This window comes from Arachis stenosperma, chromosome 5, assembly GCF_014773155.1.
Source record: "Arachis stenosperma cultivar V10309 chromosome 5, arast.V10309.gnm1.PFL2, whole genome shotgun sequence".
In the NCBI taxonomy this organism is placed as follows: domain Eukaryota; kingdom Viridiplantae; phylum Streptophyta; class Magnoliopsida; order Fabales; family Fabaceae; genus Arachis; species Arachis stenosperma.
Window position 1 is genome coordinate 123,032,196 of NC_080381.1, and position 72,089 is coordinate 123,104,284.

The following is a 72,089-nucleotide window of genomic DNA, read 5'->3' on the forward strand; positions in this document are numbered from 1 at the left end:
TTTCCAGCAATATATAATAGTCCATACTTTGTTCGAAGATTGACGACGTAACTTGGCGTTAAACGCCAAGTTCATGCTGCTGTCTGGAGTAAAACGCCAGAAAAACGTCATGATCCGGAGTTGAACGCCCAAAAGAGTGTGCTTAAGAGCTCTGGACACCTCTAACTGGGGACTCTAGCAAAGCTGAGTCACAATCTGAAAAGGTTCACCCAGTTATGTGTCTGTGGCATTTATGTATCCGGTGGTAATACTGGAAAACAAAGTGCTTAGGGCCACAGCCAAGACTCATAAGTAGCTGTGTTCAAGAATCAACATGCTTAACTAGGAAAGTCAATAACACTATCCGAAATTCTAAGTTCCTAAAGAAGCCAATCATTCAGAACTTCAAAGGAAAAAGTGAGATGCCAAAACTGTTCAGAAGCAAAAAGCTACAAGTCCCGTTCATCTAATTATAATTAATATTCATTGATATTCTGGAATTTATAGTATATTCTCTTCTTTTTATCCTATTTGATTTTCAGTTGCTTGGGGACAAGCAACAATTTAAGTTTGGTGTTGTGATGAGCGGATAATTTATACGCTTTTTGGCATTGTTTTTAGGTAGTTTTTAGTAAGTTTAAGCTACTTTTAGGGATGTTTTCATTAGTTTTTATGATAAATTCATATTTTTGGACTTTACTATGAGTTTGTGTGTTTTTATGTGATTTCAGGTAAATTCTGGCTGAAATTGAGGGACTTGAGCAAAACTCTGAAAAAGGCTGACAAAAGGACTGCTGATGCTGTTGGAATCTGACCTCCCTGCACTCAAAGTGGATTTTCTGGAGCTACAGAACTCCAATTGGCGCGCTCTCAATGGCGTTGGAAAGTAGACATCCAGGGCTTTCCAGCAATATATAATAGTCCATACTTTATTCGGAAATTGATGACGTAACTTGGCGTTGAACGCCAAGTACATGCTGCTGTCTGGAGTTAAACGCCAGAAAAACGTCATGATCCGGAGTTGAACGCCCAAAACACGTCATAACTCGGAGTTCAACTCCAAGAAAAGCCTCAGCTCGTGGATAGATCAAGCTCAGCCCAAGCATACACCAAGTGGGCCCCGGAAGTGGATTTATGCATCAATTACTTACTCATGTAAACCCTAGGAGCTAGTTTATTATAAATAGAACTTTTTGCTATCATAATCTCATCCTGGATTGTAATTTGAATCCTGTGATCACGTTTTGGGGGCTGGCCATTCGGCCATGCCTGAACCTTTTACTTATGTATTTTCAACAGTGGAGTTTCTGCACACCATAGATTAAGGGTGTGGAGCTCTGCTGTACCTCAAGTTTCAATACAATTACTATTCCTTTCTATTCAACTCTCTTCTATTCTTATTCCAAGATATACGTTGCACTTAACTTTGATGAATGTGATGATCCGTGACACTCATCATCATTCTCACCTATGAACGCGCGTGATTGACAACCACTTCCGTTCTACCTTAGGCCGGGCGCATATCTCTTAGATTCCCCAACAGAATCTTCGTGGTATAAGCTAGAAAGATGGCGGCATTCATAAGGATCCGGAAAGTCTAACCTTGTCTGTGGTATTCCGAGTAGGATCCTGGGAATCTGGAAAGTCTACCTTGTCTGTGGTATTCCGAGTAGGATTCCGGTATTGAATGACTGTGACGAGCTTCAAACTCCTGAAGGCTGGGCGTTAGTGACAGACGCAAAAGAATCAATGGATTCTATTCCAACCTGATTGAGAACCGACAGATGATTAGCCGTGCTGTGACAGAGCATTTGGAACGTTTTCACTGAGAGGATGGGATGTAGCTATCAACCAAGGGTGATGCCTCCAGACGATTAGCCGTGCAGTGACAGCGCATAGGACCATTTTCCCGAGAGGATTGAAAGTAGCCATTGATGATAGTGAAGCCCTACATACAGCTTGCCATGGAAAGGAGTAAGAAGGATTGGAAGAGAGAGTAGTGAAGTAGAGTTTCAAGAGGAGCACAACATCTCCATACACTTATCTGAAATTCCTACTATTAATTTACATAAGTATTTCTATCCCTTTTATTTTCTTTTTATTATTGATTTTCGAAAACCAAAACTATTTAATCTGCCTAACTGAGATTTACAAGGTGACCATAGCTTGCTTCATACCAACAATCTCTGTGGGATCGACCCTTACTCGCGTAAGGTTTATTACTTGGACGACCCAGTACACTTGCTGGTTAGTTGAACGGAGTTGTGAATTCAAATAGAGCCAATTATTAAATTTCATACAAGTACAAAGAGCATGGATCACAATTTCGTCCACCATAACTCAACCAGAGACACTTTCGACAGCTCTGTAAAGCCTGGAACCCATTGTTCTTTCCAAAAAGAAGCCATACCTCTATTTCCCAGCCTCCAAATAAGGCCACTTTTAAATTTCTCCTAGACTTTAGTAATCCCGAGCCATGCATTAGAATCACTTGATCTGCGTTTAATATTAGGCATGATACCTTCGCCACAGCCATACTTTGCCTGCATAACCTTGACCCAGAGTGCTTCTCTATTGTGGATGAGGCCCCAAGCAAGCTTCATTAGGAAAAGGGAATTTGATTCTTGTGCCTTTCGGATGCTGGTGGACGAAATTGTGATCAACAATAATGGCTCTTTGGCATGTGCCTAAAAACTAACTCAGCACTTTTTTTTCACAACTCCGTTCAACTTAACCAGCAAGTGTACTGGGTCATCCAAGTAATACCTTACGTGAGTAAGGGTCGATCCCACAGAGATTGTTGGTATGAAGCAAGCTATGGTCACCTTGTAAATCTCAGTTAGGCAGATTAAATGGTTATGGGTTTCGAAAATTAATAATAAATAGAAAATAAAAAGGGATAGAAATACTTATGTAAATCAATAGTGGGAATTTCAGATAGGCGTGTGGAGATGCTAGAATCCTTTCGAATCTCTACTTTCTTATTGCTTTCATCCAATCCTTCTTACTCCTTTCCATGGCAAGCTGTATGTAGGGCATCACTATCATCACTGGCTACTTTTAATCCTCTCGGGAAAATGGTCCTATGCGCTGTCACTGCACGGCTAATCATCTGGAGGCATCACCCTTGTTGATAGCTACATCCCATTCTCTCAGTGAAAATGGTCCAAATGCTCTGTCAAAGCACGGCTAATCAGCTGTTGGTTCTCGATCATGATGGAATAGGATCCATTGATCCTTTTACGTTTGTCATCACGCCCAGCAATCGCGAGTTTGAAGCTCGTCACAGTCATTCAATACCGGAATCCTACTCGGAATACCACAGACAAGGTTAGACTTTCCGGATTCCCAGGATCCTACTCGGAATACCACAGACAAGGTTAGACTTTCTGGATCCCCATGAATGCCGCCATCTATCTAGCTTATACCACGAAGATTCTATTGGGGAATCTAAGAGATATGCGCCTGGCCTAAGGTAGAACGGAAGTGGTTGTCAGTCACGCGCGCTCATAGGTGAGAATGATGATGAGTGTCACGGATCATCACATTCATCAAAGTGTTGTGCAACGTATATCTTGGAATAAGAATAAAAGAGAATTGAATAGAAAGTAATAGTAATTGTATTGAAACTTGAGGTACAGCAGAGCTCCACACCCTTAATTTATGGTGTGCAGAAACTCCACCGTTGAAAATACATAAGTGAAAGGTTCAGGCATGGCCAAATGGCCAGCCCCCTGAATGATCAAGAGACCGAATAATCAAAGGCTAAACAGTCAAAAGATTAAACTGTCAAAAGATTAAACTGTCAAAAGATGTCTAATACAATAGTAAATTATCCTATATATACTAGACTAGCTACTAGGGTTTACATGAGTAAGTAATTGATGCATAAATCCACTTCCGGGGCCCACTTGGTGTATGCTTGGGCTGAGCTTGATCTATCCACGAGCTGAGGCTTTTCTTGGAGTTGAACTCCAAGTTATAACGTGTTTTGGGCGTTCAACTCCGGATCATGACGTTTTTCTGGCGTTTAACTCCAGACAACAGCATGTACTTGGCGTTCAATGCCAAGTTACGTCATCAATTTCCAAATAAAGTATGGATTATTATATATTTCTGGAAAGCTCTGGATGTCTACTTTCCAATGCCGTTTAGAGCGTGCCATTTGGAGTTCTGTAGCTCCAGAAAATCCATTTTGAGTGCAGGGAGGTCAGATTCCAACAGCATCAGCAGTCCTTTTTGTCAACCTTTTTCAGAGTTTTGTTCAAGTCCCTCAATTTCAGCCAGAAATTACCTGAAATTACAGAAAAACACACAAACTCATAGTAATTTCCAGAAATGTGAATTTAACATAAAAACTAATGAAAACATCCCTAAAAGTAGCTTAAACTTACTAAAAACTACCTAAAAACAATGCCAAAAAGCGTATAAATTATCCGCTCATCACAACACCAAACTTAAATTGTTGCTTGTCCCCAAGCAACTGAAAATCAAATAGGATAAAAAGAAGAGAATATACTATAAATTCCAAAATATCAACGAATATTAATTCTAATTAGATTAGCGGGACTTGTAGCTTTTTGCTTCTGAACAGTTTTGGCATCTCACTTTTTCCTTTGAAGTTTAGAATGATTGGCTTCTCTAGGAACTTAGATTTTCGGATAGTGTTATTGACTTTCCTAGTTAAGCATGTTGATTCTTGAACACAGCTACTTATGAGTCTTGGCTGTGGCCCTAAGCACTTTGTTTTCCAGTATTACCACCGGATACATAAATGCCACAGACACATAACTGGGTGAACCTTTTCAGATTGTGACTCAGCTTTGCTAGAGTCCCCAGTTAGAGGTGTCCAGAGCTCTTAAGCACACTCTTTTTGCTTTGGATCACGACTTTAACCACTCAGTCTCAAGCTTTTCACTTGGACCTTCATGACACAAGCACATGGTTAGGGACAGCTTGATTTAGCCGCTTAGGCCTAGATTTTATTTCCTTGGGCCCTCCTATCCATTGATGCTCAAAGCCTTGGATCCTTTTTACCCTTGCCTTTTGGTTTTAAGGGCTATTGGCTTTTTCTGCTTGCTTTTTCTTTTTCTTTCTAATTTTTTTCGCCACTTTTTTTTTTCGCAAGCTTTTGCTATTCACTGCTTTTTCTTTCTTCAAGAATCCATTTCATGTTTTTTTCAGATTGTCAATAACATTTTTCTTTTTTCATCATTCTTTCAAGAGCCAAAAATTTTAACATTCATAAACAACAAGATCAAAAATATGCACTGTTCAAGCATTCATTCAGAAAACAAAAAGTATTGTCACCACATCAATATAATTAAATTAATTTCAAGGATAAAGTCGAATGTCATGTACTTCTTGTTCTTTTGAATTAAAACATTTTTCATTTAAGAGAGGTGAAGGATTAATGGAATTTATTCATAACTTTAAGACATAGTTACTAACTACTAATGATCATGAAGTAGAGACACAAAACATAAATAAACATGAAGCAAAATAAAAAAAATAGAGAAATAAGAACAAGGAATGAGTCCACCTTAGTGAGGGTGGCGCCTTCTTGAAGAACCAATGGTGCTCTTTGAGCTCCTCTATGTCTCTTCCTTGCTTCTGTTGAATGATTCCTAGTAATTTTGGTGTTCCTATCCTTAGTTGCTCCCAATAATTGTGTGGAGGACAATTTATCCCCTGGGGTATCTCAGGGATCTCTTGATTTGCAGTCAAATGTTCTACCACTGAGCTATAAACCCTTTACATAAGTCTTTCCATCTCCCATGACTCAAAGGTGGAAGCTTTTGTCTTCCCTTTTTTTCTCTTCTTCTTCTTTTTTTTTTGAATATCTCTGGCCTTAGGTGCCATTAATGGTTATGGAAAAGCAAAAAGCTATGCTTTTACCATACCAAACTTAGAAAATTGCTCGCCCTCGAGCAAGAGAAGAAAGAAAAGAGGAAGAATAAGAAGAAGATATGGAGGAGATGGAGGGATGTGTGTATTCAGTTATATGGGTGGAATTGGGTGGAAAAGAGATTTTGAATTTTGAAGGTAGGTGGGGTGTATGGGGAAGAGTGGATGGATGTGAGTGGTGAATGGAAAACAGAAGGGATGACCATGAATGGAGAGATAGAGAGGGCGAGGTAGGTGGGGATCCTGTGAGGTCCACAGATCCTGAGGTGATCCTGTGGGGTCCACAGATCCTGAGGTGTCAAGGAATTCCATCCCTACACCAAATAGGCATGTAAAATGCCTTTGCACACCATTCTGGCGTTTAAACGCCGAGTGGTGCACATTCTGGGCGTTCAACGCCCATGTGTAACATGTTTCTGGCGTTGAACGCCAGTTTCATGCTTGTTACTGGCGTTCAGCGCCAGCTTTTCCTCTAGGCATATTCCTGGCGTTCAAACGCCAGAATGTTGCTTGTTTCTGGCGTTCAGCGCCAGATTCATGCTCTGTTCTGGCATTGAACGCCAGCCAGATACTCCTTACTGGCATTGAACGCCAGTCTGTGCTTCCTCTAGGGTGTGATTTTTCTTCTGCTGTTTTTGACTCTGTTTTTAATTTTTATATTTTTTTCGTGACTCCACATGATCATGTACCTAATAAAACACAAAATAACAATAAAATAAAATAAAATTAAAATTAGATAAATAAAATTGGGTTGCCTCCCAACAAGCGCTTCTTTAATGTCAATAGCTTGACAGTGGCTCTCATGGAGCCACAAAGGTGATCAGGTCAATGTTGTATAGTCCCAACACCAAACTTAGAGTTTGGATATGGGATCTTAACACCAAACTTAGAGTTTGGTTGTGGCCTCCCAACACCAAACTTAGAGTTTGACTGTGGGGGCTCTTCTTGACTCTGAACTGAGAGAAGCTCTTCATGCTTACTCTCTTTTGTCACAGAGGGATGGCCATGTGCCTTAAACACAAGGTAGTCCCCATTCAACTAAAGGACTAATTCACCTCTGTTGACATCTATCACAGCTCCTGCTGTGGCTAGGAAAGGTCTTCCAAGGATGATGCATTCATCTCTTCCTTCCTAGTGTCTAAGATTATGAAATCAGCAGGGATGTAAAGGCCTTCAACCTTCACTAACACGTCCTCTACTATTCCATAAGGTTATCTTAATGACTTGTCTGCCAATTGTAATGAGAACAAGGCAGGTTGTACCTCAATGATCCCCAGCTTCTCCATTACAGAGAGTGGCATAAGATTTATCCCTGACCCCAGATCACATAGAGCTTTTTCAAAGGTCATGGTGCCTATGGTACAAGGTATTAAGAACTTTCCAGGATCTTGTCTCTTTTGAGGTAAAATTTGCTGAATCCAGGTATCTAGTTCATTAATGAGCAAGGGAGGTTCACTTTCCCAAGTCTCATTACCAAACAACTTGGCATTCAGCTTCATGATAGCTCCTAAATATTGAGCAACTTGCTCTCCAGTCACATCTTCATCCTCTTCAGAGGAAGAATAGTCTTCAGAGCTCATGAATGGCAGAAGGAGATTTAATGGAATCTTTATGGTCTCTATATGAGCCTCAGATTCCTTTGGATCCTTAATAGGAAACTCCTTCTTGCTTGAGGGACGTCCCAGGAGGTCTTTCTCACTAGGATTTTCGTCCTCCTCCTCCCTTGTGCATTCGGCCATATTGATTATATCAATGGCCTTGCACTCTCCTTTTGGATTCTCTTCTGTATTGCTTGGGAGAATACTGGGAGGATTTTCAATGACTTTCTTACTCAGCTGGCTCACTTGTGCCTCCAGATTTCTGATGGAGGATCTTGTTTCACTCATGAAACTGAAAGTGGCCTTTGACAGATCAGAGACTAGATTGGCTAAATTAGAGGTGTTTTGTTCAGAATTCTCTGTCTGTTGCTGAGAAGATGATGGAAAAGGCTTGCCATTGCTCAGCCTATTGCGTCCACCATTATTAAAGCCTTGTTGAGGCTTTTGTTGATCCTTCCATGAGAAATTTGGATGATCTCTCCCTGATGAGTTATAGGTGTTTCCATAAGGTTCACCCATGTAATTAACCTCTGCCATTGCAGGATTCTCAGGATCATAAGCTTCTTCAGAAGCTGCCTCTTTAGTACTGTTGGATGCATGTTGCCATCCATTCAGATTTTGAGAGATCATGTTGACCTGTTGAGTCAACACTTTGTTCTGAGCCAATATGGCATTCAGAGCATCAATTTCAAGAACTCCTTTCTTCTGAGGTATCCCATTATTCACAGAGTTCCTCTCAGAAGTGTACATAAATTGGTTATTTGCAACCATGTCAATGAGTTCTTGAGCTTCTGCAGGTGTTTTCTTTAGGTGAATGGATCCACCTGCAGAATGGTCCAATGACATTTTCGAAAATTCAGATAGACCATAATATAATATATCTAATATGGTCCATTCTGAAAACATGTCAGATGGACATCTTTTGGTCAGCTGCTTGTATCTTTCCCAAGCTTCATAGAGGGATTCACCATCTTTTTGTTTGAAGGTTTGAACATCCACTCTCAGCTTGCTCAGCTTTTGAGGAGGAAAGAATTTATCCAAGAAGGCAGTGACCAACTTATCCCAAGAGTCCAGGCTATCATTGGGTTGTGAATCCAACCATATTCTAGCTCTGTCTCTTACAGCAAAAGGGAAAAGCATGAGTCTGTAAACTTCAGGATCAACTCCATTCGTCTTTATAGTCTCACAGATCTGCAAGAACTCAGTTAAAAACTGATAAGGATCTTCAGATAGAAGTCCATAAAGCTTGCAGTTTTGTTGCATTAAGGCAACTAGCTGAGGTTTCAGCTCAAAATTATTGGCTCCAATGGCAGGAATGGAGATGCTTCTTCCATCAAATTTTGATGTTGGCTTTGTGAAGTCACCAAGCATTCTCCTTGCATTATTATTATTTTCGGCTGCCATCTCCTTCTCTTGTTCAAAAATTTCTGAAAGGTTGTTTCTGGATTGTTGTAATTTAGTTTCTCTTAGTTTCCTTTTCAGAGTCCTTTCAGGTTCAGGATCAATTTCAACAAGAGTGCCTTTTTCCCTGTTCCTGCTCATATGAAAGAGAAGAAAACAAGAAAAGAAGAGGAATCCTCTATGTCACAGTATAGAGATTCCTTTGTGTTAGTAGAAGAAGAAAAAGGGGGAAAGAGTGAAAAAGAATGAATAGTCTGTATAGGGAGTAAGGATATGGGAGGTGATAAGAGATGAAGATAAGTGTTAGTAAATAAATAATTAAATAGAATAAGAAAAGAGAGGGAGAATTTCAAAAATAATTTTAAAAAGGGGTTAGTAATTTTCGAAAATTAAAGATAAAATATAATTAAAATTAAAATTTAGAACAAAAAGAATTTTTGAAAAAGAGGTGAGATATTTTTGAAAATCAGAGAGGGAAAAGTAGTTAGGTGGTTTTGAAAAAGATAAGAAACAAACACAAAGTCAAATAGTTAGTTGAAAAAGATTTTAAAATCAAATTTGAAAAGATTAGAAGATAAGAAGTTAGATAAGATATTTTGAAATCAAATTTTGAAAAAGATAAAGTTTTGAGAAGGATAAGATAAAAATTTTAAGAAAGAGATATTTTGAAAGAGATTTAATTTTTAAAATGACTTAACTAACAAGAAACTACAAGATAAGATTCTAGAATTTAAAGATTAACCTTTTTTAACAAGAAAGTAACAAACTTTAAATTTTTTTGAATCAATCACATTAATTGTTAGCTAATTTTCGAAAATTTGATATAAAGATAAGAAAAAGATTTTGAAAAATAATTTTGAAATTTTCGAGAAGTAGAAAAAAAATTAAAAAGATATGATTTTTGAAAAAGATTTTGAAAAGATAAGATTTTTAAAATTGAAAATTTGACTTGACTTGTAAGAAACAACTAATTTTGAAAATTTTTGACTAAGTCAACTCAAATTTTCGAAAATTATGAGAAAAATAAAGAAAAAATTGATGAAATCATCTCCAACATAGGGATTGGGTGCTTTAATAGAATGAATAATGTCTGTGACTTCCTCAGGTAGGACCATATTTAACGCTTCCCAGTCCCACTCGCCATCTTCCGTTACATAATCTGCTACTTTCTCATTTAGTTTGTTTTCATCTAACTCAACCAAAGACACTTTCGACAGCTCTGTAAAGCCTGGAACCCATTGTTCTTTCCAAAAAGAAGCCATACCTCTATTTCCCAGCCTCCAAATAAGGCCACTTTTAAATTTCTCCCAGACTTTAGTAATCCCGAGCCATGCATTAGAATCACTTGATCTGCATTTAATATTAGGCATGATACCTTCGCCACAGCCATACTTTGCCTGCATAACCTTGACCCAGAGTGCTTCTCTATTGTGGATGAGGCCCCAAGCAAGCTTCATTAGGAAAAGGGAATTTGATTCTTGTGCCTTTCGGATGCTGGTGGACGAAATTGTGATCAACAATAATGGCTCTTTGGCATGTGCCTAAAAACTAACTCAGCACTTTCTTTTCACAACTCCGTTCAACTTAACCAGCAAGTGTACTGGGTCATCCAAGTAATACCTTACGTGAGTAAGGGTCGATCCCACAGAGATTGTTGGTATGAAGCAAGCTATGGTCACCTTGTAAATCTCAGTTAGGCAGATTAAATGGTTATGGGTTTCGAAAATTAATAATAAATAGAAAATAAAAAGGGATAGAAATACTTATGTAAATCAATAGTGGGAATTTCAGATAGGCATGTGGAGATGCTAGAATCCTTTCGAATCTCTACTTTCTTATTGCTTTCATCCAATCCTTCTTACTCCTTTCCATGGCAAGCTGTATGTAGGGCATCACTATCATCACTGGCTACTTTTAATCCTCTCGGGAAAATGGTCCTATGCGCTGTCACTGCACGGCTAATCGTCTGGAGGCATCACCCTTGTTGATAGCTACATCCCATCCTCTCAGTGAAAATGGTCCAAATGCTCTGTCACAGCACGGCTAATCAGCTGTTGGTTCTCGATCATGATGGAATAGGATCCATTGATCCTTTTGCGTTTGTCATCACGCCCAGCAATCGCGAGTTTGAAGCTCGTCACAGTCATTCAATACCGGAATCCTACTCGGAATACCACAGACAAGGTTAGACTTTCCGAATTCCCAGGATCCTACTCGGAATACCACAGACAAGGTTAGACTTTCCGGATCCCCATGAATGCCACCATCTATCTAGCTTATACCACGAAGATTCTGTTGGGGAATCTAAGAGATTTGCGCCCGGCCTAAGGTAAAACGGAAGTGGTTGTCAGTCACGCGCGTTCATAGGTGAGAATGATGATGAGTGTCACGGATCATCGCATTCATTAAAGTGTTGTGCAACATATATCTTGGAATAAGAATAAAAGAGAATTGAATAGAAAGTAATAGTAATTGTATTGAAACTTGAGGTACAGCAGAGCTCCACACCCTTAATCTATGGTGTGTAGAAACTCCACCGTTGAAAATACATAAGTAAAAGGTTCAGGCATGGCCGAATGGCCAGCCCCCTGAATGATCAAGAGACCGAATGATCAAAGGCTAAACAGTCAAAAGATTAAACTGTCAAAAGATTAAACTGTCAAAAGATGTCTAATACAATAGTAAATTATCCTATATATACTAGACTAGCTACTAGGGTTTACATGAGTAAGTAATTGATGCATAAATCCACTTCCGGGGCCCACTTGGTGTATGCTTGGGCTGAGCTTGATCTATCCACGAGCTGAGGCTTTTCTTGGAGTTGAACTCCAAGTTATAACGTGTTTTGGGCGTTCAACTCCGGATCATGACGTTTTTCTGGCGTTTAACTCCAGACAGCAGCATGTACTTGGCGTTCAACGCCAAGTTACGTCGTCAATTTCCGAATAAAGTATGGACTATTATATATTGCTGGAAAGCTCTGGATGTCTACTTTCCACCGCCGTTGAGAGCGCGCCATTTGGAGTTCTGTAGCTCCAGAAAATCCATTTCGAGTGCAGGGAGGTCAGATTCCAACAGCATCAGCAGTCCTTTTTATCAGCCTTTTTCAGAGTTTTGCTCAAGTCCCTCAATTTCAGCCAGAAATTACCTGAAATTATAGAAAAACACACAAACTCATAGTAAAGTCCAGAAATATGAATTTAACATAAAAACTAATGAAAACATCCCTAAAAGTAGCTTGAACTTACTAAAAACTACCTAAAAACAATGTCAAAAAGCGTATAAATTATCCGCTCATCAGATGCCTAACCCCCTCTTTTCTTTCGGTTTACACACGCTGTCCTAGCTAAGAAGATGAATTTTTTTCTCCTCATCACTACTTCCCCATAAGAAATCTCTGAAAATTTTGTCTATCTTGTTGCACACTGCTGCTGGAATCTTCATGGTTTGCATGCAATAGCTAGGAATAGTTGATAGCACTGATTGCACAAGTGTACACCTTCCGGCTAAGGAGAGAGTCTTTCTATTCCAGCTAGATAACTTGCTTTGCATCTTGTCAATAACAAATGGAAAGTGTTGTTGATTGCATTTTTCATGAATGAGAGGAACTCCTAAGTATTTTCCCAAGTTAGCTGTGAGGTTGATTCCTAGGTCTTGGCTCAGCATTTGTCTCATGGTATGATTAACATTGTTGGAGAAGTACACATAAAACTTTTCAAGGTTGATTTTCTGTCCCGAACACTCACAAAAATGGTTTAAAGCCTCCTTGATAATCTGAACTTGTTTCCTATCCGCTTTTGCAAATAGAACTAGATCATCTGCAAAACAGAGATGAGAGATTTTAGGTCTCCCTCTTGATAAAGTTATAGGTTCCCATTTCTTATCATGAACTAACTTATTTATCAAATGGGATAAGCGTTCAATATACAAAACAAAGAGGTATAGGGAAAGAGGATCTCCCTGTTTGATTCCTCTATTTGGGATGAAGCTTTCTGATGGAGAGCCATTCCAAATAAGGTTCATGGATGTCGTTGATATACAAAGGCTAATAACACTTCGAATTGGATCCGGGATCCCTGCGTCTTTGAGGGAGTCCATCACAAAGAGCCAATTCAGTCTGTCATAGGCCTTTTCAAAGTCTATTTTTAAATCCATCAAACCTTTTCCATATTTTTTATTCCTCATGGTGTGAACTACCTCTTGTGCTACTAAGATATTATCTGCACTAACCCTGCCAGGCACAAAACTTGACTACCTATTAGAAATAAGAGAAGGCATATATTTTTTCAATCTAGATGCAATGAGTTTAGTCACTATTTTATAGCAAACATTACAGAGACTAATAGGTCTAAAATGCCCAAAATTTTTCGGTGAGGGAATTTTAGGAATAATAGCTATCATCGTCTTATTCACTTCTGTTATGTTGTGAGGCTCATTGAAAACTTCTTTCACCCAAGTCGTAAGGGAATTTGCCACTACATCCCAGGCTTCTTGATAGAATTTGGCTGGGAGGCCATCACTTCCCGGAGCCTTCCAACTTCCCATAGAAAAAACTGCTTCCTTAATCTCTTCGCTAGAAACCTCCTTAGCCATATCTTGATACTCTATATCCTGTAACTTGGGAAACTGATTAGAAACAGCAAAGTCATTATATCCAGATTCTGAACAGTATAGGTTCTTAAAAAAATTAACACCCCAAATTTTAAGAGTGTCCATATTATCCATCCATTCGCCTTCCTCACTCTTTAAGGCTATAATTTTGCTTCTCTTACGTCTTCCATTTGCCTTTGAGTGAAAATATTTTAAATTTTTATCACCAAATCTAATGATATCAGATCTAGACATCTATTGCCAATAAGTCTCGTCATGAATTGCTATTGTCTCATATTCTTTCCACAAATCTCTTTGGAGTTTATCCAAAAAGAAATTATTGTTGAAGGAGTTTTTTTTGTTGATCCCTTCCAGCCTTAGGAGAATGTGTTGTTTTTTTTTTTCTGAAAATATGCCCAAAGACTTCTTTATTTCAAGTCTTAGCCGTGTTGACAAAGTTGTTGATATTCTGTAATAAACTATTTTGTTCCAGCCAGCTACTTTTAACCATGTTATTATAATCTTCATGAAAAACCCAAGGAGCAAGGAATTTAAAAGACTTAGCTCATTCTTTCCTTTGGGCTAATTGGAAATCCAGCAAAATGGGGAGATGATCAGACTTTAATTTGGGTAAATGCTTGACACCCACATCTAAAAAATAATCAGAAAAGTTAAAATTGCTAATAAAATGATCTAGTCTTCTCTTTGTATTCCCCTTTTGCCAAGTAAAAGGGGGTCCAGAGAATCCTAAATCCTTAAGTTCACAATTAAGTAAAACATCATTAAAAATACTAGTATCAAGAGAAAGATTAGAAGAACCCCCTGTATCATTCATCGAAAGAATGGAGTTAAAATCTCCTCCTAAACACCAAGGTTCATTAATATTCTTAGCTAAATCCTTAATCTTTGTCCAAAACTCTCTTCTGTTTCCGACCCTAGAGCTGGCGTAAATAGCAGTAAAAAAACCAAGGAGCATTATTTTGCCACTGTACTTCCATATGAACAAATTGTTTGTGAATGATGAGTGGCTTTATGTTCCATAAATTTGACCTCCATAGACACCAGATGCCACCTGAAAAACCTTCAGCATCGCTAATACACCACGAGTCAAACCCCAATTTTTTTTTATAATAGCCTCAGCCTTAGTGCCCGAGACATGGGTTTCCAACAAGATACAAAAATTAGTTTTATATCTAAACATAAGATCATTTAAGATAGATTTGAAGCCTTTCGAAGAGGCTCCTCTACAATTCCAAGATAAGATATTCATAGATATTAAAATTAAACAAAAATAAAATCCACTCGGAGATAAGAAACTCCCTAGTGCAAAAGAGTCCCCTCTAGGCTTCCATAGCCTTAGGCTCTAATGATCGGATAATTTATATCCTTTTTGGCATTATTTTTAGGTAGTTTCTAGTATGTTTTAGTTACTTTTAGTATATTTTTATTAGTTTTTATGCAAAAATCACATTTCTGGACTTCACTATGAGTTTGTGTGTTTTTCTGTGATTTCAGGTATTTTCTGGCTAAAATTGAGGGATCTGAGCAAAAATCTGATTCAGAGGCTGAGAAAGGACTGCAGATGCTGTTGGATTTTGACCTCCCTGAGCAAAGAGGTAGCATTCTGGGCGTTAAACACTAGAATGGATAGTATCCTGGGCGTTTAACGCCATGATGACACAAGGGAGGTAATTTTGTTTCCAATTCGATTTTTTCAATTTTTCATGTTTTAATTCATAACTTTTTGCATCAAACATATTTTAAACTTTGATTTTTTCATTTTTCTTTTAATTAATGTTTTTGAAAATTTTCAAACTAATTTTTCAAAAATCTTTTTCTTAATCTTATCTCATATTTTCAAAAATCCTTGCTAACAATTAATGTTTTGATTCAAAAAATTGCAAGTTGTTACTTTCTTGTTAAGAAAGGATCAATCTTTAAATTTTAGAATCATATCTTTTAATTTCTTGTTAGTCAAATCATCAATTTTAAAAATCAAATCTTTTTTAATCATATCTTTTCAATTATATCTTTTTAAAATCATATCTTTTTCAATCAAATCTTTTTTCAATTATATCTTTTTCAAATTTTGATTTCAAAATCAAATCTTTTCAATCATATCTTTTTAAAATCAACTCTTTTTCAATCATATCTCTTTTAATTTGATTTCAAAATATTTTTTTCCTAACTTCTCATCTTTTCAAAATTATTTTCAAATCTTTTTCAACAAAATACTATTTCTTATCTTTTTCAAAACCACCTAACCACTTTTTCACTTGCGATTTTCGAAAATTACCAACCACTTTTTCAAAAATCTTTTTAATTAACTAATTATTTTAATTTTAATTTTCAAAAACTCTCTCTCTCATATCTTTCTATTTATTTGCTAACACCTCTCTTCTACTTATAATTCGAACACTCTCTCTCAACCTTTGTGTTCGAAGAACGAATTCTTCTTGTTCTCTTTCTACCTCATTCTTCTATTCTCCTTTTCTTCGACACATCAAGGAATCTCTATACTGTGACATAGAGGATTCCACTACTCTCTTTTGTTTTCTTCTTTTTCATATGAGCAGAAACAGGGATAAAAACATTCTTGTTGAAGCCGATCCTGAACCTGAAAGGACTCTGAAGAAGAAGCTAAGAGAAGCTAAAGCACAACGCTCCGAAGAGGACCTTACAGAGAATTTCGAAAAAGAAGTAGACATGGCAGCCGAACCCAACAACAATGCTAGAGATGCAAGGAAGATGCTTGGTGACTATGTTGTACCAACTTCCAACTTCTATGGAAGAAGCATCTTAATTTCTGCCATTGGAGCAAACAACTTTGAGCTTAAGCCTCAATTAGTTTTTCTAATGCAGCAGAACTGCAAATTTCATGGACTTCCATCAGAAGATCCTCATCAATTTTTAGCTAAATTCTTGCAGATCTATGATACTGTTAAGACCAATGGGGTTAATCCCGAGGTCTACAGACTTATGCTTTTCCCCTTTGCTGTGAAAGACAGAGCTAGGACATGGTTGGACTCACAACCTAAAGAAAGCCTGAACTCTTGAAAAAAGTTGGTCAATGCCTTCTTGACCAAATTCTTTTTACCTCAAATGATGAGTAAGCTTAGAGTGGACGTCCAAACCTTCAAACAGAAGGAAGGTGAATCCCTCTACGAAGCTTGGGAAAGATACAAGCAATTAACCAAAAGATGTTCTTCTGACATGTTTTCAGAATGGAGCATCTTATGTATATTCTATAATGGTCTGTTTGAAATGTCCAAGATGTCATTGAACCATTCTGCTTGTGGATCTCTTCATCCAAAAACCCATGCAGAAGCCCATGAACTCATTGAGATGGTTGCAAATAACCAGTTCATATACACTTTTGAAAGGAATCCTGTGAATAATGGAGTAACTCAGAAGAAAAGAGTTCTTGAGATTGATACTCTGAATGCCATATTGGCCCAGAATAAAATATTGACTCAGCAAGTCAATATGATTTCTCAGAATCTGACTGGATTGCAAGCCGCATCCGACAGTGCTAAAGAAGCCTCCTCTGAAGGAGAAGCTTATGACCCTGAGAATTCTACAATGGAAGAGGTGAATTACATGGGAGAATCCTATGTAAACACCTATAATCCTTCATGGAGGAATCATCCAAATTTCTCATGGAAGGATCAACAGAAGCCTCAACAAGGCTTCAATAACAATAATGGTGGGAAAAACAAGTTTGGCAATAGCAAACCTTTTCTATCATCTTCTCAGCAACAGACAGAGAATTCTTAGCAGAGCCTCTTTGGCTTAGCAAATATAGTCTTTGATCTATCTAAGGCTACTCTCAGAATGAAACAAGGTCCTCCATCAGAAATTTGAAGGCACAAGTGGGTCAACTGAGTAAAAGAGTTACTGAAACTCCTCCTAGTACTCTCCCAAGCAATACAGAAGAGAATCCCAAAAGAGAGTGCAAGGCCATAACTATAACCAACATGGCCGAACCTGGAGAGAGTGAAAAGGCAGTGATTCCCAGTGAAGAAGATCTCAAGGGACATCCACTGACCAATAAGAAGTTCCCTGTTGAGGAACCAAAGGAATCCGAGGCTCCTACAGAGACCATAGAAATTCCACTGAACTTACTATTGTCATTCATGAGCTCTAATAAATATTCTTCCTCTGAAGAGGACGAAGACACTGTTGAAGAGCACGTTGCTCAGTATCTAGCAGCAATCATGAAGCTGAAAGCCAAGTTATTTGGTAATGAGACTTGGGAGGATGAACCTCTATTGCTCATCAATGAACTGAATACATGGATTCAACAGACATTGCCTCAAAGGAAATCGGATCCCGGAAAGTTCTTAATACCTTGCATCATAGGCACCATGACCTTTGAAAAGGATCTGTGTGACTTGGGGTTAGGTATCAACCTCATGCCACTCTCTGTAATGAAGAAACTAGAGATCTTTGAGGTACAAACTGCAAGAATCTCACTAGAGATTGCAGACAAATCAATGAAACAGGCTTATGGACTTGTAGATGATGTCTTGGTGAAGGTTGAAGGCCTTTACATTCCTGCTGACTTCATAATCCTAGACACTGGGAGGGATGAGGATGAATCCATCATTCTTGGAAGACCCTTCCTAGCCACAGCAAGGGCTGTGATTGATGTGGACAGAGGAGAGTTAGTCCTGCAACTGAATGAGGACTACCTTGTGTTCAAGGCTCAAGGATCTTCCGCTGTAACCATGGAGAGGAAGCATGAAAAGCTTCTCTCAATACAGAGTCAAGCAGAGCCCCCACACTCAAACTCTAAGTTTGGTGTTGGGAGGTCACAATCATGCTCTGAGCATTTGTGAAGCTCTATAAGAGCTTCCTGTCAAGTTATTGACATTAAAAGAAGCGCTTATTGGGAGGCAACCCATTTTTATTTATCTATGTTCATTTAAGTTTTCTATAGGGTGATGATTGATGAGCGGATATTTTATACGCTTTTTGGGGGTAATTTCATGTAGATTTTAGCATGTTTCAGTTAGTTTTTAGTAAAATAATATTAGTTTTTAGGCAAAAATCATATTTCTGGACTTTACTATGAGTTTGTGTGTTTTTCTGTGATTTCAGGTATTTTCTGGCTGAAATTGAGGGAGCTGAGCAAAAATCTGACTTAGGCTGAAAAAGGACTGCTGATGCTGTTGGATCCTGACCTCCCTGCACTCGAAATGGATTTTCTGGAGCTACAGGAGTCCAATTGGCGCGCTCTCAACGGCGTTGGAAAGTAGACATCCAGGGCTTTCCAGAAATATATAATAGTCCATACTTTGCGCGAAGATTGACGACGTAACTTGGCGTTGAACGCCAAGTACACGCTGCTGTCTGGAGTTAAACGCCAGAAAAACGTCATGATCCGGAGTTGAACGCCCAAAACACGTCAAAACTTGGAGTTTGACGCCAAGAAAGGCCTCCACACGTGGAAAGCATTAGTCTCAGCCCCAGCACACACCAAGTGGGCCCCAGAAGTGGATTTCTGCACCAATTATCTTAGTTTATTCACTTTTCTGTAAACCTAGGTTACTAGTTTACTATTTAAACAACTTTTACAGACTTATCTTGTACCTCATGACATTTTCAGATCTGAATTACATACTTTTGACGGCATGAGTCTCTAAACTCCATTGTTGGGGGTGAGGAGCTCTGCAGCGTCTCGATGATTTAATACAATTCCTTTGTTTTCCATTCAAACACGCTTGTTCTTATCTAAGATGTTTATTCGCGCCTAACTGTGGAGAAGGTGATGATCCGTGACACTCATCACCTTCCTCAACCCATGAACGTGTGCCTGACAACCACCTCCGTTCTACATCAGATTGAATGAATATCTCTTAGATTCCCCAACAGAATCTTCGTGGTATAAGCCGGATTGATGGCAGCATTCATGAGAATCCGGAAAGTCTAAACCTTGTCTGTGGTATTCCGAGTAGGATTCCGGGATTGAATGACTGTGACGTGCTTCAAACTTTAACCTGCTGGGCGTTAGTGACAGACGCAAAAGAGGGATTCTATTCCAGTAGGAGCGGGAACCAACCGGTGATTGGCCGTACTGTGACAGAGTGCGTGCATTAGCTTTCACTGCGAGGATGGGAAGTAGCCACTGACAACGGTGACACCCTACATAGAGCTTGCCATGGAAGGAATCTGCGTGTGAGAAGAGGATCTCAAGGAAGAGTTGAAGATCAGAGAACAAAGCATCTCCAAAACTCCAACATATTCTCCATTACTGCACAACAAGTAACGCTAGTATTCTTTATTATTCCAATATATTCCATAATCCTTTATAAACAAATAACTCTATTGTTCAAGTAATCCAAATAATTTTGTGACATCCTGACTAAGATTAATAAAATAAATATTGATTGCTTCAAACCAATAATCTCTGTGGATTCGACCCTTACTCACGTAAGGTATTACTTGGACGACCCAGTACACTTGCTGGTTAGTTGAACGAAGTTGATCTTGGACCATATTCTATTATCATATTCTATAAAGAGATACAATTTCGTCCACCAAGTTTTTGGCGCCGTTGCCAGGGATTATTGAGTTTGGACAATTGAAGGCTTATTTTATTTCTTAGATTAGGAATAATTTATTTTTATTTTTATTCTTATTTTTATTGTTATAGAGTCATTAAATCAATATTGATAGGATAGTTTCTTTTCAAAAATTTCTTTTCAAAATTTATTATTTTTCTTTTAATTAATTGCTAATTTTCGTGAGTTTAGTGTCTTGTTCTAAGTTTGGTGTTAATTGCATGTTTTATATTTTCTCTAAAATTTTCGTGTTTTTGCTCTTGGTTCTTCATTGATCTTCAAGTTGTTCTTGTTTATCTTTCTTGTTAGATCTTGAATTTTTCTTGTTTTGTGTCTTTTCTTGTTTCACTTTTGTTCTTTCTAAAGCATTAATTGGAATATTTAGAACAAGTGTTATATTTAATCCAATTGGGTTTACGCTTTGGAACCTTTTTTTCAAAAAACAAATTTTCTCCATTTAATCTTGTGCCAAACTTTAAGTTTGGTGTTTTCTTGTTAATTTTTCTTTATTTTTCGAAAACTTGTGTTGATTTTCTAAAAATTTTAAGTTTGGTGTTCTTTCTTGTGTTCTTGGTGTTCTTGTGAATCTTCAAAGTGTTCTTGAGTTTTTCTTGTGTCTTGATCTTAAAATTTTTAAGTTTGGTGTTCCTTGGTGTTTTCCCTCCAAAAATTTTCGAAAAATAAGGAGCATTAGATCTAAAAATTTTAAGTCTTGTGTCTTTTGTGTGTTTTTCTCTTTCATCATAAAATTCAAAATTCAAAAAAAAATTTTATTTTCTAACTATTTTTAAAACTACTTTTTCGAAAATTTTACATTAAAAATTCAATTTTCAATTTCAAAATATTTCCACTTTCTTTTATTTATTTCGTTTTCATTTTATTTTAAAAAAAAATTATATATATATATATATATATATATATATTTTAACTCCTTTTATATATTGTTATTACTTATTCCATTTTTTTTAAAATTAACCTATAAATTCTCAACTTGTATTCCATTATGGAAGTAAGTTTGAATGGACAGTCCAAGAGGACTCTGGGGTCATATGCCAACCCCACTACTGCTTCATATGGGAGTAGTATCTGTATACCCTCCATTGGAGTTAGTAGCTTTGAGCTGAATCCTCAGCTCATTATCATGGTGCAGCAAAACTGCCAGTATTCTGGTCTTCCACATGAAGAACCTACAGAGTTTCTGGCACAATTTCTGCAAATTGCTGATACAGTACATGATAAGGAAGTGGATCAGGATGTCTACAGATTACTACTGTTTCCATTTGCTGTAAAAGATCAAGCTAAGAGGTGGTTAAATAACCAGCCTAAGAACAGCATAAAAACATGGAAACAGCTGTCAGAAAAATTCCTGAATCACTATTTCCCTCCCAAACGGATGACACAGCTAAGGCTAAACATCCAAGGCTTCAAACAAGGAGATAATGAATCCCTTTATGATGCTTGGGAGAGATACAGAGAGATGCTAAGAAAATGCCCCTCTGAAATGTTTTCAGAATGGGTGCAATTAGACATCTTCTACTATGGGCTTACAGAAAAAGCTCAGATTTCTCTAGACCACTCAGCTGGTGGATCTATACACATGAGAAAAACAATTGAAGAAGCTCAAGAGCTTATTGATACAGTTGCCAGAAATCAGCATATGTATCTAAGCAGTGAATCTTCCATGAAAGGAGAAGCTAAAACAGTAACTGCAGAACTCAGTCCGGTGGATCAGGCTAATGAATTTAATCAGCAATTAGACTTTCTAACTCAGCAGCTAGCCGAATTCAAGGAGATATTACAGGAAACAAGAATGGCAAACAGGAACATGGAAGTGCAATTAAAGCAAACAGAAAAACAACTATCAAAACAAATAGCAGAAGAATGCCAAGCAGTTCAATTAAGAAGTGGGAAAACATTAAATACCTCACTTCAAAGCAGCAAGAAGCAAGGACATGAACGAATAGCTAATCAAAATCCCTCTGAGGACAAGCAGAGCCCAGAAAGGGATAAAGCTGGCGCTGAACGCCCAGACCATGCTGATTCCTGGCGTTCAACGCCAGAAACAAGCTTGAATCTGGCGTTGAACGCCCAAAAGGAGCATGGTTCTGGCGTTCAAACGCCAGTAACAAGCAAGGAAGTGGCGTCTAACGCCACTCCAGCTCCTACCTCTGGCATTCAAATGCCAGTAGGGAATCAGTCACATACAAGTGCTGATAACAAGGCTTCCCAACCCACTTCTGTAGGTAATAAACCTGCAGCAACTAAGGTTGAGGAATACAGAGCCAAAATGCCTTATCCTCAAAAACTCCGCCAAGCGGAACAAGATAAGCAATTTGCCCGCTTTGCAGACTATCTCAGGACTCTTGAAATAAAGATTCCGTTTGCAGAAGCACTTGAGCAAATACCCTCTTATGCTAAGTTCATGAAAGAGATCTTAAGTCATAAGAAGGATTGGAGGGAGACTGAAAAGGTTTACCTCACTGAAGAATGCAGTGCAGTCATTCTAAAAAGCTTACCTGAGAAGCTTAAAGATCCTGGGAGCTTTATGATACCATGCACATTAGAAGGTAATTGCACCAAGCAAGCTTTATGTGACCTTGGGGCAAGTATCAACCTAATACCTGCATCTACTATCAGAAAGCTTGGTTTAACTGAAGAAATCAAACCAACCAGGATATGTCTTCAACTTGCTGATGGCTCCATTAAATACCCATCAGGCGTGATTGAAGACATGATTGTCAAGGTTGGGCCATTTGCCTTTCCTACTGACTTTGTGGTGCTGGAAATGGAGGAGCACAAGAGTGCAACTCTCATTCTAGGAAGACCTTTCCTAGCAACTGGCCGAACCCTCATTGATGTCCAAAAAGGGGAAGTAACCTTGAGAGTCAATGAGGAGGAATTTAAGTTGAATGTGGTCAAAGCCATGCAACATCCAGACACCCCAAATGACTGCATGAGTGTTGACATGATTAATTCTCTGGTAAGAGAGGTCAATATGGCTGAGAGTCTCGAATCAGAGCTAGAGGACATCTTTAAAGATGTTCAGCCTGATTTGGAGGAGTCAGAGAAGATAATAGAACCTCTGAAAATCCCTCAGGAAGAGGAGAAACCTCCAAAACCCGAGCTCAAACCATTACCACCATCCCTGAAATATGCATTTCTGGGAGAAGGTGAAACCTTTCCTGTAATTATAAGCTCTACCTTGGAGCCACAGGAAGAGGAAGCACTAATTCAAGTGCTAAGGACGCACAAGACAGCTCTTGGGTGGTCCATTAGTGATCTTAAGGGCATTAGCCCAGCCAGGTGCATGCACAAAATCTTGTTGGAAGATGACGCCAAGCCAGTGGTTCAACCACAAAGGCGGCTGAATCCAGCTATGAAAGAAGTGGTGCAGAAAGAGGTCACTAAATTACTAGAGGCTGGGATTATTTATCCTATTTCTGACAGCCCCTGGGTGAGCCCTGTCCAAGTTGTCCCTAAGAAAGGAGGCATGATAGTAGTTCACAATGAAAAAAATGAACTGGTTCCTACAAGGACAGTTACAGGGTGGCGTATGTGTATTGATTATAGAAGGCTCAATACAGCCACCAGAAAGGATCATTTTCCTTTACCATTCATAGACCAGATGCTAGAAAGACTAGCAGGTCATGAATACTACTGCTTTCTGGATGGATATTCAGGTTATAATCAAATTGCAGTAGATCCCCAGGATCAAGAGAAAACGGCATTCACATGCCCTTCTGGAGTATTTGCATACAGAAGGATGCCATTTGGCTTATGCAATGCACCTGCAACCTTTCAGAGGTGCATGCTCTCAATTTTCTCTGATATGGTGGAAAAATTCCTGGAAGTCTTCATGGATGACTTTTCAGTATTTGGAGACTCATTCAGCTCCTGCCTTAACCATTTAGCACTTGTTCTGAAAAGATGCCAAGAGACTAACCTGGTTTTAAACTGGGAAAAATGTCACTTTATGGTGACTGAAGGAATTGTCCTTGGGCACAAAATTTCGAACAAGGGGATAGAGGTGGACCAAGCTAAGGTAGAAGTAATTGAAAAATTACCACCACCTGCTAATGTTAAGGCAATCAGAAGTTTTCTGGGACATGCAGGGTTTTATAGGAGGTTTATAAAGGATTTTTCAAAAATCGCCAAACCTCTGAGCAACCTGCTAGCTGCAGACACGCCATTTATCTTTGATGAGGAGTGTCTGCAGGCATTTGAAACTCTGAAAGCTAAATTGGTCACAGCACCAATCATCTCTGCACCAGACTGGACATTACCATTTGAACTAATGTGTGATGCCAGTGACCATGCCATTGGTGCAGTGTTGGGGCAAAGGCATGACAAGCTTCTGCATGTCATTTACTATGCCAGCCGTGTGCTAAATGATGCACAGAAGAATTACACAACCACAGAAAAAGAGCTACTTGCAGTGGTTTACGCCATTGACAAATTCAGATCCTACTTAGTAGGATCAAAAGTGATTGTGTACACTGATCATGCTGCTCTTAAATATCTACTCACAAAGCAAGATTCAAAACCCAGACTCATCAGATGGGTGCTACTTCTGCAAGAGTTTGATATAGAAATAAGAGACAGAAAAGGGACAGAAAATCAAGTAGCAGATCACCTGTCCCGAATAGAACCAGTGGAAGGGGCGTCCCTCCCTCTCACTGAAATTTCTGAAACCTTTCCGGATGAGCAATTACTAGCCATCCAGGAAGTGCCATGGTTTGCAGACATTGCAAACTACAAGGTAGTGAGATTCATACCCAAGGAGTACAGTAAGGTGCAATCAAAGAAATTAATCACAGATGCAAAATACTATCTCTGGGATGAACCATATCTCTTTAAGAGATGTGCAGACGGAGTAATCTGTAGATGTGTGCCTAAAGAAGAAGCACAGAAGATCCTTTGGCATTGCCATGGATCCCAGTATGGAGGACATTTTGGAAGTGAACGAACAGCCACAAGAGTCCTCCAGAGTGGCTTCTACTGGCCTACTCTCTATAAAGATTCCCGAGCATTTGTGCTTAACTGTGATAGTTGCCAGAGATCAGGCAACCTGCCTCACAGTTATGCCATGCCTCAACAAGGAATCTTGGAAATTGAGTTATTTGATGTATGGGGCATTGACTTCATGGGACCTTTCCCACCATCATACTCAAACACCTATATTCTGGTGGCAGTGGATTATGTATCCAAATGGGTGGAGGCTATTGCAACACCCACTAATGACACTAAAACAGTGTTAAAATTCCTCCAGAAACATATCTTCAGCAGATTTGGTATCTCCAGAGTGTTAATCAGTGATGGGGGTACTCATTTCTGTAATAAGCAGCTCTACTCTGCTCTAGTACGTTATGGAGTCAACCACAAGGTGGCTACTCCATATCACCCACAGACTAATGGGCAGGCGGAAGTCTCAAATAGAGAACTTAAAAGAATCCTGGAACGGACTGTAATTAACCGTAGAAAGGATTGGGCAAGAAGCTTGGATGATGCTCTGTGGGCATACAGAACAGCATTTAAGACCCCTATAGGGACCTCTCCATACCAGCTTGTGTATGGAAAGGCATGTCACTTGCCAGTGGAACTGGAACATAAGGCCTACTGGGCAACCAGATTCCTGAATCTTGATGCCAAATTAGCTGGAGAAAAACGATTGCTCCAGTTAAATGAGCTAGAAGAGTTTAGACTCAATGCTTTTGAAAATGCAAAAATTTACAAGGAAAAAACAAAAAAATGGCATGATAAGAAATTGTCATCCAGAGTCTTTAAACCAGGGCAGAAAGTTCTGCTATTTAATTCTAGGCTCAAATTATTCCCCGGGAAATTAAAATCCCGGTGGAGAGGTCCATATGTAATTACAAGTGTATCACCATATGGCTACATAGAGCTTCAAGATAATGACTCTAACAAAAAGTTCATTGTCAATGGACAAAGAGTTAAACACTATCTTGAAGATAATTTTGAGCAAGAATGCTCAAGACTGAGATTACATTGAAGATCAGTGACAGTCCAGCTAAGGACATTAAAGAAGCGCTTGCTGGGAGGCAACCCAGCCATTTACAAAGTTTATTCACTAATTAGATAAATTTTCTTTTCTTTACAGATATAGGTTCAAGTATCTTCAAAGGTGAAATACCAATTGGTTGAAGTCACAGAGTTACAGGGAAATTTGGAAGCTCACTGGCATGAAAAAGCCAGTAAGAAATACTTTGGGCGTTAAACGCCCAAAAGAAGCTCCCACTGGGCGTTTAACGCCAGTAAGGGTAGCCATCTGGGCGTTAAACGCCAGAAAGGAGCATCTTCTGGGCGTTAAACGCCAGAAAGATGCACCTTCTGGGCGTTTAACGCCAATCTGCTAGCATTCTGGGCGTTTAGAAAAATGCCCAGTAAAGAAGGACTTCCTGGCGTTCAACGCCAGAAAGAAGCATCATATGGGCGTTGAACGCCCAGGAGAAGCAACATGTGGGCGTTAAACGCCCAAACCATGCAACAGTTGGGCGTTTAACGCCAGGATGGTGGGAGGAGGTACAATTTCGTTTTTAATCCTAATTTTTCTAAATTTCTATGTTTCAATTCATGTTTTCTTGCATAAACATATTTCAAATAATCATCCCTCAAATCAAATTAGTGTTCTAAAAATCCTAATTTTTAAAATCCCTTTTTCAAAAATATTACATGTATCTTAATCCATAAAAACAAATTAATTTTCAATCCAATCAAACTCTTTTAAGTTTGCTTTCAAAACTCAATTATCTTTTTAAAATCTTTTTCAACTCATCATATCTTTTGATTTCGAAATTGCCTTTCCCTCCATTCCTCTTCTATCCTTTATTTTGCTTGAGGACAAGCAAACCTCTAAGTTTGGTGTGATTTGCCATGATCATTGAGCTAAAACTCATCAAGATCATGGCACCTAAGAGAACAGGAAGAGCAAGGATGTGAACTTAAGGGAGCTGAAGCGTCAGAAATTAATTCTTGAAGGCACCCCACAGACTAGAGGAACATCCACTTCCCAAAATACAGGTTCTTAAGTTCTAATTCCAGCTTTAACTCTGTGATAGTATTATTATAGGATTTTACCTTAGAAGTTATATAGGAGTAGTAGTAATTAGCATGTCTATTTTGATTTTATTTCCAATTAAGCTATAATTTATTTTTCTCATCATCATCAGGCATAAATAAAGTAGTAGAATTTTTTTAGAATAAAGAAGTAATTTATATTTTTGAGTTCTTAGTAATAAAGACTATAATTAATTATATGTGGTGGCAATACTTTTTGTTCTCTGAATGAATGCTTGAACAGTGCATAAATTGTACTTTGAATTTGATGAATATTGGCTCCTGAAAGGATGAGGAACACGAAAAATATTATTGATGATCTGAAAAATCATGAAATTGATTCTTGAAGCAAGAAAAAGCAGTCAAAAAAAAAAAAAAAAAAAACAAGCCATGAGCACTAGCTAAGAATAAAAAAAGGGATCCAAGGCTTTGAGCATCAATGGATAGGAGGGCCCAAGAAAATAAAATCCAGGCCTAAGCGGCTAAACCAAGCTGTCCCTAACCATATGCTTGTGGCATGCAGGTCCAAGTTACAAGCTTGAGACTGAGTGGTTAAAGTCGTGATCCAAAGCAAAAGAGTATGCTTAAGAACTCTGGACACCACTGACTGGGGACTCTAGCAAAGCTGAGTCACAATCTGAAAAGGTTCACCCAGTTATGTGTCTGTGGCATTTATGTATCCGGTGGTAATACTGGAAAACAAAGTGCTTAGGGCCACAGCCAAGACTCATAAAATAACTGTGTTCAAGAATCAACATACTACACTAGGAGAGTCAATGATACTATCTGAATTCTGAGTTCCTAAGGATGCCAATTATTCTGAAAATTTAAAGATACAGGGGGATGCCAAAACTATTCAGAAACAAAAAGCTACAAGCCCCGCTCATCTAATAAGAATATGAGCTTCATTTAAAACTCTAAAATATTATTACTTCTTAATTTCTGCTAAATCCTATTTTATTTATCTAGTTGCTTGAGGACAAGCAACAGTTTAAGTTTGGTGTTGTGATGAGCGGATATTTTATACGCTTTTTGGGGGTAATTTCATGTAGATTTTAGCATGTTTCAGTTAGTTTTTAGTAAAATAATATTAGTTTTTAGGCAAAAATCATATTTCTGGACTTTACTATGAGTTTGTGTGTTTTTCTGTGATTTCAGGTATTTTCTGGCTGAAATTGAGGGAGCTGAGCAAAAATCTGACTTAGGCTGAAAAAGGACTGCTGATGCTGTTGGATCCTGACCTCCCTGCACTCGAAATGGATTTTCTGGAGCTACAGGAGTCCAATTGGCGCGCTCTCAACGGCGTTGGAAAGTAGACATCCAGGGCTTTCCAGAAATATATAATAGTCCATACTTTGCGCGAAGATTGACGACGTAACTTGGCGTTGAACGCCAAGTACACGCTGCTGTCTGGAGTTAAACGCCAGAAAAACGTCATGATCCGGAGTTGAACGCCCAAAACACGTCAAAACTTGGAGTTTGACGCCAAGAAAGGCCTCCACACGTGGAAAGCATTAGTCTCAGCCCCAGCACACACCAAGTGGGCCCCAGAAGTGGATTTCTGCACCAATTATCTTAGTTTATTCACTTTTCTGTAAACCTAGGTTACTAGTTTACTATTTAAACAACTTTTACAGACTTATCTTGTACCTCATGACATTTTCAGATCTGAATTACATACTTTTGACGGCATGAGTCTCTAAACTCCATTGTTGGGGGTGAGGAGCTCTGCAGCGTCTCGATGATTTAATACAATTCCTTTGTTTTCCATTCAAACACGCTTGTTCTTATCTAAGATGTTTATTCGCGCCTAACTGTGGAGAAGGTGATGATCCGTGACACTCATCACCTTCCTCAACCCATGAACGTGTGCCTGACAACCACCTCCGTTCTACATCAGATTGAATGAATATCTCTTAGATTCCCCAACAGAATCTTCGTGGTATAAGCCGGATTGATGGCAGCATTCATGAGAATCCGGAAAGTCTAAACCTTGTCTGTGGTATTCCGAGTAGGATTCCGGGATTGAATGACTGTGAAGTGCTTCAAACTTTAACCTGCTGGGCGTTAGTGACAGACGCAAAAGAGGAATTCTATTCCAGTAGGAGCGGGAACCAACCGGTGATTGGCCGTACTGTGACAGAGTGCGTGCATTAGCTTTCACTGCGAGGATGGGAAGTAGCCACTGACAACGGTGACACCCTACATAGAGCTTGCCATGGAAGGAATCTGCGTGTGAGAAGAGGATCTCAAGGAAGAGTTGAAGATCAGAGAACAAAGCATCTCCAAAACTCCAACATATTCTCCATTACTGCACAACAAGTAACGCTAGTATTCTTTATTATTCCAATATATTCCATAATCCTTTATAAACAAATAACTCTATTGTTCAAGTAATCCAAATAATTTTGTGACATCCTGACTAAGATTAATAAAATAAATATTGATTGCTTCAAACCAATAATCTCTGTGGATTCGACCCTTACTCACGTAAGGTATTACTTGGACGACCCAGTACACTTGCTGGTTAGTTGAACGAAGTTGATCTTGGACCATATTCTATTATCATATTCTATAAAGAGATACAATTTCGTCCACCAATGATCATGTGAAGTCATAAAAACAACTGCAAAATTAAAGCAGAATGAAAAATAGCATCAAAAATAGCACACCCTGGAGGACAAGCTTACTGGCATTTAAATGCCAGTAAGGATAGCATAATGGGCATTTAACGCCCAGTCTGGCAGTATTTTGGGCGTTAAATGCCAAAATTGGCAGCCAGACTGGTGTTTAATGCCAGAAAGGACTGTCTGGTGTCTGGCTGGCATTAAACGCCAGAAAGGGGTACCAGCCTGGCGTTTAACACCAGGAAAGGGAGCAGAATTGGTGTTTAACGCCAGATTTGGCACACAGTGGGCATTTAAACTCCAGAAAGGTGCAGAGATGAGAATTCCTTGACACCTCAGGTTCTGTGGATCCCACAGGATCTCCACCTACCCCACCTCACTCTCCTTCTTCTTCACACCTTTCCATAACACTATTCCCCAACACCCACCTACCTCACCATTTAAATTCAAACAATTTACCTCCCAAACCCACCCATTCTCCACACGGTTACCCTCTCTCCCTTACTCTATAAATAACCTTCCTTACCACCTTCCATTTCACACATCTCCAACACTTAACCCCCTTGGCCGAATTACCACACACCTCTATCTCCTCTATTTCTTCTTCTTCTCCTCCTTTCTTTCTTCTTTTGCTCGAGGACGAGCAAACCTTTTAATTTTGGTGTGGGAAAAAGTATTACTTTTTGTTTTTCCATAACCATTAATGGTACCTAAGGCCAAAGAAACCTCTAGGAAGAGGGAAGAAAAGGCAGTTGCTTCCAACTCTGAGTCATGGGAGATGGAGAGATTCATCTCAAAAGCCCATCACTAGAAAGAGGATGAGGCAAATAAGAGAGCCCACTCATGGATCTCAACAAGAGCATGAGGAAGTCCCTCATCAAGAAATCCCTAAGATGCCTCAAAGGATGCATTTTCCTCCACACAACTATTGGGAGCAACTGAACACCTCTTTAGGAGATTTGAGTTCCAACATTGAGCAACTAAGGATGGAGCACCAAGAGTACTCCATTATCCTCCATGAAATTAGAGAGGACTAAAAAGCCATGAGGGAAGAGCAACAAAGGCAAGGAAGAGATATTGAGGAGCTCAAGCACTCTATAGGATCTTCAAGAGGAAGAACTAGCCGCCATCACTAAGGTGGACCCGTTCTTTAATTTATTTGTTCTTATTTTTCTATTTTTCAGTTTTTTTTGTGCTTTATGTTTTGTCTATATTTGTGTCTTTATTACATGATCATTAGTGTCTAGTGTCTATGCCTTGAAGTTATGAATATCCCATGAATCCTTCACCTTTCTTAAATAAAAAATGTTTCTAATTGCAAAAGAACAAGAAGTACATGAATTTCGAATTCTATCTTGAAATTAATTTAATTATTTTGATGTGGTGGCAATACTTTTTGTTTTCTGAATGAATGCTTGAACAGTGCATATTTTTGATAGTGAAGTTTATGAATGTTAAAATTGTTGGCTCTTGAAAGAATAATGAAAAAAGAGAAATGTTATTGATGATCTGAAAAATCATAAAATTGATTCTTGAAGCAAGAAAAAGCAGTGAAAAATGCAAAGCTTGCGGGAAAAAAATAGGCAAAAAAAAAGAAGAAGAAGAAAGAAAAAGAAAAAGCAAGCAGAAAAAGCCAAAAGCTCTTTAAACTAAAAGGCAAGAGCAAAAAGCCAGTAACCCTTTAAACTAAAAGACAAGGGTAAAAAGGATCCAACGCTTTGAGTATTAATGGATAGGAGGGCCCAAAGGAATAAAATCCTGGCCTAAGCGGCTAAATCAAGCTGTCCCTAACCATGTGCTTGTGACATGAAGGTCCAAGTGAAATGCTTGAGATTGAGTGGTTAAAGTTGTGATCCAAAGCAAAAAGAGTGTGCTTAAGAATTCTGGACACCTCTAACTGGGGACTCTAGCAAAGCTGAGTCACAATCTGAAAAGGTTCACCCATTTTTGTGTCTGTGGTATTTATGTATCCACTGGTAATACTGGAAAACAAGATGCTTAGGGTCACGGCCAAGACTAATTAGAACTAGGAGAATCAATAACACTATCTAAAGTAGTTGTGTTCAAGAATCAACATACTAAACTAGGAGAATCAATAACACTATCTAAATTCTGAGTTCCTATGGATGCCAATCATTCTGAACTTCAAAGGATAAAGTGAGATGCCAAAACTATTCAGAAGCAAAAAACTACTAGCCCCGCTCATCTAATTAGAACTAAGCTTCATTGATATTTTGAGATTTATTGTACATTCTCTTCTTTTTATCCTATTTTGTTTCAGTTGCTTGGGGACAAGCAATAATTTAAGTTTGGTGTTATGATGAGCGGATAATTTATACGCTTTTTGGCATTGTTTTTAGGTAGTTTCTAGTATGTTTTAGTTACTTTTTAGTATATTTTTATTAGTTTTTATGCAAAAATCACATTTCTGGACTTCACTATGAGTTTGTGTGTTTTTCTGTGATTTCAGGTATTTTTTTGCTAAAATTGAGGGACCTGAGCAAAAATCTGATTCAGAGGCTGAGAAAGGACTGCAGATGCTGGTCGATTCTGACCTCTCTGCATTCGGAGTTGATTTTCTGGAGCTACATAAGACCAATTGGCGCGCTCTTAATTGAGTTGGAAAGTAGACATCTTGGGCTTTCCAGAAATGTATAATAGTCCATACTTTGCCCGAGATTTAATGGATCAAACTGGCGTCCAAATGCCCACCAGAGACCCTTTTCTGGCGTAAAACGCCGGAAGTGGCACCAAAGCTGGAGTTTAACTCCAAGGATGGCCTATGCACATGAAAGCTTCAAAACTCAGCCCAAACACACACCAAGTTGGCCCCGAAAGTGGATTTCTGCACTATCTACTCATTTTCTGTAAAACCTAGTTTACTAGTTTAGTATAAATAGCACTTTTTACTATTGTATTCATATCTTTGGACCACTTTTCAATCCTTTGATCCGGTCTTCTTCCCCTGTTTTTGAATTCTTATGCCATCTGGGAGGCTGGCCATTCGGCCATGCCTAGACCTTTTGTTCTTATGTATTTTCAACGGTGAAGTTTCTACACCTCATAGATTAAGGTGAGGAGCTCTGCTGTTCCTCATGAATTAATGCAAGTACTATTATTTTTCTTTCAATTCATGCCTACTTCTTCTCCAAGATATACTCTCGTATTTAATTCAGTTAAGTCAGACTGAAGGGGTGATCTGTGACAATCACCCCTTATCTTCAGTACTCGCTTAGCCAAGATCCACGTGCCTGACAACCACAAGCGGTATACATGATGTTCAACGTAGTCATTGGACGCCAGGTGGAGTATATTCTCTTGGGTCTCTGATCCATGTGTTTGACTAGCATCTCCTGATAATAGAGCATTCAAATCAGTGAGATTAGAACCTTCGTGGTATAGGCGAGAAATAATTGGCAGAATTCTTGAGATCCGAAAAGTCTAAACCTTGTCTGTGGTATTCTAAGTAGGATCTGGGAGGAAATGAATGTGACGAGCTTTAAACTCACGAATGTTGGACGCAGTGACAGTGCGCAAAAGGATCAATGGATCTTATTCCGACACGAGTGAGAACTGACAGATGATTAGCCCTGTGGTGAGAACCGTAGCTGGACCATTTTCACTGAGAGGACGGATGGTAGCCATTGACAATGGTGATCCACCAACTTACAGCTTGCCATGGAAGGTAGTGTGCATGATTGGATGAAGACAATAGGAAGCAGAGGTTTAGAAGCAACAAAGCATCTGCAAACGCTTATCTGAAATTCCCACCAATGAATTACATAAGTATCTCTATCTTATTTTATGTTTTATTTATCTTTTAATTATCAACACCTCATAACCATTTGAATCCGCCTGATTGAGATTTACAAGATGACCATAGCTTGCTTCAAGCCGAAAATCTCCGTGGGATCGACCCTTACTCATGTAAGGTATTACTTGGACGACCCAGTGCACTTGCTGGTTAGTTGTGCAGAGTTGTGAAAAGTATGATAACAATTTCGCATACCAGGCTCCTCTTCGATATCTACTGCATTCCCACTTGGAGCAGTTTCTTCTATGCTATCAAGTTCAATGGCCATCTTGTGTGCTTCTCCACCATAGTTACTTGCTCTCGGAGGGTTCTCTTTATAATACTCGTTGTTTTGCTCTATAATTCCCCCTCCCATAACCCTTGCTATGTGAGCATCTAAGATAGGATCATTAGTATCATAAGTCGGGATATAATATCCATCTTTGTGGCTTGAATAAACTGCTTTTGAAAGTCTGCTAAGTTGTCTCCAATATTCCTTATGCGTTTGATCATTCTCTTTGTTTTGTTTTTCTTGAGAAGGATGACTCGGTTCAGCAGTCATAATTGTCTTCTGTTTGTTCTGGGATGAGCTTGACGATTTCACCTGTTCTTCATTGATTTTTATGTTTATCTCTGAGCCTTTTTCCTTTGTGTTTTGATTAGCAAAATTTACCTTTTGGCTTGCTTTATGATTTCGATTCTATGTGACCAGCTTGTCAAATTGTTAACTTGCTTTGGCATTTACCTCGCTTTTCTACATCTGCTTGGGCTGGCTTTCCTGGTACTTTCCTTTTCTCTTATCTTCTCTTTCCTGAGCTTCTTTCTCATTCTGAAGAGCATCAAACCTATTATTAGAAATTTCTTTTTTGATATCCCCATAATTCCTCCCTAATTCTTGCCTATTTTTTTGGGGCTTTTTGACAACCATCCAGGGACTGTATAGACTTTCCTCATTTATAGCAGTTAAATCTGATTCTATCTCCCCAGATTGGTGCTTGTGACTTTCCTTAAGTGTACCAATGGCTACTTCCATTACCTCCGGATTTTCCATTGCAATAAGATCTTTCCTAAAATGATTCCTTGTATTCACCGTTGCTGGCTAGCCTTGGACCGCGGTGCCGTTTTCCCCCTTCTGGTGGTTCTGTTCATCGGTAGCTGCTTGAGATTGTGGTTTGTCCTTTGCTTCCTTTATCTTTTTCGGACATCCATCATGTTTATGTCCATATCTACCACAATTGAAACATATGAGATGAAGATCTTTATATTCTAGTCTAAAATCTTTTCCTAAGGTTGAGAAAGATGGCACCATCTTTTTCCTTAGGTCAACTTCCACGCAGATATGTGCAAATTTTTCTCTTGAGTGAATAGACGTATGTTCTTCGACTTTGAGCATGTTTCCAATAGATTTTCCAACCTTCCATAAGAAATATCTATTATACAATTTGGCTGGGAGATTGGGAATCCTGATCCAGACAGCAACCCTTTTAACCTCACTCTCTTGGGGTATGAATAAAGGCCGCCACCTTTGAACCAAGAGGTAATGATCAGCGATCATCCAGGGACCCTTAAAAAGAGCGTGTGAATAATCCTCTTGGTTAGAGAATCTCACTAGGAAGTACCCTCTGACCAGGTCCATCACATGTACTGCCTCCTTCTTTGTCCATCTCCTATTTATCCACCGTTCCATAGTCTGTAAGTTCAGATTCTTTCCTAAAGGCTTAACGATGAGTGCTTGCTTCCACGGCCTGCACCATTCATCATATTCTTCCAAAGACACCTCTATAACAGGATTTGGATTGAAAGGAGTCTGTGATTCCTCCATATGTTCCATCGAATCTTCATCAGAGATGTAGTCTTCTGTGACCATCTCGACGATTTCATATGGATTCAGCTTTCCAAGCCCGTCGTTCATCAGCCTATCCTTGTAGGACATCTTGGAACCTTCGGATGCACCATTGCCAAGGGTACCAACATTCTCTAGTGAATCTTTAGACTCTTTAACAAGCTCTGACTTTTCCCCTTCTTGTGTAATCTCCATATGTTCTTCTGCTTGATCTTCTCCATCCATCTTGACTTTTTTTGTGCTCCTCGTCACCAGATCTTCCTCTTCTGGTGATCGTTTGTCAGTTTCAACGATAGTGGTTAGAGGGTTCATTCAGAGCGGACTTCTGGCGGGACCTTCATTATGCACTATTAGCTATAAGTTTCAACCATATTTTTTTCTGTTCAATAAAATCATATATCATCATACGATTCCACAGATGTAGTATATATCATCTTATTTTTTTTCAAAATCTAATTAAATTAGCATAAAAATGTTGTTAATGGTGATGAAAAAAGTGCACTATTTGCAAAAATATGAAGAAAATTCAACAAGGCAGTCGAAAATTTCAACATTACCGGCAACTGCCATCTGATCTATTTCTTATTAATGACAACCATGTTTCAATTTCGTGCCTTCAAGTAGGTTAGGGAAAATTTCCATGGTTGAAGCATAACGGAAACTGTTGGTGAATGCACTCTTAGACCCTAAACAAATTAAACAACCTCTTAATTAAATTACAAGAAGCAGCATTTTTATTTTGCTATCCTTTTTTAATTTTGGTATCCTTCGATCCGACAGATCAAAAACTAATTCGTTGCGAATTTGAGTTTTATTTAAGGGTTTGCGGCTGGTAAATAGATTGCTATATGCACAATACGAGATTCAAACTCTTGATATTTATTTAAGCGGACGAGTAAGCTGATCATTAAGCTAATCCAAGTTAAGTTTTTATCTTGCTATCTGAGTGGTATTTTTTCAACTCGGTTCTTTATGTCGATTAGACTTGTTTGGTTTGATGGATTTAATGATATTTGGCAATTATGTCTTCATGTTTGACTTCTAATACACCTAATTCTTTTAAGACAACGGATATGAAATTTAAAGGTCATGTAGCAATATTTAATTAAATATCACTAATCTTAGATAGAAATTAAATTCTTTTTGTAGTCTTTTTTGTTGATAAGTTTTAAATCAAATGTTTTTTTCAAAAAAAATGGTAGCTAGATAAATAAATCATCATTTGTGATGTTTTACTTTAAATATTACGGCCATATAAATAATTATATCAGTTGATTAAATAAAGTTGTTGCTAATATGCACCATATCATATTAGTTGGTTTAGATAAATTATTAATCACTATATTGTTAATTATTTTATAGTTTCATTATATATTTTTTAATTTTATTAACATAAAAATATAAATATGATACAACATAATAATAATATTTTAACAATTTAAAGTTTTAAAATTTATTTAAAACCAAACCTCTTTGACACAAATGGATATAAACAAATGTTGTTGAAAGGATTTTTTTCGTTTATGAAATAAAATAATTAATTAATTCTCCAGAAAAGATTTTGCAGCTTTATTTTCAAGGATACAATTTTTTTTTTTGAAATAAGAGTAAGTTCGCCGCACCCCCGGCGAACTCTATGATGAGTTCGGAAATATAAGCAGGCCTATTGGAGAGAAAGATCAAGTAGCCACAATTTTTCTGTTTACTTTCTTTTTCACTATTAACATTGTCGCTACGATGTTAGGAAATCCATTGTTATCCATTCATTACGATAGTGAAATAGTGTATGATGAAGAAGGTTCAATTGTCTTTAGATCGGGCCAACCGATAATATATGACACCGGAAGTCAACAGTTTAACCGCTTTGAAGAATGTGATATTGAATTCTGCCGGACAGCAGGAATCCAAAAAGGTGAAAAAAAATTTACTACAGATATCCGATCGAGTTAGATGGCAATTTGTTTTATAAAAGGTATATTATAGTTATGTTGTCTTTGTCTCTGTTACTTGTATATATATCAGACCATCGTTGTGAGCGATATTTCTGTTGTTTTGAATTAGGTGCCGGTTGCGCAACGACGAAGACGTATGGCTTATAAGGTCATGGCACAATCGATGGACCAATATTCATCTGTTGGAATTATACGTGTTTCTTGTTGACTTTGGTAGCCGAGGATCATCTGCAGATACTGTCGATGATAGTCCGACGAGTGGAGTTGTTAGACGAACTATCAGAAGGACGATGGTGGATCTAAATATGCCACTCGAGGGTAGTTAGGAGGGGTCTAATGTTGAAGTTTGTAACGTTGACTTAATAGATGATGGGCTTGAAAGTCATGACGGTTCTGCTATTAGAGATCCGATGATGGAGCAATATGAAGTCAACCCCGATGATGGAGACGATGCTGAGAAAGAACCACCCGAAATCCCTGATGATGGTGAGGAGGAAGAGGAGATGAACTACTACGGTGACACACAGATTGATCTGACACGGCCTGCCATTTCTTGACCATATGACCGGCCGGATCATTTCACGAGGTTGAATCTCGATGTAATAACCTCGAACTGGTCGTTTACCCAAGGAGGTTCTGAAGAAGACCCAAGCAAGGAGTTTGAGGTTGGACAACAATTTGGGAACAAGAAAGAAGTCATGTTGGCAGTTAAGCAGTACAGCATAAGGAGGGATGTGGAGTACAAAATAGTAGAGAGTGACCATTGGAGGTATAATGCACGATGTATCCAGTTCGAACCAGGTTGTAATTGGAGCATACTCATATCATATCGCCGAAAGCAAGAAAGGTGGGAGGTTAGGAGATACACTGGTCCTCATACTTGCATGCAAAATTCGATGGGGCAAGATCATCGTAGGTTGGATTCGAAAGTGATTGCACAACACATTTTCACGATGGTCAAGGCCGATCCAACAATCAACATCAGGGTTCTACAAGGAGGTGTGGAGAATCACTTTGGTTACAAGGCGTCGTACAGAAAGGTTTGGCTTACAAAACAGAGAGCCATCACTAGAATATATGGCGATTGGGAGGAGTCATACAACTAGCTTCCTCGGTGGTTATTCGCTATGCCAGCACAGCCGAACCCCACGACAACCGGCCACACGCCTCAAGATCCTCCACTAAGGGAAGCCACCTGATATGCACCCGAGAGTCAGATGCATCTGGGAAGAGGATACCCCCTATCAATTGCATGATGTATCCTTTCGTGTACCTCATCAGGCGCTCCTCTGAGGCATCCTGCTCCAGCTCTCCACAAACCATGTTGCAGAACCAAGTGAGCTTCACAGTCCACTTCGTCTGTGACTGTCTGTTCTCTAAGATGGGAACAACACCCAGAATCTGCTCACATAACTCCTTAATGGTCCGTCCCTGATGGTGCTACTCCCACTCACCTATGCATCCACTCACAGGATCACCGTCAATCCTGAGTCCCAACTGATAGGCCACGTCCTGCAGAGTTTTAGTCATCTCCCCGAGCGATAAATGAAATATATGGGACTCAGGCCTCCACCTCTCTATCAACGCTGAGGCAAGCGACTAGTCGTGCTTAAACTCCACCATATAAGCCACGTACTCAAACCCGGCTCATCTCAGACATGGCCTAATCTGCTCTAGCGGCCGTGTCATTAGATTCCATCTGGTGCGCAAGATCCGAGGCGCCTACCAAACGGAAAAAAATAAATTAATAAAAAAAGGTACCGTGAAGAAATATAACAGCAAGTTCACTTTTTATTCAATACAGTAAAATTTAAAAAAAAATTTTAAAAAAGAAAATTTTAATTTAATTCTCATTATAAACCAGAAACTACCAAAATTTATAAAAAGAAATTATCATTTATAAATTTAGAATTAATGGATTAATAAAAATAAAGATAAATCACACAAACAAATTAAATGGGGATCAATATTACACAAATATACTAAAATGAAATGGCTTTCATGCATTTTTGATTTTATGTTTATGTAAATTGAATCACGCTTTTTCAATATAAATCAAATCAAATAGATTCGATTTACTATATATGCTATATTAATAGTAACTTGTGATTCGATTTACTACTTCTGCAACATATACATGTAAATCAAATTTAGTTGATTCAATTTAATACTGATACAGGTTATTGATATTTATTACTTTTAAGTTAATATATTAACTTTAAAACATAAATATCAATAAGAAAATATCCTCTATTTGGATTCAAATAAAATATTAAAAAATCAAAACGAATAAGAATAGAAATTCAACTTTTGTGTTTTAGTACAAATTCCAAAAAATCTACATTTTTATAAACTTATGAATGTAAAACGCAACATTAAACGATTTCTAAAAATTTATTAAGAAACATTATTTAAATCATTAGCATCTAAAAGATAATTACTGAAACTTTTGATGTTGAAAAAATTAACATAAAGTATAGCCCTCCAATGTGGTATAGGAGTTAACACTACAAGAAAAATGTTGAGTACCATCGGATTTACCATCAGATTTAGAGTCGCAAAGTAGCGGCGTCTTTACCAACAGTTTAGGCGTGAAATTCGTAGTGTCAAAATATTACCGGTGGATTCTCATTTTCGACGGTAAATTCACCAGTAATAATTTAAGAGAAAACGGGAGAGACAGGCGTGACAATTAGGGTCGTATTTACCGTCAGAAAATTTCGACGATAAACCAACTTAGTGAAACATTGGATTTTGATAACGGCAATATGTTACGGTTGGATTTATCCATTAGTAAATCCAACGGTAATTGTGTCCTAAATTCATACCACGAACCCTCTTCTCCCTCATTGAAATTCTTTCTCTCTCTTTCTAACCCTCTCGCCTCCTACTCTCTCTCTACCCCTCTCATCTCTCCGGAAGCCCCTTTCGACACCAGCAGCCTCCCTTTTGTCGACGCTGTTCGTCGGCTCTATTCGTTACCATTACTGCTGTCGACCTCTTCTTCTCGGCGCTGGTGTTCAGGCAATGCTTCTAAACTTCTCTTTCTCTAAATAGGAATAATGTTTGATTTGTTATTAAAATTTTGATTCTGATTTCTTTTGATTTGTTATTATAATTTTGTGTTCATTATTTTATTTCTAATTTGTCGTTATAATTTTGTGTTCATTATTTAATTCTGATTTATTATTATAAATTATTATAATTTTGGTTCTGATCTGTCATTATAATTTTGTATTCATTATTTTGGTTCTGATTTGTTATTATAGTTTTGTGTTCATTATTTGATTCTGATTTATTATTATAAGTTTGGTTCTGATTTGTTATTATAACTTTGTGTTCGTTATTTTCTGATTTGTTTTTATTCTAATTAAAACATATTTTGAGGTGTTGTTGATAAAGTTATTAGTTTGATTATGAACAAATTAAAATACCTAAGTAGTTAGGAACTCAACTAATTAGTTAACTGATTAAATTATTTTGGATATGTTGTGGCTGTTTGTAAGTTTTAATTCATGATTGAGGTTGGTAGGATTTGTGTGAACTGTAAAGGTGGATATATATCTAACTTTAGGGGAGGTTATGCCAAAATTTTTTCCAAAATTTAAAGTGTCTATGAATTTTATCATTGCTATTACATTGTTTTTTGAGATTAGTATTAATTGATATATATTCTCTTTGCAAACATGACAACAGGTAGAGGTGTCATGGATCGACCACGTCGTGGTGGTGGAGGGAGGGGTTCTACTGGGACCCCCAGGACTTCTCAATCGTCCTCCTCTATGCCGACTACCCCTGTGATGTCACAGGCAATGGGTGCACAGGACTAGGTGTTCATTATGGTCCCTAACCCTAAATACGTGGCTTCTACTACTTTGCTACCCTTGCAAGCAGGAAGTCGTCCATCTGTTTCATCAAATTGGACTCCCCCACCACCTCCATCCGCGCATCAGCGCACTACCTCGACGACGTCGCTCCAACGACAGACACTGTGCCGCCAGAATCTTCTCACGGATCCCAGCTAGATGTCCCTCTACCACCTCTCATCGTACGGATGACAATTTGCCCTGATGGGACTTCAGCGTGAGTATTAATTTAGTTATACTCAATTTTACTAGTTTTACTGACTTAGGTTGTTAAGATAGTTTAAGTGAATTGTTCATGGATGTAGTTTTTGTCGTATTCTAGTTATAGATGAAATTCTATCAGAATTTCTAGAAAAATTTAAATATAATTGAAGTTTATAGATTACTTTGAAGTACATTTTAGTGAACTACTAAACATAAGTTTTGTGTTGATAGATTTATGCCAAATAACAATGCATGTACACAGGAGTGTAGTAATGTCATCAAACTGATGTACAACCACCCATGACCGAGTTACAAGAAGATCCCAGCTGAGACCAGAGAGCAATGGTTTCAGAAATAGGTGGTAAGAACGCAACATATTCAAACCTATATATCTTCTATTTTTTTAATTATGCATTTAATTTCAATTAACTCGTGCTAAATGTTCTTTCTACAGGAAAAAATTATATAGAACAAGACTCATGATCTCATGATCAGGAATATCTTCGACCATCGGATGGCTAGGCACTTCAGCAGATGTTGGAGGACGTATGTAAGCACCGCGACCACCTCATCATTGGTTCTACCCGCACATTAAGAATTTATTGCACGTCCATTGGGAGACTGATGAGGGGTTCAAGCATCGCCGTCTCACCAACAAAACTAACAGGGCATCGGCCAGGTCATCAAAATATACCGGTGAGTCAACGACTTTCATGAAGACTAAGGCCAGGCTGGTAGGTAATTTGCTTCATTTTGTTATTAAGTTCATTTAGTATTAATATAATATCATTATTACTTGACTTAACATGTGGTTTCAAAATGTGTAGTCCAAGTCGTTGGATCGCAAGGCGATGATGACGGAGACCTTCAAGTATACCCGTATGTTGAAGGATAACAAGGAGAAATTTGCCGATCAGCGGGCGAGGCTTATTATGTGAGTAAACATCATATGATATACCAATTTTAAATTAACTGCCACCTTAATCATAAAATGTATTACACAGGAATTTTACATGCAGAGATTGGAGGCTGCAACCCAACAATCTCAGCGTACTGGAGACGATGGAAGCAACTCCATCGCACCAGCCGTCGATCCTGATAAGGTTTGGCACAATGCTGTATCCGAGCCGTACAATAATCGCGTGTACAAGTTCGGATTATTCTTCGCTGACAACCTTCGTACATTGATGTTGAGGCATTCATCCGCCTCTGCCACCAATCGGCCCGTCAATCCCGAGGACGGCGTCGATTTGCGGGAGCAGGTGCTGCTCCTCACCTGGAGCCTTCACCAATAAGCTCAGTAGCTATGGGAGTCTAAGAAGAGGTATCAGGTGATCCTCTCACGCATGACAGAGACAGATGACCTCAGGTTGGAGTGGAGGCGGGAGCTGGAGTGTCTTCAACGGATGGAGCGAAATATTGCATCGTACGAGGATCAGATGCGCGCTGGTGGCAGCGGTGCTGTTGGAGGGGTACAGACATCACCACCTAGGCCATCGCTTCAGCAGCAAGACCAGTGAGATGACGACGATGACGATGACTTTCAGTTACTAGGGTTTTTTATACACTGTTCGATTGTTATATTCTCTGTTATTTGACTTTTTATTTTATTCGTGCACTTGATAATTTAACATATTTGGCTTCTATTATTTAGAATCTGACTACTAACTGTTGGTGCACGAAATTGTGATCATCAACAATGGCGCCAACAACTTGGTACACACAATTATAATATCACTCTTTTTCACAACTTCGCACAACTAACCAGCAAGTGCACTGGGTCGTCCAAGTAATACCTTACGTGAGTAAGGGTCGATCCCACAGAGATTGTTGGTATGAAGCAAGCTATGGTCATCCTGTAAATCTCAGTCAGGCAGATTATAATGGTTATCATGGTTTTCGAATATAAGAATAAATAAAGCATAAAATAAAGATAGAGATACTTATGTAATTCATTGGAGGGGATTTCAGATAAGCGCATGAAGATGCTGTGTTCCTTCTGAATCTCTGCTTTTCTACTGCTTTCATCCAATCATTCTTACCCCTTTCCATGGCAAGTTGTATGTTGGGTTTCACCGTTGTCAATGGCTACCTACTGTCCTCTCAGTGAAAATGGTCCAAATGCTCTGTCACAGCACGGCTAATCATCTGTCGGTTCTCGATCATGTCGGAATAGAATCCAGTGATTCTTTTACGTCTGTCACTACGTCCAACACTCGCGAGTTTGAAGCTCGTCATAGTCATCCCATCTCAGATCCTACTCGGAATACCACAGACAAGGTTTAGACTTTCCGAATCTTAGGAATGGCCGCCAATAATTCTAGCTTATACCATGAAGACTCTGATTAAGGAATCCAAGAGATACTCATTCAATATAATATAGAATGGAGGTGGTTGTCAGGCACACGTTCATAGGTTGAGAATGGTGATGAGTGTCACGGAGCATCACATTCATCATGGTTAAGTACAAATAAATATCTTAGAATAAGAATAAGCATGAATTGAATAGAAGAACAATAGTACTTTGCATTAATACTCGAGGTACAGCAGAGCTCCATACCTTAATCTATGGTGTGTAGAAACTCCACTGTTGAAAATACATAAGTGATAATGGTGTTCATTGGCTTCAGCCCCAGAGGGGGAACCAGAATAACCAAGACGACTAATACAATGAGAAAAAGTTCTATTTATACTCAACTAGTCACTAGGGTTTACAGAAATAAGTCTAAGTGCAAAAATCCACTTTTGGGGCCCACTTTGGTGTGTGTTTGGACTGAGCTTGAGCTTTACATGTACAGAGGCTTCTCTTAGGGTTAAACGCCAAGTTGTAACGTATTTTTGGCATTTAACTCTGGTTTGTGACGTGTTTCTGGCATTTTACTCCATAGTGTAGCATGGAACTGGCGTTGAACGCCAGTTTGCGTCATCTAAACTTGAATGAAGTATGGACTATTATGTATTGCTGGAAAGACCTGAATGTCTACTTTCCAACGCAATTGAGAGCGTGCCATTTGAAGTTCTATAGCTCCAGAAAATCTATTTTGAGTGCAGGGAGGTCAAAATCCAACAGCATCAGTAGTCCTTTGGCAGCCTCCTATCAGATTTTTGCTCAGGTCCCTCAATTTTAGCCAGAAAATACCTGAAATCACAAAAAAACACACAAACTCATAGTAAAGTCCAAAAATGTGAATTTTGCATAAAAACTAATAAAAACATCCCTAAAAATAGCTAGATCCTACTAAAAACTACCTAAAAATAATGCCAAAAAGCGTATAAATTATCCGCTCATCACAACACCAAACTTAAATTGTTGCTTGTCCCCAAGCAACTGAAAATCAAATAGGATAAAAAGAAGAAAATATACTATAAATCCCAAAATATCAATGAACACAACTACTTTTATAAATCCCAAAATTTATTGATTCTCTTAGTTAAGTATGTTGATTCTTGAACACAGCTACTTTTATGAGTCTTGGCTGTGGCCCTAAACACTTTATTTTCCAATATTACCACCGGATACATAAATGCCACAGACACATGACTGGGTGAACCTTTTTAGATTATGACTCAGCTTTACTAAAGTCCTCAGTTAGAGGTGTCCAGAGCTCTTAAGCACACTCTTTTTTGCTTTGGATCACGACTTTAACCACTCAGTCTCAAGCTTTTCACTTGGACCTGCATGCCACAAGCACATGGTTAGGGACAGCTTGATTTAGCCGCTTAGGCCTGGATTTTATTTTCTTGGGCCCTCCTATCCCTTGATGCTCAAAACCTTGGATCCTTTTTACCCTTGCCTTTTGGTTTTAAGGGCTATTGGCTTTTTCTGCTTACTTTTTTTTTTCACTGCTTTTTCTTGCTTCAAGAATCAATTTCATGATTTTTCAGATTATCAATAATATTTTTCTTTTTCATCATTCTTTCAAAAGCCAACAATTTTAACATTCATAAACAACAAGATCAAAAATATGCACTGTTCAAGTATTCATTCAGAAAACAAAAAATATTGTCACCACATTAATATAATTAAACTAATTTCAAGGATGAATTCGAAACTCATGTACTTCTTGTTCTTTTGTATTAGAAACATTTTTCATTTAAGAGAGGTGAAGGATTCATGGAATTATTTATAGCCTTAAGACATAGACACTAGACACTAATGATCATGTAGTAAAGACTCAAAACTTAGACAAACATATAGCATAAAATCGAAAAATAGAGAGATAAGAACAAGGAAGTTAAGGAATGAGTCCACCTTAGTGAGGGTGGCGCCTTCCTCCTCTTGAAGAACCAATAGTGCTCTTGAGCTCCTCTATGTCTTTTCTTTGCCTTTGTTGCTTCATCCCTAGTGATTTTGGTGCTCCTATCCTTAGTTGCTCCCAATAGTTGTGTGGAGGAAAATGTATTCCCTGAGGTATCTCAGGGATTTCTTGATGATGAGCTTCCTCATGCGTCTCTTGAGATCCATGAATGGGCTCTCTTGTTTGCTCCATCCTCTTCTTAGTGATGGGCTTTTGAGATGAATCTCTCCATCTTCCATGACTCAGAGGTAGAAGCAATTGTCTTCCCTTTCCTCTTTCTTGAGGTTTCTCTGGCCTTAGGTGCCATCAATGGTTATGAAAAAAACAAAAAAGCGATGCTTTTATCACACCAAACTTAGAATGTTGCTCGCCCTCGAGCAAAAGAAGAAAGAATAGAAGAAGAAGAAGAAGAAGATATGTAGGAGAGGGAGAGATGTGTGGGTTTCGGCCAAGGGGAGAAGAGAGGGTTGTGTTATGTGAAAATGAAGAAGGATGGAGGGGTTTATATAGTGGATGGAGAGGGGATTGGTTCGGTCATTTAGGGTGGGTTTGGGTGGGAAAGAGATTTTTAATTTGAAGGTAGGTGGGGTTTTTGGAGAAGAGTGGATGGATGTGATTGGTGAAGGGGTAATGGGGAAGAGATATTGAGGTGATTGGTGAAAGGTATAGTGTTATTGGATTGTGTGAAGAAGAGAGAAATGGGGTAGGTGGGGATCCTGTGGGGTCCAGAGATCCTGAGATGATCCTGTGGGTCCACAGATCTTGAGGTGTTAAGGATTTATCATTCCTGCACCAATTAGGCGTGTACAACACCCTATGTATACAATCCTGGCGTTTAAAGCCAGACAGATGCTTATTTCTGGTGTTAAATGCCCAGATGTAGCATGTTTCTGGCATTTAACGCTAGCCTGATGCTTGTTTCTGGCGTTAAACGCCAGCTTGGTGCTTGTTTCTAGCGTTAAACGCCAGACAGATGCTTGTTTCTGGCGTTTAAACGCCAGATAGCTCTTCCTCCAGGGTGTGCTTTTTCTTCTGCTATTTTTTATTCTGTTTTTAATTTTTGCAATTATTTTGTGACTCCACATGATCATAAACCTAATAAAACATAAAAGAACACTAGAAATATAGATAAATAAAAATTGGGTTGCCTCCCAATAAGCGGTTCTTTAATGTCAATAGCTTGACAGTGAACTCTCATGGAGCTTCACAGATGTTCAGAGCATTGTTGGGACCTCCCAACACTAAACTTGGAGTTTGAATGTGGGGGTTCAACACCAAACTTTTTGGTTGTGGCCTCCCAACACCAAACTTAGAGTTTGATTGTGGGGGCTTTGTTTGACTCTGTATTGAGAGAAGCTTTTCTTGCTTCCTCTCCATGGTTGCAGAGGAAGATCCTTGAGCTTTAAACACAAGGTAGTCCCCATTCAATTGAAGGACTAGCTCTCCTATGTCAACATCAATTACAACTCCTGCTGTGGCTAGGAAGGGTCTTCCAAGGATGATGTATTCATCCTCATCCTTCTTAGTGTCTAGGATTATGAAATCAGCAGGGATGTAAAGGCCTTTAACCTTCACTAACACGTCCTCTACTAATCCATAAGCTTGTTTATTGACTTGTCTGCCATCTCTAATGAGATTCTTGCAGCTTGTACCTCAAAAATCCCCAGTTTCTCCATTACAAAGAGTGGCATAAGATTTATACCTGACCCCAAGTCACACAGAGCCTTCTCAAAGGTCATGGTGCCTATGGTACAGGGTATTAAGAATTTACCAGGATCTTGTTTCTTTTGAGGTAAAGTTTGCTGAACCCATGTATTTAGTTCACTAATGAGCAAGGGAGGTTCATCTTCCCAAGTCTCATTACTAAACAACTTGGCATTCAGCTTCATGATGGCTCCTAGATATTAAGCAACTTGCTCTTCAGTTACATCTTCATCCTCTTCAGAGGAAGAATAGCTCTCAGAGCTCATGAATGGCAGAAGGAGGTTTAATGGAATCTCTATGGTCTCTATATGAGCCTCAGATTCCTTTAGGTCCTCAATAGGGGACTCCTTTCTGCCTGGGAGATGTCCCATGAGGTCTTTCTCATTAGGATTCACATCCTTCCCTTCCTTTTTGTATTCGGTCATTTTGATTATATCAATGGCCTTGCACTCTCTTTTTGGATTCTCTTCTGTATTGCTTGGGAGAGTACTAGGAGGAGTTTCAGTGATTTTCTTACTCAGCTGACCCACTTGTGCCTCTAAATTTCTAATGGAAGACCTTGTTTCATTCATGAAACTTAGAGTGGCTTTAGATAGATCAGAGACTATGTTTGCTAAGCTAGAAGGGCTCTGCTCAGAATTCTCTGTCTGTTGCTGAGAAGATGATGGAAAAGGCTTGCTATTGCTAAACCTGTTTCTTCCACCATTATTAAAGCCTTGTTGAGGCTTCTGTTGATCCTTCCATGAGAAATTTAGATGATTTCTCCATGAGAGATTATAGGTGTTTCCATAGGCTTCACCCATGTAATTCATCTCTGCCATTGCAGGGTTCTTAGGATCATAAGCTTCTTCTTCAGAAGATGCTTCTTTAGTACTGTTGGATGCGTTTTGCAATCCATTCAGACTCTGAGAAATCATGTTGACTTACTGAGTCAACATTTTGTTCTGAGCCAATATGGCATTTAGAGCATCAATTTCAAGAACTTCCCTCTTCTGAGGTGTCCCATTACTCACAGGATTCCTCTCAGAGGTGTACATGAATTGGTTATTTGCAACCATGTCAATGAGTTCTTGAGCTTCTGCAGGCATTTTCTTTAGGTGAATGGATCCACTGTAGAATGGTCCAGTGACATCTTAGAGAACTCAGATAGACCATCATAGAATATATCCAAAATGGTCCACTCTGAAAGCATATCAGAAAGACACTTTTTGGTCAACTGCTTGTATCTTTCCCAAGCTTCATAGAGGGATTCACCATTTTTTGCTTGAAGGTCTGAACATCCACTCTAAGCTTGCTCAGCTTTTGAGGAGGAAAGAACTTGGCCAAGAAGGCCATGACCAGCTTTTTCCAAGAGTCCAAGCTATCTTTAGGTTGTGAGTCCAACCATATTCTAGCTCTGTCTCTTACAGCAAAAGGGAAAAGCATGAGCCTGTAGACTTCAGGATCTACTCCATTAGTCTTAACAGTATCACAGATCTACAAGAACTCAGTTAAAAACTGGTAGGAATCTTCTGATGGAAGTCTGTGAAACTTGCAGTTCTGTTGCATTAGAGCAACTAGTTGAGGCTTCAGCTCAAAATTGTTTGCTCCAATAGCAGGGATTGAGATGCTTCTTCCATAAAAATTGGAAGTAGGTGTAGTATAATCACCAAGAATCCTCCTTGCATTATTGTTGTTGTTATTATTTTCGGCTGCCATCTCCTCTTCTTTTTCGAGAATTTCTGTAAAGTTTTCTCTGGATTGTTGTATTTTAGCTTCTCTTAGTTTCTTCTTCAGAGTCCTTTTAGGTTTAGGATCTGCTTCAACAAGAATGTTCTTGTCCTTGCTCCTGCTCATATGAAAAAGAAAGGAACAGAAAATAATAATAGGGATCCTCTTTACCACAGTAGAAAGATTCCTTTATGTAAGTAGAAGAATAAAAGAATAGAAGAAGGAGAAGAGAAAAATTCGAACACAGAGGAGAAGAGAAGGTTCAAATTTTGAGATGAAGAGAAGTGTTAGTAGATAAATAAATAAATAGAAGGAGATGAGAGAGAGAGAGTTTTCGAAAATTGTTTTTGAAAAATGGTTAGTGATTTTCAAAAATTAAAAGAAGAAATAAAATTAAAATTAAAATTTGAAACAATTAGTTAATTAAAAGAATTTTGAAAAAGAGGAGGGTGATTTTTGAAAATTAGAGAGAGAAAAGTAGTTAGGTGGTTTTGAAAAAGATAAGAAACAGACAAAAAGTCAATTAGTTAGTTGAAAAAGATTTGAAAATCAATTTTGAAAAGATAAGAAGTTAGAAAAGATATTTTGAAATCAAATTTTTGAAAAAGATATGATTTGAAAAGATATGATTAAAAAGATTTGATTTTTTTAAAATTAAAATTGATTACTTGACTAACAAGAAATTAAAAGATATGATTCTAGAATTTAAAGATTGCACCTTTCTTAACAAGAAAGTAACAAACTTCAAATTTTTGAATCAATCACATTAATTGTTAGTAAAATTTTCGACAATTTGAAATAAAATTAAGAAAAAGATTTTGAAAATCAATTTTAAAAATTTTTGAAAATAATAAAAAATAAAAAAGATTTAATTTTTGAAAAAGATTTTGAAAAGATAATATTTTTAAAATTGAAATCTTGACTTGACTAACAAGAAACAACTTATTTTAAAAATTGTTGACTAAGTCAACCCAAAGATTTCGAATTTTTGAGAGAAATAAGGGAAAGATATTATTTTTTTTGAATATTTAATGACGAGAGAGGAAAACACAAAAATAACTCTCAACATGAAAAATTTGGATTGAAACAAATGATGCATGCAAGAACACTATGAATGTCAAGATGAACACCAAAAACACTTTGAAGATCAAGATGAACATCAAGACTTATTTTTGAAAAATTTTCAAGAAAAGAAAAACATGCAAGACACCAAACTTAGAAATTTTTCATGTTTAGGCACTCTAAATGCAAAAATGCATATGAAAAATAACAAAAGACACAAAACAAGAAAATATGAAGATCAAACAAGAAGACTTATCAAGAACAACTTGAAGATCATGAAGAACACCATGCATGAATTTTTCGAAAAAATGCATAAATTTTAAAAACATGCAATTGATACCAAACTTTAAAATTGACACTAGACTCAAACAAGAAACACAAAATATTTTTTATTTTTATGATTTTATTAATTTTTTTTGGATTTTTTCGAAAATTATTTTTAGAAAAAACGAAAAAGAGAAAAAATTTTGAAAAATTTTTGAAAACTTTTTGAAAAGAAAATTACCTAATCTGAGCAACAAGATGAACCGTCAGTTATCCAAACTCAAATAATCCCCGGCAATAGCGCCAAAAACTTGGTGCACGAAATTGTGATCATCAACAATGGTGCCAACAACTTGGTACGCACAATTGTAATATCACTCTTTTTCATAATTTCGCACAACTAACCAGCAAGTGCACTGGGTCGTTCAAGTAATTCCTTACGTGAGTAAGGGTCGATCCCACGGAGATTGTTGGTATGAAGCAAGCTATGGTCATCTTGTAAATATCAGTCAGGCAGATTATAATGGTTATAATGGTTTTCGAATATAAGAATAAATAAATCATAAAATAAAGATAGAGATGCTTATGTAATTCATTGGTGGGGATTTCAGAAAAGCGCATGAAGATGCTGTGTTCCTTCTGAATCTCTGCTTTCCAACTGCTTTCATTCAATCATTCTTACCCCTTTCCATGGCAAGCTGTATGTTGAGTTTCACCGTTGTCAATGGTTACCTCCCATCCTCTCAGTGAAAATGGTCCAAATGCTCTGTCACAGCACGGCTAATCCTCTGTCGGTTCTCGATCATGTCGGAATAGAATCTAGTGATTCTTTTGCGTCTGTCACTACGCCCAACACTCGCAAGTTTGAAGCTCATCACAGTCATCCCATCTCAGATCCTACTCAGAATACCACAGACAAGGTTTAGACTCTCCGGATCTTAGGAATGGCCGCCAATAATTCTAGCTTATACCACGAAGACTCTGATTAAAGAATCCAAGAGATACTCATTCAATCTAATGTAGAACGGAGGTGGTTGTCAGGCACACGTTCATATGTTGAGAATGGTGATGAGTGTCACGGATCATCACATTCATCATGGTTAAGTACGAATAAATATCTTAGAATAAGAATAAGCGTGAATTGAATAGAAGAACAATAGTACTTTGCATTAATACTCGAGGTACAGCAGAGCTCCACACCTTAATCTATGGTGTGTAGAAACTCCACCGTTGAAAATACATAATTGATAATGGTGTTCATTGGCTTCGGCCCCAGAGGGAGAACCAGAATAACCAAGACGACTAATACAATGAGAAAAAGTTCTATTTATACTCAACTAGTTACTAGGGTTTACAGAAATAAGTCTAAGTGCAGAAATCCACTTCCGAGGCCCACTTTGGTGTGTGCTTGGGCTGAGCTTGAGCTTTACACGTGCAGAGGCTTCTCTTGGGGTTAAACGCCAAGATGTAACGTATTTTTGGCGTTTAACTCTGGTTTGTGACGTGTTTCTGGCGTTTTACTCCATAATGCAGCATGGAACGCCAGTTTGCATCATCTAAACTTGAATGAAGTATGAACTATTATATATTGCTAGAAAGCCCTGGATGTCTACTTTCCAACGCAATTGAGAGCGCCCTATTTAGAGTTTTGTAGCTCCAGAAAATCTATTTCGAGTGCAGGGAGGTCAGAATCCAACAGCATCAGCAGTCCTTTGTCAGCCTCCTATCAGATTTTTGCTCAGGTCCCTCAATTTCAGCCAGAAAATACCTGAAATCACAAAAAAATACACAAACTCATAGTAAAGTCCAGAAATGTGAATTTTGCATAAAAACTAATAAAAACATCCCTAAAAGTAGCTAGATCCTACTAAAAACTACCTAAAAATAATGCCAAAAAGCGTATAAATTATCCGCTCTGTGCAAATAATAAAATTAAATAAAAAATTTTGAATTTTACCACTAATTTCATAAAAAAATATTAAAAAATTAAACTTACCCTCGAATTCTCCAGCGAAAATATCCAACGGTAAAAATGCGGTAACAAAACAATTTGGTGCTAAATTTACCGTAAAAAAATTCGCCAGTAAGTGACACCATATATTCATAGATTAAAAATTAAATCCGCTGGAAATTACCATCGGAGAACAAAATCTGATGATAGCTGTTTATCGGCGAGGTTTATACCGTCGGATTGGAACCAACACAAAATCTGACTGTAAATTTGTTGTTGTAGGATTATTTTTGTTATTCCAATGGTAAATCTGACAGTACTCAGCGTTTTTCTTGTAGTATAAAACTTGAATTTTTCAGAGTAAGAAGTAATAGAGTTAGATAGTTATATAATATATAGTGACTAACTATATTTATACAATATGTAATTTGAGAAATAATTAAAATACTATATCAATTAAATTATCATTTAATTAATTTGTGAAATTAAGTATAAAACTTATACTTTGATGATCTTATGCTCTAAAAAAATCTAAGTTTAAGTTAAAAATAACATTATCAAAGCAATAGATTCTATTTAGCATGTATGTGTTGCAAAAGTAGTAAAAAGTTAATTTGATTTACTAGTGATATATTATATATACTAAATTAAATCCAATTAATTCGATTTACGTTGAAAAAGTATAAATTGAATTTAGCTAATTTGATTTATATAGATTTATTTTAAGACATGTATGTAAACTAATTCACTTTAGAATATTGATGTAATTTTGATCCTCAAATGATTTAACCGTGTGAATTACCCTAAAAATAAATGATTAAAGTACCATTCAAAATAAGTTTTAAAAGGAGTTTAAAATTTTTTAATTAATAATTTAATTTTCATGTACTATTAATTTATCAGTGTGAAGGATTTATATAAATAGTGAATTGTGTATTGAGTTATTAAAATATCAGTAAAAAGTAATTAATTTTTTAACTTGTTATTTGAAAAATAATCTAAATATAAAAATTAGATTAAATGACTCTGTAAATAACAGTGACAATAAATATGATAGAATATGATCTAAACTTTATCTTAATTTTACTCGCGAGTTTAAACCCTTCAACTCAAATTCTATTGAAGTCCTATGCCCTTCAACCCAACCCGGCCCATAAAAAAAAACTTATTTTCGTTCAAATACAATATTTAACAGACAAAAAAATATTTAATCCTTTTAAATTTAATTTTATAAAATTAAATATTATGTGATTATTATTAGGAAATTGAATTACTTGTTAGTAACATTAACTCATTAAGTGCAAAAGAAAGAAATTTTGGTTTAAATTGCTGCTCATTCATTATATGTATATATTTTTATGAATATACATATTATATATTTAAAATACAAATTGAATAGGTAAATCATAGTATGTCTTTTTCCAAACAAACTCTAGTCTATTCATATTATTTGATGTTAATAGAATAATAAAAGGTTTCCTTAAAAAAGTTGCAGAGTGTCATGTTCCTGCTTCAGAGATTGCATCAATGAATTTTCTATCATCCTGCAACGGTTCAAGTGCATAGCATGCATCTTTGAAGGAGTTATAAACTACACCATCAACTATTTTTAGATCATTGAAACTCGTGCATTTCTTTTGAATGTTCAAAAGTGGCCTTAGATAGTAATCTTCTTTATTCATTGGTGGTATATGAAATATCCTTCATATGGCATACCCTTCCTTTTTATGAGTCCACATATGATGCTCTCTATTCCAAACAAACTTTGTTAGAAACTCAGAATAAGTCAGATTTCTTGCATCAATATGCTCTTCATTTGCTTTGAACCATCCAATCAATATAGATTTCTTGAAAAAAGAAATTTCAACAACTGACTGAATTTTATCAGTATCTTTATAAACAATTGGCATATTGATGAGCGGATAATTTGTACGCTTTTTGGCATTGTTTTTAGTATATTTTTAGCATATTTTAGTTAGTTTTTATTATATTTTTATTAGTTTTTAGTTAAAATTCACTTTTTTGGACTTTACTATGAGTTTGTGTATTTTTCTGTGATTTCAGGTATTTTCTGCCTGAAATTGAGGGACCTGAGCAAAGATCTGATTCAGAGGCTGAAAAGGACTGCAGATGCTGTTGGATTTTGACCTCCCTGCACTCGAAGTGAATTTTCTGGAGCTACAGAAGCTCAATTGGCGCGCTCTCAACTGCGTTGGAAAGTAGACATCCTAGGCTTTCCAGCAATGTATAATAGTCCATACTTTGCCTGAGATTTGATGGCCCAAACAGGCGTTCCAAGTCAGCTCAAGAATTCTGGCGTAAAACGCCAGAACTGGCACAAGAATGGGAGTTAAACGCCCAAACTGGCACAAAAGCTGGCGTTTAACTCCAAGAAAAGTCTCTACACGAAAATGCTTCAATGCTCAGCCCAAGCACACACCAAGTGGGCCCGGAAGTGGATTTTTATGTCATTTACTCATCTTTGTAAACCCTAAGCTACTAGTTCTCTACAAATATGACCTTTTGCTATTGTATTTTTCATCTTTTGATCACTTTAGATCTTTAGATCATCTTTGGACGTCTAGTTCTGAGATTATGGGGGCTGGCCTCTCGGCCATGCCTAGACCTTGTTCTTATGTATTTTCAACGGTGGAGTTTCTACACACCATAGATTAAGTTGTGGAGCTCTGCTGTACCTCGAGTATTAATGCAATTACTATTGTTCTTCTATTCAATTCAGCTTATTCTTGTTCTAAGATATCACTTGTTCCTCAACTTGATGAATGTGATGATCCGTGACACTCATCATCATTCTCACCTATGAACGTGTGCCTGACAACCACCTCCGTTCTACCTTAGATTGAGTGGATATCTCTTGGATTCCTTAATCAGAATCTTCGTGGTATAAGCTAGAATTGATGGCGGCATTCAAGAGAATCCGGAAGGTCTAAACCTTGTCTGTGGTATTCTGAGTAGGATTCAATGATTGAATGACTGTGACAAGCTTCAAACTTGCGATTGTGGGGCGTTAGTGACAGACGCAAAAGAATCACTGGATTCTATTCCGCCATGATCGAGAACCGACAACTGAATAGCCGTGCTGTGACAGAGCGCGTTGAACATTTTCACTGAGAGGACGGAACTGTAGCCATTGACGACGGTGATGCCCAACATACAGCTTGCCATGGAAAGGAGTAAGAAGGATTGGATGAAGACAGTAGGAAAGCAGAGAGACAGAAAGGACAAAGCATCTTCATACGCTTATCTGAAATTCTCACCAATAAATTACATAAGTATCTCTATCTCTATTTTATGCTTTATTCATAAATCATTCATAACCATTTGAATCTGCCTGACTGAGATTCACAAGATGACCATAGCTTGCTTCATACCAACAATCTCCGTGGGATCGACCCTTACTCGCGTAAGGTTTATTACTTGGACGACCCAGTGCACTTGCTGGTTAGTTGTGCGAAGTTGTGATAAAGAGTTGAGATTACAATTGTGCGTACCATGTTGATGGCGCCATTGATGATCACAATTTCGTGCACCAAGTTTTTGGCGCCGTTGCCGGGGATTGTTTGAGTTTGGACAACTGACGGTTCATCTTGTTGCTTAGATTAGGTATTTTTCAGAATTTTTAAGAATGAATTCTAGTGTTTCAAGGTGATGTTCTTATCATCACCAAAGCTGATTGATCTTCATCAATTTAGCTCTTGAATGCAATGTCCTGCTGAAGCTTGGCTAGCCATGTTTAATTCCTTTAGACTAAAGCTTTAGACTAACATTGCATGATTCTTGGAATTCTTATTAAAAATTTTGAATCTCTTTATTTTCTTTTCCACTCAATTTTTGAAAAAACCAAAAAAATTACAAAATCATAAATACCAAAAATATTCTATGTTTCTTGTTGAGTCTAGTGTCTCATTTTAAGTTTGGTGTCAATTGCATATTTCTGTTCTTCTTGCATTCATGTGTCTTCAGTGATCTTCAAGTTGTTCTTGATGATTTACTTGCTCTGATCTTGAAATTCTCTTGTTTTGTGTGCTTTGTTGTTTCTCATATGTATTCTCAATTTGTTAGTGTCAGTAGTATACAAACTTCTAAGTTTGGTGTCTTGCATGCATTGTTTATTTGATTTTAGTTGCATTTTGATTATTCCTCATTATTAAAAATCCAAAAAAATTTTTAATTTATGTCTTTTCAAGTCAATAATACAGAGAATTGAAGATTCAGAACATACAACAGAGGAATTACACAGAAAAAGCTGGGCGTTCAAAACGCCCAGTGAGGAAGGAAAACTGGCGTTTAAACACCAGCCAGGTACCTTGGCTGGGCGTTTAACACCCAAAAGGGTAGCATTTTGGGCGTTAAACGCCAGAATGGATACCAATTTTTCAATTTTTCAAAAAAAATTTTCAAAATCTTTTAATTTATTTTCGAAAATTTCTTCCCCTCTTCTCACATCCTTCTACTTATGGACTAACACTCCTCCTCAATGCACAATTCGAACTCTATCCTTCTTGATAAGTTCGAATTCTTCTACCTCTTCCTTCTATTTTTCTTTTCCTTTGACACTTCAAAGAATCTCTATATTGTGACATAGAGGATTCCATATTTTCTTGTTCTCTTCTCTTTCATATGAGCAGGAACAAAGACAAAAGCATTCTTATTGAGGCTGACCTTGAACCTGAAAGGACCTTGAAGCAAAAGCTAAGAGAAGCTAAAGCACAACTCTCTGGAGGGGACATAACAGAAATCTTCAAACTAGAAGAAGATATGGCAGTCGAAAATAACAACAATGCCAACAATGCAAGGAAGGTGCTAGGTGACTTTACTGCACCTACTCCCGACTTCTATGGGAGAAGCATCTCTATCCCTGCCATTGGAGCAAACAACTTTGAGCTTAAGCCTCAATTAGTTTCTCTAATGCAACAGAATTGCAAGTTCTATGGACTTCCATTGGAAGATCCTCATCAGTTTTTAGCTGAGTTCTTGCAAATCTGTGACATTGTCAAGACCAATGGGGTTGACCCTGAGGTCTACAGACTTATGATATTCCCTTTTGCTGTAAGAGACAGAGCTAGGATATGGTTGGACTCACAACCTAAAGTAAGCCTGTACTCTTGGGAAAAGCTAGTCAATGCCTTCTTGACAAAGTTCTTTCCACCTCAAAAATTGAGTAAGCTTAGAGTGGAAGTCCAAACCTTCAGACAGAAGGAAGGTGAATCCCTCTATGAAGCTTGGGAAGGATACAAACAATTGATCAAAAAGTGTCCTTCTGACATGCTTTCTGAATAGAGCATCATAGGTATCTTCTATGATAGTCTATCTGAACTGTCCAAGATGTCATTGGACAGCTCTGCTGGAGGGTCTCTTCATCTGAAGAAGACGCCTACAGAACCTCAAGAACTCATTGAAATGGTTGCAAATAACCAATTCATGTACACTTCTGAAAGGAATCCTGTGAACAATGGGACGAATCAGAAGAAAGGAGTTCTTGAGATTGATACTCTGAATGCCATATTGGCTCAGAACAAAATATTGACTCAACAAGTCAATATGATTTCTCAAAGTCTGTCTGGAATGCAAGCTGCACCAGGCAGTACTAAGGATGCTTCATCTGAAGAAGAAGCTTATGATCCTGAGAACCCTTCAATGGAAGAGGTGAATTACATGGGAGAACCCTATGGAAACACCTATAATCCTTCATGGAGAAATCATCCAAATCTCTCATGGAAGGATTGATGAGCGGATAATTTGTACGCTTTTTGGCATTGTTTTTAGTATATTTTTGGTATGATCTAGTTAGTTTTTAGTATATTTTTATTAGTTTTTAGTTAAAATTCACTTTTCTGGACTTTACTATGAGTTTGTGTGTTTTTCTGTGATTTCAGGTATTTTCTGGCTGAAATTGAGGGTCCTGAGCAAAAATCTGATTCAGAGACTAAAAAGGACTGCAGATGCTGTTGGATTCTGACCTCCCTGCACTCGAAGTGGATTTTCTGGAGCTACAGAAGCCCAATTGGCGCGCTCTCAACGGCATTGGAAAGTAGACATCCTGGGCTTTCCAGCAATGTATAATAGTCCATACTTTGCCCGAGATTTAATGGCCCAAACCAGCGTGGCAAATCAGCCTCAGAATTTCCAGCGTTTAACGCTGGAACTGGCATAAAACTTGGAGTTAAACGCCCAAACTGGCATGAAAGCTGGCGTTTAACTCCAGAAAAGGTCTGTACACATGAAAGCTTCAATGCTCAGCCCAAGCACACACCAAGTGGGCCCGGAAGTGGATTTTTCTGTCATTTACTCATTTCTGTAAACCTTAGGTTACTAGTTTACTATTAATAGGATCTTTTGACATTGTATCTGTACCTCATGACACTTTACACGTTTCTTTGTGTACCTTCCACAGCATGAGTCTCTAAACCCCATGGTTGGGGGTGAGGAGCTCTGCTGTGTCTTGATGGATTAATGCAATTACTACTGTTTCTTATTCAATCATGCTTGCTTCCATTCTAAGATATCACTTGTTCTTAACCCGGATGAATGTGATGATCCGTGACACTCATCATATTCTCAACTATGAACGTGTGCCTGACAACCACCTCCGTTCTACCTTAGATTGAGTAGATATCTCTTGGATTCTTTAATCAGAATCTTCGTGGTATAAGCTAGAACTGATGGCGGCATTCAAGAAAATCCGGAAGGTCTAAACCTTGTCTGTGGTATTCTGAGTAGGATTCAATGATTGAATGACTGTGACGAGCTTCAAACTCCTGAAGGCGGGGCGTTAGTGACAGACGCAAAAGAATCAATGGATTCTATTCCGGCCTGATCGAGAACCGACAGATGGATAGCCGTGCCGTGACAGGGTGCGTTAAACATTTCCACTGAGAGGATGGGAGGTAGCCACTGACAACGGTGAAACCCTACATACAGCTTGCCATGGAAGGAGCTTTGCGTGTTTGATGAAGAAGACAGTGGGAAAGCAGAGATTCAGAAGATGGAGCATCTCCAAAACCTCAACCTATTCTCCATTACTGCATAACAAGTACTTATTTCATGTTCCTTTGCTTTTCACAATCAATCCTGATAATTTCTGATATCCTGACTAAGATTTACAAGATAACCATAGCTTGCTTCAAGCCGACAATCTCCGTGGGATCGACCCTTACTCACGTAAGGTATTACTTGGACGACCCAGTGCACTTGCTGGTTAGTTGTGCGGGGTTGCAAAAGTGTGATTGCAATTTCGTGCACCAAGTTTTTGGCGCCGTTGCCGGGGATTGTTCGAGTTTGGACAACTGACGGCTTATCTTGTTGCTTAGATTAGGATTGTTTTATTTTTGTTGGTTTAGAGTCTTTTAGTTGAGTCTAGTTTCATATTTTAAGTTTGGTGTCAATTGCATGCTTTTACATTTCTTTTAATTTTCGATTTTGCATGTCCTTAGTCCCTTTTTGATCCGTAAAAATTCTAAGTTTGGTGTCCTCTTTGTGTTTTTCCCTTAAAAATTTTCGAAAATTAGTGTTTGATTTTCTAAAAATTTTAAGTTTGGTGTCATTTTGTTGTTTTTCTCTTTCCTCTTTTCAAAAATCAAATCTTTTTCATAAAAATTTTTCAATCATATCTTTCTAATTGCTAATCTCAAAATCTTTTTAATTAACTAATTGATTCAGTTTTCAAGTTGCTTTGATCCTATTTTCTTTTAATTTTCAAATTTTTTTTATTTTATTTTCCTTTTGTTTTTATTTTATTTTTCGGTTAATTCAAAAAAAAAAACAAAAATTATCTACTTGCAATCCATATCAGTTCCCTTTATCCACTATGGACCTAAGTGGGATTGATCAGTCCAGAAGGACTCTGGGGTCATATGCCAACCCCATTACAGCTGCATATGGGAGTAGCATCTGTACGCCTCCCATCAAAGCAAGCAGCTTTGAGCTAAATCCTCAACTCATTATCATAGTGCAGCAAAATTGCCAGTATTCCGGTCTTCCACAGGAAGAACCTACTGAGTTTCTGGCACAGTTCTTACAGATTGCTGACACAGTACATGATAAAGAGGTGGATCAAGATGTCTACAGACTATTACTGTTTCCATTTGCTGTAAAAGATCAAGCTAAAAGGTGGTTGAATAACCAACCTACAACAAGCATAAAGACATGGAAACAGTTATCAGACAAATTCCTGAATCATTTTTACCCTCCAAAGAGGATGACACAGCTAAGGCTGGACATCCAAGGCTTTAAACAAGAGGATAATGAATCCCTTTATAATGCCTGGGAGAGGTATAGAGGTATGCTAAGAAAATGCCCCTCTGAAATGTTTTCAGAGTGGGTACAGTTAGACATCTTCTACTATGGGCTTACAAAAAAGGCTCAAATGTCTTTAGACCACTCAGCTGGTGGATCTATACACATGAGGAAGACAATTGAAGAGGCTCAAGAGCTTATAGACACTGTTGCTAGAAATCAATATTTGTATTCTAGCAATGAGTGCTCTCCAAAAGAGGAAGTCATGGCAGTAGCCACTGATCCTAATCCTCAAGAACAGATGATTGAGCTTAATCAACAATTGCTCCTGATGACAGAACAGTTAGCAGAATTTAAAGAGATGCTCTATGAAACTAAAGTTGCTAACAAGAACATAGAACTGCAGTTGAAGCAAGCAAAACAGCAAATATCTAAACAGATAACAGAGGAATGTCAAGCAGTTCAACTGAGGAGTGGGAAGACACTGGATAACACTGTTCAAAAGAGCAAAAGGCCAAATAAGGAACAATTGACAGAGGATAACCAACCCACTGTTCAAAATCCCTCTGAGGACAGTAAGAGCCCAGAGAGGAACACTTTTGGCGTTCAAACGCCAGAGAGGGAAGGAAAGCTGGCGTTAAACGCCCATTCCTTGCCCAGTTCTGGCGTTCAAATGCCAGAAAAGGGAGAGAAGTTGGCGTTTAATGCCCAATCTTCACCCATTCCTGGCGTTCAGACGCCAAGGGAGGATCAGACACCTGAGAGTGCTGACAGTAATCCCTCTAACAAGGCTTCTTCAACCACTTCTGTAAGGAACAAACCTGCAGCAACTAAGGTTGAAGAATATAAAGCCAAGATGCCTTATCTTCAGAAACTCCGCCAAGCGGAGCAGGATAAGCAATTTGCCCGCTTTGCAGACTATCTAAGGACTCTTGAAATAAAGATTCCGTTTGCAGAGGCACTTGAGCAAATACCTTCTTATGCTAAGTTCATGAAAGAGATCTTAAGTCATAAGAAGGATTGGAGAGAAACTGAAAAAGTATTTCTCACTGAAGAATGCAGTGCAGTCATTCTAAAATGCTTACCAGAAAAGCTTCAAGATCCAGGAAGCTTTATGATACCATGCACATTAGAAGGCGCTTGTACCAAGACAGCCCTATGTGATCTTGGAGCAAGCATCAATCTAATACCTGCATCCACTATCAGAAAGCTTGGGTTGACTGGAGAAGTCAAACCAACCAGGATATGCCTCCAACTTGCTGATGGCTCCATTAAACATCCATCAGGCATAATAGAGGATATGATTGTCAAGGTTGGGCCATTTGCCTTTCCAACTGACTTTGTGGTGCTGGAAATGGAGGAGCACAAGAGTGCAACTCTCATTCTAGGAAGACCTTTCCTAGCAACTGGACGGACTCTCATTGATGTACAAAAAGGGGAAGTAACCCTGAGAGTCAATGAGGATGAGTTCAAGTTGAATGCTGTGAAAGCTATGCAACATCCAGACACACCAAATGACTGCCTGGGCGCTGACATTATTGACTCTTTGGTGGAAGAGATCAACATGACTGAAAGCCTAGAATCAGAGCTTGAAGACATCTTCAAGGATGCTCAGCCTGATCAAGAAGAACCACAAGAAACAAAGGAATTTTCGAAAATTCCTCAGGAGGAGGATAAGCCTCCCAAACCTGAACTCAAACCACTACCACCATCCCTGAAGTATGCATTTCTGGGAAAGGGTGACACTTTTCCAGTGATTATAAGCTCTGCTTTAAATCCACAGGAAGAGGAAGCACTGATTCAAGTGCTAAGGATACACAAGACAGCTCTTGGGTGGTCCATAAGTGATCTTAAGGGCATTAGCCCAGCTAGATGCATGCACAAGATCCTGTTGGAGGATAATGCCAAACCAGTGGTCCAACCACAGAGGAGGCTAAATCCAGCCATGAAGGAGGTGGTGCAGAAAGAGGTCACTAAATTACTAGAGGCTGGAATTATTTATCCTATTTCTGATAGCCCCTGGGTGAGCCCTGTCCAAGTTGTCCCCAAAAAGGGAGGCATGACAGTGGTTCATAATGAAAAAAATGAACTGGTTCCTACAAGAACAGTCACAGGGTGGCGTATGTGTATTGACTATAGAAGGCTCAATACAGCCACCAGGAAGGATCATTTTCCTTTACCATTCATAGACCAAATGCTAGAAAGACTAGCTGGTCATGATTATTACTGCTTTTTGGATGGCTATTCAGGTTACAACCAAATTGCAGTAGATCCTCAGGACCAAGAGAAAACAGCATTTACTTGCCCTTCTGGCGTGTTTGCCTATAGAAGGATGCCTTTTGGTCTGTGTAATGCTCCTGCAACCTTTCAGAGATGTATGCTATCCATCTTCTCTGATATGGTGGAGAAATTCCTGGAAGTCTTCATGGATGACTTCTCAGTATATGGAGACTCATTCAGCTCCTGTCTTAATCACCTAGCACTTGTCCTGAAAAGGTGCCAAGAGACTAACCTGGTTTTAAACTGGGAGAAATGTCACTTTATGGTGACTGAAGGAATGTCCTTGGGCACAAAATTTCAAGCAAGGGAATAGAGGTGGATAAGGCAAAGGTAGAGGTAATTGAAAATTACCACCACCTACCAATGTTAAGGCAATCAGAAGCTTCTGGGGCATGCAGGATTCTACAGAAGGTTCATAAAGGATTTTTCAAAAATTGCAAAACCTGAGTAACCTGCTAGCTGCTGACACACCATTTGTGTTTGACACACAGTGTCAGCAGGCGTTTGAGACCCTGAAAGCTAAGCTGGTCACAGCACCAGTCATCTCTGCACCAGATTGGGCATTGCCATTTGAATTAATGTGTGATGCCAGTGACCATGCCATTGGTGCAGTGTTGGGACAGAGGCATAACAAGCTTCTGCACGTCATTTATTATGCTAGCCGTGTTTTAAATAATGCACAGAAAAATTACACAACCACAGAAAAAGAATTACTTGCAGTGGTTTATGCCATTGACAAGTTTAGATCTTATCTAGTGGGATCCAAAGTGATTGTGTACACTGACCATGCTGCTCTTAAATACTTACTCACAAAGCAGGATTCAAAACCCAGGCTTATAAGATGGTGTTGCTTCTGCAAGAGTTGATATAGAAATAAGAGACAGAAAAGGGACAGAGAACCAAGTAGCTGATCATCTGTCCCGAATAGAACCAGTAGCTGGGACGTCCCTCCCTTCTACTGAGATTTCTGAGACTTTTCCAGATGAGCAACTCTTTGCCATTCAGGAAGCTCCATGGTTTGCAGACATTGCAAACTACAAAGCTGTGAGGTTCATACCCCAGGAGTACAGCAGAGTGCAAAGAAAGAAATTAATTTCAGATGCCAAGTACTACCTATGGGATGAGCCATATCTCTTTAAGAGATGTGCAGACGGAATGATCCACAGATGTGTACCCAGAGAAGAAGCACAAAGGATCCTATGGCATTGCCATGGATCACAGTATGGAGGACATTTTGGAAGTGACGAACAGCCACTAAAGTCCTCCAATGTGGCTTCTACTGGCCTACTCTCTATAAGATTCCCGAGAGTTTGTGCGTAACTGTGACAGTTGCCAAAGAGCTGGTAACTTGCCTCACGGATATGCCATGCCTCAACAAGGGATATTAGAGATAGAATTGTTTGATGTATGGGGAATTGACTTCATGGGTCCATTCCCACCATCATACTCAAACACTTACATTCTGGTGGCAGTGGACTATGTATCTAAGTGGGTAGAAGCAATTGCTACACCCACTAATGATACCAAGACCGTGCTGAAATTCCTCCAGAAACACATCTTCAGCAGGTTTGGTGTTCCCAAAGTATTAATCAGTGACGGGGGCACTCATTTCTGCAATAGACAGCTATACTCTGCTATGGTTAGATATGGAATTAGCCACAAAATGGCAACTCCGTATCATCCACAGACAAATGGGCAAGCTGAAGTCTCTAACAGAGAGCTAAAAAGAATCCTAGAACGGACTGTGATAGGCCGAAGAAAGGATTGGGCAAAGAGCTTGGATGATGCTCTGTGGGCATACAGAACAGCATTCAAGACTCCTATAGGAACCTCTCCATACCAACTGGTGTATGGGAATGCCTGTCATCTGCCCGTGGAACTGGAACATAAAGCCTACTGGGCAACAAGATTCCTAAACATGGATGCTCAGTTGGCTGGTGAAAAAAGATTACTCCGGCTAAATGAGCTAGAGGAGTTCAGACTCAATGCCTTTGAAAATGCAAAAATTTATAAGGAAAAGGCAAAGAAGTGGCATGACAAGAAGTTGTCAACCAGAGTCTTTGAGCCAGGACAAAAAGTTCTGCTCTTCAACTCTAGGCTCAAATTGTTTCCAGGAAAACTTAAATCCCGGTGGAGGGGTCCGTATGTGATTACAGGAGTATCACCATATGGATATATTGAACTTCAGGATATTGATTCTGACAAAAAGTTCATTGTTAATGGACAGAGAGTCAAGCATTATCTTGAAAGCAATTTTGAGCAGGAATGCTCAAAACTGAGACTTGAGTGATTCTCAGTAAAAGTCCAGATAAAGACAGTAAAGAAGCGCTTGCTGGGAGGCAACCCAGTCATTAGCAGGTCATATGTTTTGTTTTTACAAAGGCAAGTATCAAAAATGAAGGAATTCACAGAGTTACAGAAGGATTCAGCTCAAAAAGCAGAGAAAAAGAGCTTACTGGCGAAAAAACGCCAGTAAGGGGCATTTTGGGCGTTAAACGCCAGAATGGGCACCATTCTGGGCGTTTAACGCCAGTAAAGGTGCCATTTTGGGCGTTAAACACCAGAATGGGCACCATTCTGGGCGTTTAACGCCAGGTGTGCAGCATCCTGGGCGTTTAGAAAAAAACGCCCAGTGATAAAGGAATTCTGGCGTTTAACGCCAGCCAGGGCACCTGGCTGGGCGTTAAACGCCCAAAAGGGGCAACAAATGGGCGTTAAACGCCAGAATGGGTGCCATTCTGGGCGTTTAACGCCAGAAAGGTGGGGGGACCACAATTTTGTTTTTCAAACCAAATTTTTTTAAACTTTCCTTTTCTTACCCATACTTTTCTACAAAATCACACTCCAACCATTCATCATTCACTTTCAAATCTTCAAAAATCAAAACCATTCTTCAAATCTATTTCAAATCAACTCCAAACCTTATTCAAAAACTCACCCTTTTCTCAATTTCTCTCCATATCTTCTCAAATCTCTTTTCAATTTTTTCGAAATCTCCCCCCCTTATAAAAATACGTTCGGCCTCACCATTCCCCCACACCATTCGAATTTGCTCTTCTCCTCTCTCTTCTCCTTCCTTTCTTTTGCTTGAGGACAAGCAAACCTCTAAGTTTGGTGTGCTTTTCCGTGATCACTAAAGCCAAGATTCATCAAGATCATGGCTCCTAAGGGAAAACAAACCAATTTAAGAGGAAAGAAAGAGAATAATCCAAAGAATCTTTGGAATCAAGAGAAGTTCTTAACCAAAGAACATGAAGACCATTATCACAAAATAATGGGTCTGAGGTCAGTGATCCCGGAAGTGAAGTTTGATCTGAAAGAAGATGAATATCCGGGGATCCAAGAGCAAATTCAAAACAGAGGATGGGAAGTTCTAACCAATCCTGAGATAAAGGTTGGAAGGAATATGGTTCAGGAATTCTACTCAAATCTGTGGCTAACAGACAAGCAGAGAATGACTGGAACTGCTTACCATACCTACAGAACCATGGTCAGAGGGAAAGTTATGTACTTCCATCTGGACAAAATAAGAGAAATCTTCAAATTACCTCAACTGCAAGATGATCCTGAATCCTTCAATAGGAGAATGGTGAGAGCAGATAAAGGGTTGGATCAAGTTCTAGAGGACATATGCCTCCCTGGAACTAAGTGGATAACCAATTCTAAGGGTGTCCCAAACCAATTCAAGAGGGGAGACCTCAAACCAATTGCAAGAGGTTGGCTAGACTTTATTGGGCGTTCTATACTACCCACTAGCAATCGTTCTGAGGTCACTATCAAGAGAGCAGTGATGATTCATTGCATTATGCTTGGAAAAGAAGTGGAGGTTCATCATGTGATTGCTTGTGAGATCTACACAATTGCAAATAAGAATTCCACTGAAGCCAAACTAGCTTACCCAAGCTTGATCTCCTTGCTCTGTAAAGAGGCTGGGGTGAAGATGGGAGTAGATGAATTCATACCCATTGAACATCCAATCACCAAGAAGTCAATGGAAGGACAAATGCAAGACAACTCTATCAAAAGGAGGGCGCAGGAGTTCCTCCCTGAATTCCCTGAAATTGGCTACTGGGCCAGCCTAGAAGCATCTATCACCAAGTTGCAAGAGACTATGGAGCAACTTAAGGAAGAACAGCAGAATCAGAACTGCATGCTCTGCAAATTGCTGAAGGAACAAGAGAAGCAGGGGCGTGAACTCCAAGAGATGAAACGCCAAAAGCTTTCCTCTCAAGTTGAGGGAGCATCCACTTCTCAAAATCAAGGTTGTTGAGTCCTAACTCTGTGAAAACCTCTATCATTAGGAGCCTATTTTTTTTGCGTTTTTTTTTGTTTGTTTTGTTCTCTATTTTTATCTTTTTCTTTTAGTCTCATCTTATATCTATCTTTGAGTCTTGTTCTTAATTCATAATTAATAAAATTGAAATTTTATGCCTTAAAGCTATGAATGTCCTATGAATCCATCACCTCTCTTAAATGAAAAATGCTTTAATCACAAAAGAACAAGAAGTACAGGATTTCGAAATTTATCCTTGAAACTAGTTGAATTAGTTTGATGTGGTGACAATAATTTTTGTTCTCCGAATGAATGCTTGAACAGTGCATATGTCTTTTGAATTTGTTGTTTTAAGAATGTTAAAATTGTTGGCTCTTGAAAGAATGAGGAAAAAAGAGAACTGTTATTGAGGATCTGAAAAATCATCAATTTGATTCTTGAAAAAAAAATTTCGAAAAAAAAAAAGAGAAAGAAAAAGAAAGAAATAAAGTTGTGAACCAAGGCAAAAAGAGTGTGCTTAAGAACCCTGGACACCTCTAATTGGAGACTCTAGCAAAGCTGAGTCACAATCTAAAAAGGTTCACCCAATTATGTGTCTGTGGCATGTATGTATCCGGTGGTAATACTGGAAGACAGAGTGCCTTGGGCCACAGCCAAGACTCATACACTAGCTATGTTCAAGAATCATTATACTTAACTAGGAGAATCAATAACACTATCTGAGTTCTGAGTTCTTATAGATGCCAATCATTCTGAACTTCAAAGGATAGAGTGAGATGCCAAAACTGTTCGGAGGCAAAAAGCTACTAGTCCCGCTCATCTGATTGGAGCTAAGTTTCCTTGATATTTTGGAGTCTATAGTATATTCTCTTCTTTTTATCCTATTTTGATTTTCAGTTGCTTGGGGACAAGCAACAATTTAAGTTTGGTGTTGTGATGAGCGGATAATTTGTACGCTTTTTGGCATTGTTTTTAGTATATTTTTGGTATGATCTAGTTAGTTTTTAGTATATTTTTATTAGTTTTTAGTTAAAATTCACTTTTCTGGACTTTACTATGAGTTTGTGTGTTTTTCTGTGATTTCAGGTATTTTCTGGCTGAAATTGAGGGTCCTGAGCAAAAATCTGATTCAGAGACTGAAAAGGACTGCAGATGCTGTTGGATTCTGACCTCCCTGCACTCGAAGTAGATTTTCTGGAGCTACAGAAGCCCAATTGGCGCTCTCTCAACGGCATTGGAAAGTAGACATCCTGGGCTTTCCAGCAATGTATAATAATCCATACTTTGCCAGAGATTTGATGGCCCAAACCAGCGTGGCAAATCAGCCTCAGAATTTCCAGCGTTTAACGCTGGAACTGGCATAAAACTTGGAGTTAAACGCCCAAACCGGCATGAAAGCTGGCGTTTAACTCCAGAAAAGGTCTCTACACATGAAAGCTTCAATGCTCAGCCCAAGCACACACCAAGTGGGCCCGGAAGTGGATTTTTTTGTCATTTACTCATTTCTGTAAACCTTAGGTTACTAGTTTACTATTAATAGGATCTTTTGACATTGTATCTGTACCTCATGACACTTTACACGTTTCTTTGTGTACCTTCCACAGCATGAGTCTCTAAACCCCATGGTTGGGGCTGAGGAGCTCTGCTGTGTCTTGATGGATTAATGCAATTACTACTGTTTCTTATTCAATCATGCTTGCTTCCATTCTAAGATATCACTTGTTCTTAACCCGGATGAATGTGATGATCCGTGACACTCATCATATTCTCAACTATGAACGTGTGCCTGACAACCACCTCCGTTCTACCTTAGATTGAGTAGATATCTCTTGGATTCTTTAATCAGAATCTTCGTGGTATAAGCTAGAACTGATGGCGGCATTCAAGAGAATCCGGAAGGTCTAAACCTTGTCTGTGGTATTCTGAGTAGGATTCAATGATTGAATGACTGTGACGAGCTTCAAACTCCTAAAGGCGGGGCGTTAGTGACAGACGCAAAAGAATCAATGGATTCTATTCCGGCCTGATCGAGAACCGACAGATGGATAGCCGTGCCGTGACAGGGTGCGTTGAACATTTCCACTGAGAGGATGGGAGGTAGCCACTGACAACGGTGAAACCCTACATACAGCTTGCCATGGAAGGAGCTTTGCGTGTTTGATGAAGAAGACAGTGGGAAAGCAGAGATTCAGAAGATGGAGCATCTCCAAAACCTCAACCTATTCTCCATTACTGCATAACAAGTACTTATTTCATGTTCCTTTGCTTTTCACAATCAATCCTGATAATTTCTGATATCCTGACTAAGATTTACAAGATAACCATAGCTTGCTTCAAGCCGACAATCTCCGTGGGATCGACCCTTACTCACGTAAGGTATTACTTGGACGACCCAGTGCACTTGCTGGTTAGTTGTGCGGGGTTGCAAAAGTGTGATTGCAATTTCGTGCACCAAGGATCAACAGAGACCTCAACAAGGTTTCAACAACAATAATGGTGGAAGAAACAGGTTTAGCAATGGCAAGCCTTTTCCATCATCTTCTCAGCAACAGACAGAGAATTCTAAGCAGAGCCATTCTGATTTAGCAACCATGGTCTCTGATCTAATCAAAACCACTCAAAGTTTCATGACTGAAACAAGGTCCTCCATTAGAAACCTAGAGGCACAAGTGGGTCAGCTGAGTAAGGAAGTTACTGAACTCCCTCCTAGTACTCTTCCAAGCATACAGAAGAGAATCCAAAAGGAGAGTGTAAGGCCATCAACATGGCCGAATTTGGAGAGGAGGAAGAGGCAGTGATCGCCACTGAGAAAGAACTCAATGGACATCCACTGGCCTCCAATGAGTTCCCTAATGAGGAACCATGGGAATCTGAGGCTCACACTGAGACTATAGAAATTCCATTGGATTTACTTCTGCCATTCATGAGCTCTGATGAGTATTCTTCCTCTGAAGAGGACGAAGATGTCACTGAAGAGCAAGTTGCTAAGTACCTTGGAGCAATCATGAAGCTAAATGACAAGTTATTTGGTAATGAGACTTGGGAGGATGAACCCCCTTTGCTCACCAAAGAACTGGATGACTTGACTCGGCAAAGATTACCTCAAAAGAGACAGGACCCTGGGAAGTTATCAGTACCTTGTACAGTAGGCACCATGACCTTCAAGAAGGCTCTGTGTGACCTAGGGTCAAGCATAAATCTCATGCCTCTCTCTGTAATGGAGAAGCTAGGGATCTTTGAGGTACAAGCTGCAAGAATTTCACTAGAGATGGCAGACAATTCAAGAAAACAAGCTTATGGACTTGTAGAGGATGTTTTGGTAAAAGTTGAAGACCATTACATCCCTGCTGATTTCATAGTTCTAGAGACTGAAAAGTGCATGGATGAATCCATCATCCTTGGCAGACCCTTCCTAGCCACAGCAAAGGCTGTGATTGATGTTGACAGAGGAAAATTGATCATTCAAGTGAATGAAGAATCCCTTGTGTTTAAGGCTCAAGGATATCCTTCTGTAACCATGGAGAGGAAGCATGAAGAGCTCCTCTCAAAACAGAGTCAAACAAAGCCCCCACAGTCAAACTCTAAGTTTGGTGTTGGGAAGCCACAACCAAACTCTAAGTTTGGTGTTGGGAGGTCCCAACATGGCTCTGAGTATCTGTGAGGCTCCATGAAAGCCCACTGTCAAGCTACTGACATTAAAGAAGCGCTTGTTGGGAGGCAACCCAATGTTATATTTATCTATTTTCCATTGTTATTTTATGTTTTCTATAGGTTGATGATCATGGGAAGTCACAAAATCAATTGAAAAAACAGAAACAGAATGAAAAACAGAAAGAAAAACAGCACACCCTGGAGGAAAATTTGTTGGCATTTAAACGCCAGTAAGGGCAGCAAATGGGCATTTAACGCCCAGTCTGGTACCATTCTGGGCGTTTAACGCCAGAAAGGGGCACCAGACTGGCGTTAAACGCCAGGAAGGGGCAAGAAGCTGGCGTTAAACGCCAGAAATGGGCACCAGCCCGGCGTTTAACGCCAGAATTTGCAAAAAGAGCATTTTTTGCTCTCCTCTTGGTGCAGGGATGAATTTTCCTTGACACCTCAGGATCTGTGGACCCCACAGGATCCCCACCTACCCCACCACTCTCTCTCTTCTTCACCCATTTACCAATCACCTCAACACCTCTTCTCCAAAAATCCCTCACATATCAAATCCCACTATTCTCTTCACCACTCACATCCATCCTTCATAAAACCCCACCTACCTCACCATTCAAATTCAAACCACTTTCCCTCCCAAACCCACCCATTATGGCCGAACCATACACCCCCTCTCCACTCCTATATAAACCCATCTTCACTCCTTCATTTTCACACAACCTAAATACTACTTCTCCCCCTTGGCCGAACCACAAAGCCACCCCCATCTCCTCTATTTCTTCTTCTTCTACTCTCTTCTTCCTTCTTTTGCTTGAGGACGAGCAAACCTTCTAAGTTTGGTGTGGTAAAAGCATTGTTTTTTATTTTTTCATAACCATTTATGTCATCTAAGGCCGGAGAAACCTCTAAAAAGAGGAAAGGGAAGGCAAAAGCCTCCTCCTCCGAGTCATAGGAGATGGAGAGATTCATCTCAATGGTGCATCAAGACCACTTCCATGAAGTTGTGTCCATGAAGAAGGTGATCCCCGAGGTCCCTTTCAAACTCAAAAAGAGTGAATATCCGGAGATCCGACATGAGATCCGAAGAAGAGGTTGGGAAGTTCTTACCAACCCCATTCAACAAGTCGGAATCTTAATGGTTCAAGAGTTCTATGCCAATGCATGGATCACCAAGAACCATGATCAAAGTGTGAACCCGGACCCAAAGAATTGGCTTACAATGGTTCGGGGGAAA

At 38.6% G+C, this 72,089-nt stretch overlaps 2 protein-coding genes and 1 non-coding gene across 3 annotated transcripts; all 3 read right to left on the reverse strand.

Annotated features, from left to right (window-relative positions):
- Positions 1 to 34,634: 34,634 nt before the first annotated feature.
- On the reverse strand, positions 34,635 to 35,603 carry LOC130981296 (uncharacterized). Its single transcript, XM_057904895.1, has one exon. The coding sequence runs from the start codon at positions 35,601 to 35,603 to the stop codon at positions 34,635 to 34,637; it is 969 nt and encodes a 322-aa protein (XP_057760878.1).
- A 2,852-nt stretch (positions 35,604 to 38,455) lies between these two features.
- On the reverse strand, positions 38,456 to 38,860 carry LOC130981297 (protein MAIN-LIKE 2-like). Its single transcript, XM_057904896.1, has 2 exons — positions 38,785 to 38,860; positions 38,456 to 38,706 (listed from the first exon to the last, which is right to left on the reverse strand). The coding sequence occupies exons 1-2, from the start codon at positions 38,858 to 38,860 to the stop codon at positions 38,456 to 38,458; spliced, it is 327 nt and encodes a 108-aa protein (XP_057760879.1).
- Positions 38,861 to 57,573: 18,713 nt separating this feature from the next.
- On the reverse strand, positions 57,574 to 57,681 carry LOC130983553 (small nucleolar RNA R71). Its single transcript, XR_009087538.1, has one exon. It is a non-coding gene; the product is annotated as a small nucleolar RNA R71 (small nucleolar RNA).
- Between the last annotated feature and the right edge of the window lie 14,408 nt (positions 57,682 to 72,089).

Excerpts from the sequence above, each read along its gene's own strand:
- LOC130981296 (XM_057904895.1), bottom strand. The coding sequence starts at position 35,603 with ATGGATGGAGAAGATCAAGCAGAAGAACATATGGAGATTACACAAGAA.
- LOC130981297 (XM_057904896.1), bottom strand. The coding sequence starts at position 38,860 with ATGACTAAAACTCTGCAGGACGTGGCCTATCAGTTGGGACTCAGGATT. Across the intron at positions 38,707-38,784 it reads TCCTGTGAGTGGATGCATAG|AGAACAGACAGTCACAGACG; the intron begins GTGAGTGGGAGT and ends TTCCCATCTTAG.